This window comes from Pezoporus flaviventris, unplaced genomic scaffold (assembly GCF_033815535.1).
Source record: "Pezoporus flaviventris isolate CSIRO_AGI_PZ_B2104156 unplaced genomic scaffold, CSIRO_AGI_Pfla_v1 ptg000001l, whole genome shotgun sequence".
NCBI classification, from domain to species: Eukaryota; Metazoa; Chordata; class Aves; order Psittaciformes; family Psittacidae; genus Pezoporus; species Pezoporus flaviventris.
In genome coordinates this window covers 43,174,504-43,246,592 of record NW_026892549.1, presented here as the reverse complement: position 1 = coordinate 43,246,592, position 72,089 = coordinate 43,174,504, and the positions used below count along the sequence as shown (strand labels likewise).

The 72,089-nt window shown below is 39.0% G+C and overlaps 1 long non-coding RNA gene across 1 annotated transcript; it reads left to right on the top strand.

Moving 5' to 3' along the window:
• The first annotated feature begins 20,078 nt into the window (after nt 1–20,078).
• Nucleotides 20,079–70,915, top strand: LOC133269956 (uncharacterized). Its single transcript, XR_009743629.1, has 5 exons — nt 20,079–20,355; nt 38,056–38,134; nt 62,700–62,792; nt 66,763–66,856; nt 70,791–70,915. It is a non-coding gene; the product is annotated as an uncharacterized LOC133269956 (long non-coding RNA).
• The last annotated feature ends 1,174 nt before the right edge of the window (nt 70,916–72,089 follow it).

Here is a 72,089-nt window from a genome sequence, read left to right as displayed (position 1 = left end):
GAGAAAGGAGGAAAAGAGTTGGAGAAGTCATTTCTATGTCTCCTGAGGTGTATGGAGCCAACTGTCCTCTGACAGAAGGGGCAGAGCCAGCCAGCTGCAAAGGGACCTGGTGCCTGTGGCAGAGCAACGACTTACAATCACATTGTGCCCTGTCCACCTGGTGAGACCTTGTGTCTGGTGCCAATTTAGCAAGGAAGAGAAGTATGCATGAATGATGAGCATGTGCTGTGTACTGCTTGCAGATTTTTGTGTTTAAAATAAAATGGTTTATTTCCTTTTATATAAAAATTGGTAAGAATGTACAATCAAGTATTATTTTCTTTTTTAATGCTTTTATTTTTTACTTACTTGCTAATTCTCTTTCTGACTGTGAAAATGCAGTTGATGAAACTTTTCCAAATCACTCTTGCATTTTCCATCGACAAACAAAAAAACCTCACAAGGAAACAGCACGGCATGGTAGCTTGAGTAATAGCCACGTCCTACAGCAGATCTATCACCAGCTGCCTTATTTTCTGCCTCTATTAAATGATACATAAGCTTCAATTTTATAAAAGTTTGAAAACAATAAAGTACTAGAGTCAAAAGCTGTAGTAATGGGAGATTGTATGTGGTTTGTCAACACAAATAACTCAGATACTGAAGCCTGTATTGCAAGTGTTGCCTGGGAAACCTATGTCAGCATAATAGGTTTCTAAAACCCACTGTACAGACATTGCAAATAAGGAAAAAAGAACAGTTTTCATACTAGATTTCAGCCAAAGTAAGAAGAGGGTAACCAGGACAGCAGGGCACATCGTGATGACTAGAGTCCCAACCACAGGGCAAGCTTTGCATATCTGGCATGCAGCTTGAACTCTGGACAGAGTGTTAAATCCCTTCTATTACAGTCAGTCACTTAGATTTTTTTTTTCTTCATGAATAATTAATGCCACATATAATTAGACATGGCAAGTGAATGCCAGGTCTGGAATTAAGACTTGTGCTTTCCTGGCTTTCATTTTAATGCTCATACTACCAGACACACTGGGAAAGCTTGCAAGAGATCTTGGCACAGGTGGCTGAACACTTTAACCAGCACAGGGAGCAGCTGCCCCTCTGGAAACCTTGGGTGAGTGCTGTGTTGAGTGAGGAGGCAGGGCTGGGGTAGCCATTGTCAAAAACTGGCCCAGTTTTACTAGCAAGGGTTTGGTGTTGTACTATTATAGCCAAAGTTTTAATTTGAATGCTTCCCTCACTTACTATTTGACTTAGTCTATCAGCCAGTCTATCTGTCACATATAGGCAGTTACTGGGAAAAAAAAAATCTCTTCTTCTGCCATGAAATAGATCATGAGCAGGGAAGAGATACTCTTGCTCAGTAGGCAGCGAAGAGAAGACCAAGTGGTGACAAGTCACATTCAGCAGTGCTGCACTTTCAGGTTTCTCGCACTTTGAGATGTCAATAGTCTTCCCTTAGATCCCTCAGAAGACGCAACTATGACGAAAGGATGAGTAAACACCCTTCATAGGGAAGAGTGGAATGGGATTGTGTCCTGTGGGATGGTGCTGATTGATTGATACAGTTTATTCCTTTTTTAAAAATCTCTGAATATGCAAAAAATGTCACAAATGTCATTAGGAAAACACAAAAATATGATAAACACCCCCAAAAAATTTCCCAACCAAAATTACATTAGAACTGTCTTGAAACATTAAGCTCTATTTTTGTATCTCCATCACTGTAACCAGTGTAAGCAAAGACCACGGAAAGCCACATCTCTGATAGCACAACACAGATTTAGACTTCCTTCTGAACATATTCTGTGAAGTTGCTTATCCATATGTAATTGGGTTTAGCATAAATGACTTTCATTGTATTTAAATGCACTAACGTTTTTCAAAAAAGCATGTCATTTGAGAGTGACAGATTCTCTTCGTAAACTGTGTGAGCAGCATTCATTACTAGAAAAGTGTTTCTAAAAATCAGACTATTTTAGCATTTCTTAACAAAATATTTTTAACAACAGTGTTTTCACAGCTTTAATGTTAAACAGTATTAACAGTATTTCTGACTGGCCAACAGTGGTTTGTCCAGTGAGCTGTAATCATTTATCAACAGCATCTTCTGTACATACCATCTACAGTGGGATGTATATTTGGACATGCTTGTCAAAGAGAACGGAACCAGGCAAAGACATTCTAACAAATTACAATTCCCTGAATATAGTGCTTTCTTAGGAAAAAACACCCCTTAAATTTAAACTGACTCAAAGTAGCCTGTTTCAGGTCATGACAATACACCACCAAGGTTTCAGGGGTGCTGCAATATATTATTAAAAAAATTAAAATAATAATGTTAAAACATTTCAGAGAGCTCAAAATATCCTCTTCTTCTGTAGTTTCTGCAAGTGGGACTTGGCACAAAAAGGAAATTCCAGAGGTTGTTTATCTCTAAACTCAAGCCATCCTGAATACACAGAATGACCTGGAAAATTAATCAGATTTAGTAGCAATGCAAAATGCTGTATCTGCAAAGTGGCTCTTCTGCAGTTGCTTCCTCTCTAAAGGAACAGCACATTTTTATGTTGCTTTGTTACTCTGACAGTTTTGTTCTAATTATAACCGATCAGATTCAGATACCTTAATAGCTTTGCAACTACTAATTTTAATCAGAACTGAGCACACTGAGAGCACATCACAGACTAAGCAGTCAACCCTACTTGTACACTCTGCTCTTTAGAGGAAATAAGGGATGTTTAAATCAGGGGAATTACCTAAACAGCAAATCTGATCCCCCTTTTTTACAGAGAAACACAAACTCAAGGAGGTAAATGTAGAGGTATACAGGCTGGTATCTGTCATGGTTTGGGAACCACAGCTGTTTAGAATTGCAGGTTTTCAGTGGCAAGCCCCATCTGTTACTACAACTATTATTATTTTACCAAACAATCCCAGGGAGAATTTTAGGCTGACAAAAGCCTTCTCTTTGTTTATTCATTGCACCTGTACAGTGCCCTTCACACCTGCTGAGTTAAAGTCCTATTTCTCCCTGTATTAAAATCTGTTAATGCAGGAAGGAAAGGTCTTTGATAAAGACAAGTGCTTTAGTGAAGAAAGCAGCACATCTTCAGATCTAAGTAAAATGAAGCCACCCATTGAACTCTAAGGACTGTTAAAAAACAATGAACCAAATCAAGTATAGCCGAGTCAGCTGTGGGAAAAAGACCTGCACATTGTACTGGTAATTGCAGCCCTGTTGCCTTCTCTGTGATGGGTACAGTGTGGGTTGCAGCAGGTCAGGTCACTGTTGGTGGTGAGGATGCTGCCGTTCTCTGGATCCTGGGGTCACAGGCCCCTCTGCTTCACATGGTGCTGATGGCTCTGCCCTAACCCTGTGCTATGTTGAACAATTTTCCAACACTTTACTCCAGGCACAATGTTTTCATTCGTTGGTCAGTGACAATCTTGGCAGCACTAAACTCTGACCTGCTAGTGAATGGCACCATAGCTCATGACCAGCTAGCACTTGTAAGATACCCACTGTACCTCTGAATTTTAAGGTACTTCAAGTGAAGAGCTTAAAATGTGCCCAGCAATAGTGAAGGACTGAAGCCCTAATTAATGTTATTAGGCTGATTTATTTTTTCTCCATCTCCATTATCTCTCACTGCACCTTTGCTTCTTCTTTAGGAAGGCTTTAAATTTTATTCCAGTGCAAATAATAGTATATAGGACCAGACATCTTTGTCTAATCAGCTTGACAATGAGGGATTTGTTTTAGTTTTATGGAAATATCAGCTGACAGCCTCAGTTTCAAAAGCAGCTACACGTAAGTGTAAAAAATCATTCCCTTTTCCTGCCCCCATTGACATAAGCTCCTTTACAAAGACTGTTACCTTTGGATAAAGGTCTGCTTACAATTTTTAAGGGTTTTCCCTTCTTAAATTATGAAAGAAGAAAACAATTTAGACTATCCTTTTCTTTGATATCAGATTGTAGTGATATTTTTATATGCAAAATATTAATATAAAAGACTCCTGAGCTCCTATAATTATTGTTCAGTGAAGATGGTAAGTAAAAACTGAGTAATTGAGTTTAAAGGTTTTATTTTCAAGTTGGAGAAAACTGTGGTGTATAAATTTGGCTCACAGAAGAGTGATTTGATCTGATTACAAAATAGTTGATGTGAAAATAGCCACTTATGGAAACAGCCAATACAGTCAATAATCTACATTGGAACCAATTATTGAGATGGTGAAACATATCATTAGCATGATGGTTAACATATGATTAACATGCAATTTCTGAGTAAATACAGCTAAGGAGAGGAAAGACTGCTGGTCCCGAAAATTCCCCCATCCCTCAAAAGATTCTGCAGGGTGACGAGGGTGATGCTGAAGTTTCTTATTACACTGCTAAGGACAGGAGTGATAAGGACAAGTGCAGACCAAAACAAATGTTTTTCCCACATTACTCAATTACAGAAATCTAAAGCTAAAATAGTAAGAAAGGGGTGTTGGATTTTCATGTCTTTTTCTAGTATGGAACAATTTGTCTCTTTTAAGAAGCATTTACTAGCCTCTCACTCTTCCCTTAAGTACATTGTAGTTAAATGAGTTTCTATAAATAATGGAATTGCAGGTATTGATTACTTTTAAATTGCAGTAGTGATGCATAATATGATATTGGCAGCTGTGCTACAGTAAAATAGCATGTTATATTCTAGTTGAGTTGACGGTGGCCTGACTCAAGCCCAGCACCAATGTGGCAGCCAGGTACTGCTGCCACCAGAAGCGAAATGATGCATGGGTCACCAAGTGTGTCTTTACAGGCAATTCAGACTTGAGAGCAGGAAGACCTCCTTATAAAATTAACTCTGAAAAGATGGCTCTGAGTGAGGAGGAAATCCAGAAGAGCTCCTATGTAGCTAGCTGAAAGTCATAAAATCAGGGGTGACTATGTATACATGTGAAAAGATAGGGACCCCTGAAAATGATAAGTAATGATTATTCTTAGTTCCTGAAGGACTCAAGTTTATCCTTCAGTGATACTTGAAGTTATTTTTAGGTTACGATTTTTACTTCTGGAGGGGGATGTCAGTTTTGTAAATTTGAGCACTGGTTTGACATAAGGTATCCTTGGAAGCATTTTCTCAATGTAAATGAAAAATTGTTTCTCCTTCTTTTCCAAAGTTCTAATCGAATTAATCCATTGCTACAGGGATTTATTAGGCCAATAATTAGTTTCTTGCAAGTCTCATGGTTCATTTACATTTCTGATTATGACACTTCCTTGTGAGCCTTTTGAACTTTTGTGATTCTGTAATTGCTTGGCTAAATGGTTAGGACTGAGAGCCCCACCACACATTCACTGTGCATCCAAATTTCTCCTTCTAATTATGATATCATGAGCACATCATGAGGACAGGACAAGGCTGTATGTATTGAAGACCTTCCTTCCAGATACACCAGGGGTAAATATTCCAGTAAGGAGGTGAAATGGCCTAGGGTTGTGCAACTCTACATTTTATGAAAAAAAACCAACAATAAAATCAAACCAATCCAAAAACAGGGAAAACACATAGGAAGAAATATGACCACATGCTGATGCAGAAATTGCTACACAAAGACCTCTGAAATCACAAATCTGAGAACACAGTCCTGTAAACTTCTCTGCTGAAGAGAGAGCAAGCATTAAAACTGTAAGAAATATGTCAGATAGTTAGTGCTTACTTGTGATTCTCAGCACAGAGCAATTAGTTCTAAATTCTTCTTGCAAATAGTTAAACTTGCATATTCCCTGCCAGTGTATCTACCTTTTAAGACCCATGTGAAAATGATAGTTATGCTAAACTTTGAGCACAGTTCTCCTATCTCCACATGCTTTCATCACACCCTTTGCTGCTTTATAAAAAAAAAAAAAGCTGAATTGAAAGAATTATTGTCAGCAGAAAAACAAAACAACCAAAAAACGAACCACAAAAAACCCCACCAAACCCATGTGCTTCTTCAAGCAGAAACATACAGTGCACAAATTCAATAGAAGTGCTTCTATCCATCATGTCCATTTCGATATCACGGCATATTCTGTCACCAATGGCAATCAGGCGTCTTGATTACACCATTAAAATGCCATCGCTCTTCACTATAAGTGAAAAGTGGAAAAAAATATAAGCAATTTCTTCCACCAAGCTGGACACCCTTTCTAATTTGCGTGTACATGCCTTGAATGTATCTTTTAAAAGTATGCAGTTTGTATTCACTTCTGGACTTAGGAGCTGTCAACTTGCATTCTTGCAGTTTTTATTTTCATGTATTATTTAATCAGAATACTGCATCAGGTTTTCCACCACAATTTAAAGCTATTTCTTCTCTAAGTTTCCAAGTACTGGCATCTTTAGAAAAGCATTCAAACACCTTCTTCAGAAGTTGTGTTTAGGGACAGTAAATTATTTGGCTGATGTGGGTAGCAAAATTATTGTAATGAATTATACCTGACTTAAAGCTGACATAAATACTCTGAAGTTTTGGCTGAGATAGAGTTAATTTTCTTCCTAGTAGAAGGTAGAGTGTTGTGTTTCAGCTTTAGTCTGAGAACAGTGTGATAACACACTGATGTTTTAGTTGTTGCTAAGTAATGCTTACCCTGATCAAGGACTTTTCAGTCTCTCATGCTCTGCCAGCGAGGTGGGGCACAAGAAGCCAGGAGGAAGCAGATATAGACACCTGACCCAAACTAGCCAAAGGGGTATTCCATACTAGAACACATCATGTCCAGTATATAAACTGGGGGGAGTTACCCAGAAGGGCTAGATCACTGCTCAGGTTGGACTGGATATTGGTTTGTGGGTGGTGAGCAATTGTGTTGTGCATCGCTTTGATTTCTTATTTTTTATTTTGTCCCTATTTTTGTTCTCTCCCTTTTCATTTTGTTGTCATTTTTATATTTTACTTCAATTATTAAACTGTTCTTAACTCAGGGGCTTTTACCCCTTTCTGATGCCCAGAGCAGGGAGTGGTACTGTCATGGTTTAAACCCAGTCAGATAATTCGTTCGCTCACTTCCCCCCCCTTTCTTGCCCTCCCCCTGCTCTCGGAGGGATGGAGAGGAGAATTGAAAAGAATGCAACTCCCACGGGTTGAGATAAGAACAGTTTAGTAACTAAGGTATAACACAAATCACTACTGCTACCACCAATAATAACAATGATAAAGGAAATAACAAGGGAAGAGAATACAACATCTCACCACCAGCCAACCGATAACTTGCCCCCTCAGCCCGACCAAGCACTGACCGATACCTCCTCCAACCCTGCAGTCTCCCAGCCCTTCCGGCTAACTCCCCATTACATCCTGGGCATGACGTGCTGTGGTATGGAATACATCTTTGGCTAGCTTGGGTCAGGTGTCCTGTCTCTGCTTCCTCCTGGCTTCCCCTCCTCCCTGGCAGAGCATGAGGCTCACAAAGTCCTTGACCAAACCAAAACATCATTGTTATCAGCTCTGTTCCCAGGCCGAAAGTCAAAACACTGCACTGCACCAGCTACCAAGAAGGAGAAACATGACTGCTACTGCTGAACCCAGGACAGGTACTAACAGTGATACTATTGCTAGCTGTGGCTAAACCACGAAACACGTTTTTACATACCTGGTCTACTTTAATGCAAATACTGTACTTCGTAATACATACGTAAAAACCTTTCATGATGTTTATTAAGAAAAATAAGATGGCTGAATCTTGGGAAATAAAAGATGGACTCTGTGCAGAGAGGTTCTTAAAGTGCAGCTTACTGAAAAAAAAACAAGAGCTGACTGGTTAGGAAAAAATAAGACAAATTGAATATAATCCTGGTTTTGTTAGCATTCTTGAGCATCTGAGCACATATACACAGGAATAGGTTTCACTTGAATATCAGCACTCATGTTGTAAATCTATACCAGAATGATAATCAAATAACTGTACCTGTATCAGTGCTTCATGGACTTAGTACTAGGACACACAAGTGCCTGTGAGCTCTTAGGGCTGCTCCCAAGCTAACATTGCAATGAAGATGTACACAGAAACTCATGGTGTCATGTCACTTGTAACAAATCTTTTACATGTGTGTTAGGAGGAGGACATAGTACTGTAGAGATTATTGGCTTAGCATTTAGTAGGGGTAATTGAACAGCTTATACCGTTATCTTAGGGATATGGATGAGAATATCAATGACAATAGATTAGCTGTTTTCTTTCTATAGGTCTAACTACAGTATGTGAGATTAATTCAAAATTTCTTGCCAAGGTTTTTGTGGTATTCTCTATGGAATTCTAATGGAGAAAGAGGTTGCACCCTTGATATTTGTGCTTCAGTCACAGACATTTCTTCTTTGCAAAGTATATTCATCTGAAGTAGGTTATATTCTCTATTACCTCCAATTATTATTTATGCACTAGCAGTGTCTGATTTTTACGTCAGTTTTCTGTTTGGCTATTTCTATATACTGGGTTTTAAATAATCTTTTTTTTTTTTCCTTAATAGATTCATATTGATCTGTCTCCACCAAGCTTCCACCATCAAATCTTTTTCAATATGAAACACCTATACATTGGACTGCTCATTTGATGCTTTTGGTGGTGGTGGCTTTTAAATCTTTCAAAGAAGATTGGTAACCATCCTTACCTTCTGTTAGGTATCTTAAAGGTTTGATTAAACTGGTGCTGATAACAAGAACAAGACAAGTGCAGAATAGTCTGCCAGTAGTTCAACAAGACCATTAGGTTATTTGAAGAAATCAATACCTCAATTTATATGACTGAAGCTGTGGAGAAAAAGATTAGGTCCTACTGAGTACTTGTAAAAGTGAATAGCAATAAAAATACTAATATAAGATCAAGACATGGGTTTACCAGGTAAACCAGCTATACCCAGAAATATTAATATCATGTCTGACTACCAGAACTTGATCTCTTGACATCAGCTCTATAAATCCATTTAGTATTACAACGTTTAGCGAATCCTCTGCTGCAACATGCAATGTAACTAGACTAATTTAGAGTCCTTGTTTAAAAGATGGTTAGGTTCAGAGAAAGAGTTGAAGATGTGGAAGAGAGATCAGATTATTTTTTAAGATTTCAAAGAAAATGTTCTCCTGAATTCAAAATCAGCACAGTACCACACGACCAGCCCTCTTCTCATTGCTTTGCCACTCTGTCAGAAACATAACACTGAAAGGCCATAATCTGCAGACCAGCTGCAATTCTTGCTGAAGTCAGTGAAGGCTGCAGTGCTTTGGCACCACTCAGATTCATAATCATTCACGGCACTGAGAAAATAAGGATGAATGGAGAAACTGTAAATTAAAAAAAAATCCAGATTGTTGCTATTAATGGAGTTAATGATCCCTCAGACTAAATACAGTAAATACAGAATTGTGCTGCAACTGAGATAAGAAATGAGGATTAAATTAATGTTACTGTAGCCAAGAGACTATATTCAATGCAACTAATATCCAGTGATTTGTTAAATATACCTTCAAATATATCTTTTTTATGCAAAAGTCTAGTGTATGCTTTCAATAGCTTTCAAATACATTTCTTAAGCTTTCCTCTAGGAAAATCAATTCAGAGGTCTTGCAGTTCAGATTTATGTTAACAAAAAAGAGCCAACTTGAGCTATCATATATAGATTCAAACCTATTTGATCCAATTCAGTTCACTCTTAGTGGATACAAACAGAAAACCAAGTCACAGCAATTGCATAATGTCTAACATCTTAATCATGACTATGGTTCATTTACTTCATGGTTGCAGCTGGTGTTGTTTATGCACTTATACCAGTTAAAACCTTCAAGGAAATTTTCCACTTTCTAAAGATCTCTTGAAATATATGGATCTGGTCTGAAAAATACCACAGTATTTAGGTCTTCAACTTAGACTGTTAATGAAAGACATCTTGCTTTTTAAAATACATAAATTAAGCTGCCTTTCATCAAACAAACTGAAAGGCAAGCTTTTCTCCTCTCAGAGAAGGCCACTGTTAACCCTCAGACTGGTATTTAAGATGTGAGATGATTCCCACATCACATTTTGATTATTGCTCTGTTTTCCTCATGGTAATTCCTAATGCTTCCAGCTGAGGTCTCCGGCTGCACTGTGCTCGCCCTCACTGTGCAAACGCACACACCAGTGCTGGGTGCTGGGCAGGCACCAGCTTGCTGCCCCGGCAGATCCAAAACCAAGACCCCAGGGTCACAGTCCCAGCCTGTGCTTGGAGGGAAGGGCATATGTACTTGGCCTCTGCTGGATGGACATGTAGGAAAGTAGAATGTGATCTGCTTGCTATTTGGAGCAAACACATATATACAGAGTGTATATCATTTAAATATACGCGAGAATTCCTGTCCTATAGAGCTCAGAGGTCCAAACAGTTCAGTTCTTCTTGACCTTACTTTTTCAGATCTTTTACTTGGGGGGGGGGGGGGGGGGGGGAAATGAAGAAAATTATTGAACTGGATTTCTTTGACTGAACAAATAGTGCTGAAAATAAAAAAAAGGAGTTTATAAATCTAATTACAAATCTTATTATCATCATTTTATTTCCATGTTTTGTTAAACAGGTATCACATTTCCTCTCTGGCTACACTGTGAAGAGTGTCTTGCTTTTCCCAGATGTGCTGTTCACAGAGGTACGTTGTTATCAGGTTAGAATTGAAACCCTGCCACTGACATGAGCTTCAGTACGTATTTATTATTAATACAGAGAATCCACTAATGTTGTGAGCTTGACAAATTAAAGGCGAAATCAAAGGCATTTTACCTGTCAAGACCTTAACTCAGAGTTCTCAGTTTATCTTGTGCTGGATGACAATGTGTCATTGATTTCTGAAACGGAGCAGGCAGCTACCTTCATTATACTGAGCCAGTCTGGCAAATTTAAATCTTTACTCAATGGCAAATCTACCACTGTTCCCCGTAATAAGCACACTGCTATATCATTGAATGTACTGGGTGTGCATTTGTCAGAAGCATCCATCAATGGTGAAAGCATCTACTGGTAAAGGTTTGATGAACAAATAAATGGTGCCCCAACAAAATGCAAGGATCAATGCCAGGAACCCTACTGGCAAGACGTGCATTGCAGAGCTGGGCCTTAAGCCTCTGCCCGTGCCATGGATTGCCAGCATGCTCTTTGTTCCTTCTATTTTTGGGTTGACTTCAGTGATAGGCTACAGACAGTTGCTGTTACTTTAAAAGCACACAGTGTTCTAGACACTGGGAGTGACCAGTCCTTCACTGACTCCTTACTGAAAGCAGCATAAGCTTCTCCATAGTTCTCCAAAAAAAAGTTATCAGTCCTTTGAATCACCCCCATTTCAAGTGTCCATAAAACATCACAGGAGGTATCCTCTGCCTCAGAGGCTGAGATGGAGATTCCAGCACACTGAAGAGGTGATGTAGTCCCAAAGCTGTTGAAAACACTTAGCCAGGAGCGTATCAACAAATGAGCCTGAGGAGCCAGTCTGGCAGGTCTGGGGTGCAGAAGGGCAGCTTGATGCCTCAGTTGGACGCTGTCTTAACCAAGTACTTTAGCTCCTGTCCTGCATCTCTTTATTCCCTTGTCCTGAACCACAGCAAGCTGATCTGTGTCTAATGCCAAAGTATCCTGAAGATACCAAGTGTTGTGTTGAGATGACCTGCATCCATCCTTTTATCCTCATGTCAAGTATTTTTTGTCAGCTGACTGACTTGAGGCTTCAGAAACACCTGCCTGACAGCAAATGCTGGCAAAAAGGATGGTTTGGGTTAAACATGCTGAACCTGATTCTGAGGGACTGTTTGGATGATTATAACTGGTGTGTGTCCTGTGTCAGACCCGAGTTTGAATCCAGCCCCATATGTGACTTTAAAAGTGCAGTTGTTTTCTCCCCAGTTCCTATGATTATCTTTCATTTTATTTTGCCAGCTTTAGTTAGGACTTGGAAAAAAGCTTTCCAGGGAAGGCTTCCAACTCTGTATGCATAATCTTCTGCATTTGTGTTCATCCAAGCTATGCTTATACTATATATCATCACAGAAGAGGAGGCAATTAAAAATGCAATTAATTTCTTGCTAATTGAATATTTTCTGAGTAATTCACAAACCTGGATGATTACCAACAGTAGGCAAATATTTAGAACTGTTAGCCAGCATCTAAAAGTATCAGAAATAATCATCTGGATTTGCACAACTTCTGGTCCATCTGTGCAACACAATACATGCGCCTGTCTGCAGTCAGAGAGGGTGGGAGAGTGTTATGTATTTAGGCGATGCTGTCTGGGCTTTCCTCTGATTACTTCTGTTGTGGGGTGGAATTCTGCTCTAAGTCTACTTTTGAGGAGATACATGTGATGCTCAGCAGAGGCCCCTGCACAACTGGCAGAGGGAGGCGAAGGAGGGAGTGTAATAGCACCTACAGAGGGCATCTGAGGGGCTGGGAAAAAATGAAGCAAGGTGTGGATGCTCACCATCTGCAGGTCAGACTCCAGGCTTGAAGAAGGGCCTGGATTTCTTGTCTTTTTCATGTGGTTTGGGCAGACCGAAATCAAAGAGGAATGATGTGAGGATTGTGGGAAATTTGGAAGTGAACTGCTGAGTCCAGAAGAATCTAGCCAAGAGCTGTCACAAAGTAAGGAAAGCCTGCCTGGACTGTCTCCAAAAAGACTTCAGACTACGAGGAGCAAAGCCATATAGTGCATCGTTAGAATGAACTTGCAGCATGGCAGTATGCCCAAGTTAAAGATGGCATCAGGACTCTGCTATGATCCATCTGCAACAAACTGAACGTTCACTCTAATGCAAGAACATGATGTGTCTTCCTCCAGAAGGAATCACTGTCCTCCACACAGAGATCTGCATTGCACAGCCCTCTGTGTGCCCAAACAGGGATCTCTAATGGGGCAGTACATGCAAATGCCATAAGCCTGGCCCTAATTATGCTTTTTCTGCAAGAGGGACATTGCTAACAGAGGGGCTTACTTGTCCTCTGAAACCAAGATAAATATTGCGTCTTGGTTGGTAATTTTTGTAGACAGCATTTTCTGCTACCTCTACACCTCATTTAGCACAGAACAAGGTTTGGTTTCATCCTTTGCCAAGAGCAAGAACGGAGAAAATACTTCTCTGCTTCCTTAGCCCTTCTCTCATCTTGATCACTCAAGCTGTTGTCATCTTGTCAGAAACTGTTGCCTGCTCTAAGTACCACTATCAGTCTCACAAGCTGTAGAGGATAGCATAGCCTCCTGGGGAAGCCAGTAAGTGAAGTTTTGGCCCATGATTAAATAGAAAATTATCCATGTATGCCCCTGTGATGGACCTTGCCAGGCTAAAGTCAAGGAAGAACCAGGTTATTTTGAAAGTCTATTCCATTTTGCTTATGCTAAACAGTTGAACTATCCAAAGAGAATGTAGTATTAGGAAATGATCCTCTCCTGCATGCCAAATTTAAGCAAATCTTGAACAGCACTGATAAAATCAGGAAAACTTTTTTGCTTACACTGTTTCAAAACAAGTTACTGAATTTTTCTTTATCCTCTAGGTAATGTGAAATTTCAATCATTCTACAGTGCTTGCAGTCTAATATTTGGCTCTTTCACATCACTCATTACCTCACTGAGCCCCAGTGAGGGTTTGCTTTTAAACCTCCAAAGGGCAGATGTGTCTTTAGTAACATTTAATGATGCAAAATATTCCAGGGAGAAAACATTTGCTGTGCTGCTTGCTCTAGAAACTGCAGTGCTTCCCACAGGACATTTAAAACTAGCACCTTACAGTGGGTGGGATGGGACAAGCTTTCAGCAATTCTCCTTACTGCAGCTGTGACTTGTTCCTCTCTTCCCTTTTGTTTTTGCTCCTCAGTGGGTGCAGCCTTTGTTACCCAAGTATTGTGCAGGGATTTGAGGTTATTTTTAGACTGGGCCAGGAGGTGTGATTAGCTAATTAGCTTGAGGGAGAAATGTTAATTGCCTAACTTCACCGGGAATCCCAGATGAAGGGAGGTAGATGCCAGAGGAGTATTTAAGGACAGCACCCAAAAGCTTGGGAAGGAGAGAGTCCAGTGGGAGGAGGAACGGTAGGGCAGATGAAGGTGTGCATTGGCTGTAGTGTAAACTGCTTGTGTGCCCTCCCAGGTGAGGTACCTGTCAGGGCTGTGTGTTCTTTAAAGACAAGTAGTTGGGGGTACGATGACCTAGATAGTAAGTAACTTGGGAAAGTGAGTGGTGGCTTGGAAGAGGAGTAGCTGCTTGAAGCAGAAATATCTGCCTTCTGCTCCTCAATCAGATCCTCCCAGGCTCCAGCTTTTGTAAGGCAGGACCAGACTAGACCAGGGGTCTCATACCCCTGGTAGTGACACATCTAATTGTTCTTTCCTGCCCATCCTTACTTGCCCAAGTTCTGAGCCCCTCGTTTCCCTTCGTATCTTCTCCCTAATCTCTATTCCCATAATGATATTTTGCATGTAATTTTTAATCACTTGCACTTTTACCAAACTACTGGGAATTTTCAAGTTACATTTCTCAAAGGGATAAAAATAAAATTATGGCTTTACATAGCACAGAATACGTTGAATACACACAGTATCTCTGTCACAGGTGTGTCTAATCCATAGGTCAGTGCTGCTCAGGCCCAAACTGATCCATGCATGCACAGGTGAGCAACTTCTTCCTATTAAAATGTCAGTAATATGGCAAATAATCACTGACAATAAAAATGATCAGCCCAGGTGTAAGAAAGGCTATTGAGAAATCTAGATCAATTTTTATTTCTTTTGGCAAGACTAGGGTTTGATCTGGCAATATCTGCATCTGGTTCAAGTTCATTTACTGAGTTACAGCCAAATGGGCTATCTAGAAACTGTAATTAGTGTTTCTTTATAGCAATGTATGTCGGGACATATCTTCATTCTTAAATCATTTATCTTCCTTACATGTTGCTGATTTTCTGATGATTCAAGTCAGTAATTAAATGTGAAAATACTCAGAAGATTCACAGTGAGCTTTGGAAGAAAGATTCTTATTTTTTTCAACTTTTTTAACTCCAATCCTAGGTAAGCAACAACACACCAAGCTAAAATTGTTTTATCTGTGTATCAATCAAAATGGTTTTCAGACATAGGCAATAATTGTTTGCCTTCTTCAGCAAGAGAAGCACAGGCAAACAGCTGAAAACACAGTGTTAGCCAAAATGACCCAGTAAGAGACAAAATGTAACACAGAACATAGCTGGCTCATTTCTCAGATAAGAACATTATAAGACCTGTGAAATACTGAGAGGCGAAAGAGCAAATGACATTTAAATAGCATGTTCAACAGCATTCAGCTTAAATTTCACCTTCTAAAAGGTATACTGAAATCACCAGCTTGGAATTTGATTCACCTAATTTTACATTCTGAAAGGCTTGTCCTGCACCCAGTGCTGGGAATAGCTATGCTGCTGAGACCATCACTGCCACTTCTCCATCCGCTTTTATTAGCTGATGTTCAAATTTTATTTCTTTAGTTAAATTTTCTGGTTAAACATTATGTATGGGCACACCTCATTTGATCAGTTATAGCCATAGAGTTTAGCCAATTTATGGTTAAATAGCCCACTCCTGTCAAGGATGGGATGGAATTTGCTGAATTAATATAAATTCCTTGAGGCAGTAGCTGCATCTGAGCTGCACTGAGGGGAACCAATCCTGTTATATAATGATAGTTCAGAGACCTACAAGTGTTGCCCTTTTCAGCATGGTAAAATCCACATATGATGCATTTTAAGGTAAATGGAATCTCCTTTTTTTGATGGATAGATGATGGGAGTTATTGATGTGTCTGTCTAATGTGCTGTTCTCTTGGCAGACAGCCTAGTCTTCAGAGGGTAGCTGGGAGCTCTCATCTGCTGTTAGTGTTTTTTTTGCAAGTGTTCTCAAATCGCATACAAACAGACAAACTCTCGCTCTGCAAGATGCATGTAATGACATTGATCTCAGTGGATGATGCTCACATCCAGCCAGGGAAGAACTGGGCCCTCCTTTAAATCCAGTGCATAGTGAAGTAGGATTCAGTCCCAACAGACATGTTTCCCCAGTACAAGCTGCCTGGGGTTTTCCCGAATTAGCTGCTCCAGAAGATGCATTTCACTGTATCTTATGTTATATATATCAGTATAGATAACTCTGTGTGTGTGTGTAAATATATATACACATATATATAGTATTCTGTTCTTATTCCTTAAATACAAAATAAGTATTCTTGTATCCATGTCAGGTGGTGAATTTCTGCTACTAAAACTGCACCCATGTAAGGCAGCAAAGACTGCACAACCACTGTACTTTCAAAGCATGTAGTACTCTTTCTTCTGTCTAGCCAAGCAAATGCTTTAGACTCCTCTCCTTGCATCTTTTTTGACAGGTTTTATGAGGATACATAATATATCAGTGGCATGCCAAGAGCTACAAAGTGTTTCACATGATGTGGCCATTGAATACATTCTAGATGAGGGAGAATAATTCAGAATAAACCTCTAAAGAACAAAAGCTACATGTAGAAATAAGAAACTAACTACAGACATCCTTACCAGCATTGAGGGCATCAAAGAATATTCTCACTGCCCATGTGCCGTGTTCAGGCAGCATGGACTGCCAGCACCTCCCCTGTATCATTTCCCTTCTTTTGGATCTGAATCTAACTGGGCCTAAAATTAAACACTATTAAATTTAGCTGAAAACTTGAACAAGCATAGTAACTGTCTGAACCACCCATGTTGCTTCAAACACAAGCTTACCACAGCCCAACAAGAACTGGGGGGAGGGATCTGCAACTTTTCCTGATGTGCTTTTTTGCAGGCAAGTGTGCAAGGTATTTAGAGTGAGGTTGTTCAATCTCAGTCAATAACATGATGAGTTTGTAAATTATCTTCTCTGTGTGTGCTGTTCTAGGATATTCTGGGAGGATGCCTGTGTTTTTCATGATACTTTTGCCTTCTTATGTGACCAGAGTATGTAGAAGATGAGTCTTGACTGCTTCAGGTCCTGTAGCTACATTTTTGCTATATCAAAGGATTGTTTTCATTTAGGATTATTTAGGATTGTTTTCATTTGCAATGTTACGGCTGTTTCTGCTTTCGGAATCTCTTGCTCCCTATTTATCTCCCTAAGCATTCTCTCTCCCACTGTAGCTGTTAGGTGAGTAGGGGCTTATTGTGTCCATCACAGTTGCTGCATAGTGCAAAGTATGGCTCTTCTGTGGAAACTTGGTTTATGTCCTTCCAATTTTAACAGAAAATCTTTCCTATATACTGTCTGTTTAATCATTTAACTCACAAACAAGAAGAAAGCTGGCTAGAGAGCTCAGGATGAAAGTCAGTAATGCAAGTACATGGCAGGAATTTGCTTTTCCTGAGCTGGTGCTCATTGTGCATTGCCGTGGTACAGCAATGGGCACAGTGCCTACTGGAAGAACAGTAACACAGTCAGTCCACTGTAAATCATATGCTCACAATTTCCTCAACCAAAAGCTTTCCATTTTCACTCTGGACAATGTCACTTGTGAGTAGCTGAGATGATAAGATTGGCACTTTTTCTCTGGGAATCCTTATACTTCTGACAAATTCCTTACTTTAGTACCCATTTCTGCTGTATCATTAATCATACCACTCTTCTACAATGCATTTGAGAATCCCTGTCAATACTTTCTTTCTCCTCATTTTGAAGAAGCATGATTTGTGTAACCTTTCAGAGTATTCCTGACATTACTGAAAGGTCCTTTTATAGTTCGAATTTATGGATGAGGATATGTTGACGTTTTCTTTTTCCTCTGTTACTAATGGTTGCTGTTGCTGTGTGTGCCAATACCCCTCTTGCAGTATCCATCTTCAGATTTTTCCCATGGGTGTAGATAATGACATGAAGCTCTCTTTATGACATATACAGGTTTACTGCTTGTTCGCATCAGACTGACTGTGTGACAGCGGTGGGGAATGTGCCCTAGAAATGAGCACTTACCAGTACTGAGTAGGGCCAGGTCTGCTACACAAGAATCACTTAATGTTTCTGCATTGTTTCCCTGATGCTTCCTTTCCCAAGTCCTTTTCCAAGTATTTTCTGTGGGATTTTATGCTTTTAAGTTACACCTATGATCATGAAATACTGACTGTTCATATACCAAGACTGTTCATACACCAAGCATCTCTTTCACCTTTAGCAGACACCCTTCTTCTTTCTTTTTTCTAGCTGCAATAGTCCTTGACTGAGTCACTGCTTGCTGATGTTGAATCTAATAAAACTGAAGTGGCCAGCAAGCTCTTCCTACAAGGACTAGATTTCACTAAACACTTCAGTCTGCTCACTGAAAAGCTGATGCTTCTAAAAGCAACACGAGTAAGGTTTGTTGCATTTTTTAAGCACTCAGTGTTTCTAGAAACTGGTACAGTCCTCTCCAAACTGTACTTTCTCCATACTTTTGCAGCCTACATAGGTTACTGCTTATGCTTTTACAGCATTTTAACTTGGAAACCACATACAAAAAAATGAAACGCTCAAGCAGCGTGTACTAGATTTAGAAGAGTTCAAGTAAGCACTTAAAAATAACTCTTGGATGCTGTACTTCATCCCACTATCACAGTTTCTGTACTAGAAGTACTCTTGAGGAGTGAATGAATTTTGTTTGAAGGCCAAATGCAGATAAGAGAACAAGACAGGCAATGGCTGTGGCAGGTTTTCTGTTTTGCTTTAGTTTCTCCCTGGTATAAATCAATGACCCTTGACAACATTCTTCAGTGCTGAGATTTTTGCATGTAGTCCTTCAATATGTCTGTAAGAAAACTGCCAAAACTCTCAACAGAGGCAAGACCGTTAAGTTGGTGCAATACGCAGTTATATGAAGGTGAAACTTTGGAGGGCTTTGATCTTAAACTTAGACATATCTCAGCAATGCTCCAGGGAAGTAGTGCATTTTTGGATGCAGTGGGTTGTTTTGGGTTTTTTTTGCCATCAACTAAAAAGATGTAATGTAAACTGTCTGAGCCAAATTACACCACGTTTTACTGCTTGGAAGCTGTATTGCCATCATGCTTTCATATATCACTTATGCTATTGTCTCTTTTTTCCTACTCATCCCAGTACAGTAAAAAAACCCAAAACCTTTTATGAAGCTTTTCTACTGGTTTATCAATAATCTTGCTTCTGTTCTGCTCAGTCCTTCTCTTTCTTCACGGACAGTGCCTCCTCCACCTCAATTTCTGATTACCTAGTTCATTACCTAGGTGCAGTATTTTGTTGGTTTAGATTATATCCTGTCAGTTTTCCTGGCAACTAATTCCACTTCAGAGGTTCAATATCATGTCAAGAGACACTTTGAGAGGGTGTTTTCAGTTGTTTGGGGAATCTGGGTCATGGGAGTTTGGGGCATCATTTTCTCTACAGCCCCATTTTCTCATAACCCCAGAAGGGCTATGCTAGCATGAACAGCAGTGCCGCATTTTCTTGGGGGGGGGGGGGATGGGTGTGGAAATCAAAAACTCCTTATCCAAATTATAGTTGATGTTATAGCATTAAAATTAAGTAAGACCATAGTTAATAAGAATATCTCATGTACACATTAAATTTTAAGGGGTATATTCTCCATCCATTTAATGTGTGATTATTCCTCTTTGACATTAATTGGAATTCTGTGTAAAGGCTGAAGAGAGACCATCAGTGGTAATGTGAATTGAAAGAAATCTTTGCTATAATGCAGCTTTTAAAGAAAGAGTCATTCAAGCAACACTGCTGCAGTACCCAAATATTCTGTGTCATTAACGACTGAAGAATCCTCAGGGCTTTAGAAATTATGTAGTAGGATGGTATAACCTACTGTTGCTACATGAAGACATCAAATAAATACTATCAGCTAATACTTTTACATAGCAAATATTTGAAACTGCTACATGAGATGGAACGACCTCTGTTGCAGTCTCACAGCTCACCACAGTGAACTGAGAATGGATAACTTCGATATGGTTTACATCACCTATGAAAAATGACTGGAAAATTGACAAAAAAAAGATGTTAGCTCCTGACTTGTACATCTTAGTCAGTGGAGCTAGAGACAAACTATGAGAACAGCAAGGTCTGACTGCTTCCTTATGCAACCGGGAAAAAAAATCTCTCCTTCTGTTGACAGACAGCTCTGTGCTCTGTCACTGCAGTTCAGCTGGAAAAGGCAGAAACAGGGAATACTGAAGTGCAGCTCGCTTCTCCTTGCTGCTCCTAGATGGCTCTGACTGCTACTGCTGCACTTTGTACAGCTGCGTACCAGCGTCCTCTCGCTGGCTCCCTGATGTGGGTCCTGCCTGTGGGTCTACATAGCCATGGCACAGACTGAAGCCTCCCTCATGGTAAGGCTTTCTAAGATCTTTCTTTAGGGAGAAAAGATAATCTATAATGTATTCTATTCTCTCAAAGGTTCTTCCTTTGCTAGGATACCTATAGGTGTTATTATTCTTTTTAAGCAGTTTTCCTAAATGGGGATCACTGCTCTGATTTCATTTACCACACAGCCACACCAGCCGTGGTGTAGCACCAGAGAGAAGAGCATGGGGTAGATGCTGAAACTGGCTTTACTGTTGAGAGAAATACTAATTTATCTCAACTTTGCTGACACTTTCCTCCTTGAAAGGCAGTGCTTCAGCACTCACTTCTGTAGGGCCCAAAGTGACAGCCCTCCTTCATTATAAAGGGTGTTAAAACAGTGGAAATAACAGCCATGTACACCCTCAGAAGAAAAACTGGTGCTTCTGATATGCCTTTTTTTCTGTCCTAGTTTAGTTCTTTAAGTGACGCTTTATTCTCCTTCTACTTGATGAAATGCATTCACAGAAGTTAACTCTATTTTCTTAAGCACACACATAACCAAACCAGAATTTGCTTAGAGTAAACATTTGTTTCCTTTTTAAATGGAGCTAATTGGCAATTAGCATGATCTAATTAATGGCAGTGATTGCAAATTTACACCTTCCCTAAAAATTTATTCCAGGAAACAAATAGTTGTTTCTAGTCTTTCTTGATGTAAGAAAGCCAGGATGAGGCACAGCCATTTGTGTCTTGAAAGAAATGATTGCAAAGGGGGTAGATTTGCATTTGTCATCATGTGTTAATTATTCCATGTTAAATGGCAACCAATTAAATAAATACAAAAGAGGACCAAAGCATGTGGACTAGGCAAGATTTTCACTGAAACAGGAGAATGTTCCCACATGTTGGAAAGCATCAGTCAAATGTAAGTGTGAGAAGGTGGTGGGACAGGAGGGAGGGACTGTGGTATGTTTTACTTTGAAATGTTTACAGCAACCAGATTGGGACTTATGTTGACTACTGCAAGGTTTGCATTATGGTAAAGAAGTGAGAAATTGAGCGTTATCAAAGTTCATTTAAAAAAAAAAAAAGGAAAAATAAAAAGCAAATCTAGTCCTAGGATTATAATATAGCATGGCTTGAGGTCTGAAGAATACAATTTAATGAGATTGCTGTCTCACTCAGTTTATAGTAAGGCAGGTAAAGAGACTCCCTGGTAAAACAAAACAGGCAGAGAACAGAAGAGAATACAAGAGAATTCTCTTGGAAGAGAAGTATTCTGTATTGCTCTGTGGACTCTGAAGGTTAGCACAAAGTAAGAAGCAAACAAGGGGGAATATTTTCCTGGTTTTGCCTGGGTTGTGAGAGCAGCTATGACTCTGTGCACTTTTTTTCCACTTGAAATTCTTGCATCACTTTCTAGCTCTCAAAATGGCATCTCATTTTCATTCCCAAGTTTCTGTATTAGCTGTTCTTCAAAAACGCTGTGGTAGAGTTGTGTCATAAATTATATCACTGAATTGATCCAGTTTATCCCACTAACTCCATGAGAATATTTAAGTTCTCGTCCAAGAAATGGCATGGAAACCTTCATGATGGGCAATGCGTGCACCATGTATGCTAAATTACAAACCCTCAGTGCATAAAGCTTAGAGTTCTGAGAAACTGTGTTTAAGCCCTGGAATGTCCCCTGAAGAATGAAGGAGAGCACCACTGCCTGGGCGGATAGTGAGAGTATGGTAGCGAAAGACAGATAAGATGTAAACAAACTTTTACCCCCAAAAGATATATTTTGGGGAGGTCTTCCACTGAAAACACCTGAGTCCACTGAAAACAATTCCTGGATTTTTTTTTTTTGTCACAAAAGCATCGAATTGTAAAAATGCATTGCCTGAAGTTTAATATGTTGACTTCTTTCAGGAAAGCAAATTTCTATCCTTTTACACCAATGTGGTAATTTATACAGTGCTTAAAAGACTATAGGCAGCGAATTGTACTTTAAACGAAGGATGAACTTTTACATCTGTTGTATCAGAACTAGATTCTCTCTAAGAATGTAAGTCTATCTTTATAAAGCTTACACTAAAAAAAAGAAAAAAAGGATAAATCCTTGACAACCCTATTTTTCAGCATCCACTGAATAACTCCTAATGTGTCTCACTAAAGGTTCTTGTGCTTGTCTTGGAATATGTTGCTATTTTGTCAGTACCTTTAATATTCATGCAAAACCCTCAGTACGTGAAGCTGCAAGGAAGCAAACTCTGTATTTTTGAATACTTGCTGAAACTTGGTTTTTGCTTTGTGCTTCCAGTGGTATTATTCTCTTCTGATTACTGTTCCTGCTGCTTTTAGTTGCCACCTCTGCATTTTAAGCATAGTGGAAACTATGCAACATTGTGCATTGTTCTTTTTTTAGCCAGTATAAAGAATCAGGTAAGTACAAAAGTACTTGCTATGATTTTTTATGAGTTTGTTACAGTTTTGGAGTGCAAAGTAGCTTAGGTTTGGCAGGCTTTTCAGGTGAAATGTAGCTGTATCTGAACTCAGAATTTCCTGAGCTTGGTAGATCATATTCTCATAATGTGATTCAGTAAGGGTACTCTGGGGTATGCATGCTCGGAGTGCACATATTTGTCTTCCTTCACTGCTATTTGTATAGCTTCTTTCAGATTTTTGCAGGATGACAGTGTTTGCATTTGGCCTACTTTAGTTATTATTAGATTCTTTCTGTGAACCGTAATTGACTCTTTTCTGAGATGCCATGTAAGACCCCCGAAGTCTTTTACATGTGTGATTTAAATATTTGATTTCTTCCATTAGTTTGTCTGTATGCCCTGTTTCACTCTTCAGCAACAACCTCAAATATTTTCAAGTCCCCTAATCTTCTGTAAAACTACCGAAAACGAGCAGTAGTACCTAGTGAGAAACTAACTGGGTACTGTCAATCAGGTACAGTGGTGCTAAAGTTCAATAATAGCATCTTGCCAAGACTTCCAGCAACATGGTAATGTAGCAAGAAGGGATTAGGCAGGATGGAAGCTGATCATGCTCCAGCTATTTCGCCAACTCAGTGAAATGGTGAGGCATCGATAGTTTGACCAATGTTGTCAGCTGAGTATTTTCTTCATATACCTGTTATGATTTTAATATCAGCCAAATTCTGCTATATCATTGCCTTGTTTTATGGTGTCTTTTGAACATTAATTTCTGTGCTACTTAATAAATTCCTTCCACAACCACCATCCAGGCCTTGGGGCCAAAGTAGAAGGTATGAAATTATGTAAGTAGTAGAGAACTGCTTGTGTTGCAAAATCAGGGTGGGAATCCAGCATCAGCATTAATTGAATGCAGGGATATTTTTGGAATTTGGGGGAAAGGCAGGTGGTGGCAAGAGAGGAAGAATTCCAGGTTATTGATTTCCTAATTACAAGCAGGTCATGTCAGACACTAGAATCAATAACTTGTTCACCCACATTTCTGCGTGACTGGAAAATACTGTGAGTTATCACGGTGTGTATTTTTATTTAAACAGCAGAGTAGATGACCTTACATGAGGGTCAAAGCTGGTGAGCTGAAGTATGTTGCAAGTGAAATTTCAAAGGGATATGTGCTAGCTAGTGAAATTATATTTTCACGTGATTAAGCAATTTTAGACAAGTACTGTAGCCAAGAATCAAAATGGAATATTTTTCCCCAAGTGATTAAGCACAGACTCTTCACACTGTAAAAATATTTCTCCAAGTTCGTTCAAGCATCTAAACATCTGACTGGATGATAGCCAGAAGCTAACCGAAAAAACCTGTGCTTGTATAGGCTGGAAGCAATGAAAAAACTATTGCTGGAATGTGTAGTTTTGAGAAAATATCTAAGTCAGTTACTCTTTAAATACAGTTTATTGGAGTCTCTCTCTTTACGCTTTTAACTAAAGTTGCAGGACAGCATTCAACAACTGGGAGGAGAAAGCATAAATACTCAACATGCATTCTAGAAATCATCTTATGATGAAAAAACCCAGACCACTAAACCTGCTTTAGCAGGCTCATGTACATTCATGCGGTCACAAAAAGATTAAAATATGCCAGTGAATACTGTATTCTTTCTTCTGTTGGACATCAAATAGGCATTGTGTTCATGGGGAGACTGAAGCACTCCAAATTCCAGTGCATCAGTCAGGTGCCAGATGTTTCTCTGTATGAGAAGCCAAATTTTCATTTTGACATGGAGTTTTTTCTTTTTTTTCGCTGATTGCTGAAATTTTAGAGAACAGAACAAGTTGGACACTGACAGTTCTGCAAAACAGGGACTGTCTTGCTGATCTGAAAAACTGAACACAACACTGCAAATACCTGAGTCACCTTTTTCAGGTTGCTAGAGGTATCTTGCTCAGGAATGGTGTAAGTGGAGATGCATTAATTTACTCTCAGCCACCAGAATTGAACCTGCTTCAGTTCAGACACTGTTTGCATTAAAATGTTGTTGTGCCTAGCCTAATAAATCCTGCTTCTTAGGGCTCTTTTGATAAGGGATAGAAGTTAAGCCTGTTCTTTTCACTAGGACCTCAATATATTGAAATCTTCAAACTGGAGAAGTGCTGAGCTCACTACTTACTCCAAAACTTTGCTCAACAAAAATAACCAGCTTTGCAACAATTCCTCAAGTTTTGGTTTATACAGTTTTTTACAGGATAATTTGGGTTGGATCCTTAGGAAAGTTGGAATAATGCAGGGATATGTGTGTTGTCTCACAGACCAAGCCTACTCTTGCCAAGTCAATGAGCATGACAACTGTGATTGCAGTGAGGATTTGGCTGGCTCCAAAATAGTTGAAGCTGACAGCCAATATGGAACTGAAGCACATCTGCCTCATTCAAGGAGGAGAGCTGTTCAGGAAATTAATATTGGTGTGTACTATATTTTAGGAATTAACTAGCTGTGATGAAGAAAACATGGATATAAGACAACAGGTGCAAAGCAGAGAGGTTTTATGCTGTGAAGAACAGGCTTGCTAGAACAAGTATTCTGTATTGTTGCTGTTTGTACATTATGGCTTGACTTGTATCATCTGACTGTTTGAGTTATTTTGTTCACTAGTTATATCGCTTGCAAATTTAGGAAAACCAAATTTAATTCTTCAAGGCCCTGAAAACTATAGCTTAAAGAAAGGATTTGCTCCTATGCTTGAAGTGAAATAGTATGTGCTTAAATACTCTGTTGAATTGGATCCGGAATGTTCAGCATCTCAGACTCAACTTAGGGAAATTAATTCAATTTATTACCAATCAAATCAGATTAGCAGAAATAAAAAACAAGTCTGAAACCACCTCCACCTCATCTTCCCAGGCTCAATTTCACTCAAATTCTCTACCTCCTCCCCACCCCATAGCAGCACATGGGGACATGGAATGGGATTGTGGTCAGTTTATCACACATTGTCTCTGCTGCTCCTTCCTCCTCAGGGGGCCATTCCTCACACTCTTCCCCTGCTCCACTGTGGGCTCCCTCCTACAGACTTCTTGTTCACGAACTGTGAAGTGGGGGTCCCCTCCATGGGGTGCATCTTTCAGGAACAGGCTGCTCCAACATGGGTCCCCCACAGCGTCACAAGTCCTGCAGCAAACTTGCTCCAGTGTGGGCTCCTCTGTCCATGAACCACTGGTCCTGCCAAGATCCTACTCCAGCATGGGCTTCCCATGGGGTCACAGCCTCCTTCAGGCATGCCCCTGGTCCAGCATGGGGTCCTCCACAGACTGCAGGGGGAGATCTGCTCCACCATGGACCTCCATGAGCTGCAGGGGCACAGCCTGCCTCATCATGGTCTGCACCAGGGGCTGCAGGGGAATCTCTGCTCTGGCACCTGAAGTGCCTCCTGCCCTCCTTCTGCACTGACCTTGGTGTCTGCAAGTCCTTTCTCTCACATATTTTTGCTCCTCTCTCTGGCTCCCATTACTGTTGCACAAGTAATGTTGGGTTTTTTTTTACCCTCCTTAGCTATGTTATCCCAGAGGTGCTCTGGGATAGGCTGATGGGCTCAGCCTTGGCCATCAGTGGGTCCATCTTGGAGCCGGCTGCTATTGAATCTGTTGAACATTGGGGAAGCTTCAAGTGGCTTCTCACAGAAGCCATCACCTGTGGCCCCCCAGCTATCAAAACCTTGCCACACAAACCCAACACAACAATTTTATTTTTTCCTTAGGATATAAAAGATCAGCATACTTTAAGATTAATAGAGCTTCTGAATTGCATGGGAAGGAAGAAAACAAATACAAAGAATTGAAAATGTGCTGTAAACTTGTTTACCAACCTACTCAGCTATTGGTTTTAACATATGAAAATATTATTTGTAACTTATGCTTCTTGCCATCGGCTAAACCTCTAGCATATCGAGAAAAGCAAGGAAGTAAGTGGAGAAAAACTGTTATTGTAGCTCTGGGAAACAGATCAAATTATATCTAGAAACGTAATTGTAGCACATTTCATATGTGGGGGGACTCCTAGGTTTCCTGTGCTCTGCTGCACTAACTAAAAAGTTGTCTTTAATATGAGATCTGTGTCTAAGTTAATGTTTAAAATTAACTTTGCTATTTACAGAATGTTTAACCTAAAGATTTTTCTAACAGCTATTTTAGCCATCTAAAATATTAGATACAAACAGTGGAGAAAACCTGAAATGCTCATAAAAATTGTTTTTTAATTTGAAGAAAAAAGGGATGAAATACAGATGGAAAAATATGTGAGCTAAAGCAATGACTAGGCACTGGAAATTCTGAGGACAAGGACGTGAGGATGGCAGGAGAGGACAATGCAGTGAACACAGGCAGATGCAGCTTGGGGAATGCAGCCTTGAATTGGCAGTGGAGGTGGTTCAGTTGTGAAGGAAGGATAGCTATTGCTAACAACTGCTCCTCTTTTCCATGGAGCATTGCCAGATAGTACAACCTGGGTTATGAATTACATGCCCTTTAACCAAGTGTCTCGTCAAAGACCAAAATTCTTTTCTTAGGATTGCAAGGTTTTTTATTGTTATTTAATCTGGAGAAGTGACACTGGAATGGTGTTGCACTATGTTGTCACTTCATGAAAGTCTGCAGGTGGGAAGTTGAAGCCCATAAGTTAGATTGACTCAATAGTCTGAGGTGTCTGGAGACATGCTAAATAATGGTGTTTAAAATATCTGTATTAATTGAATAATATTACAAGGATATTGCTGTTATGTAGTGATTTTGACCTGAGTGATCCAGAAAAGTGTCAGTTAATAAGCTCCATGTGGTGATCAAAGACTGGCACCCCTTTCACTTACCAGCTCAGCATTAGTAGTGATCTGATCCCATTTTTGTAGCTTTTATTTTGGAACTTTGAGGGAAATTCTCTGATGTTGCTGGTTTGGAAGGCATTCAGACATCTGAAGCTGGAGATAGACATCTGCTGTGCTGAAAGCCTGAACAGGGAGATTTGCTAAGCAAAGCAGATCAAACTGTGGGCTAGAATCCTGTTCTTGCTGAAGGTCTAATAGTACTCATGGCTGGCACTGAAGTATTTACAAAGACAAAGAAGCCATTGAGGACATTCTGTCTGGATTTAGGCCAGGTCTCTTTCTTTTAATGGCCTTCCTTTCTTCTCTCTTCTCCTGAGTTTCCTTTTATCTGGCTATTGGATCATGGCTAGAAGTCAGAGAGGATGGGCCTAGAGCCAGGAGAACATCCGTATGAGCACTAGCAGAATCTATCCTGCAGAATGAACATTATGAAGCAATGCTGCAAGTATAAATTGAAGAGGCTTGTCTGTGACCATGACCAAGTAGAACACTATAGAGCTCTCATGAGGTTCAGCTGGCCTTATGCTGTCCATCTTGTCCGTGTACATGAAAGTTCTTATCATACACAGCCTGATGTTGGAGATTTTCTTTTGCTCTCAGTTTGTTTACAGCTAATTTCATTAAGTGATTTTTTTTGTTTGTTTGTTTTGTTAAGACAATGGCCAAGGAAGAATTCATTATTTCCTCTTGTAAAGTTCTCTCTCTCCCACCTTTCCATCTAGGCATAGTTGTGATACAAATCTGTCACGTTTCTGAGTCCTAGGGTGTCTAATTAAAAAATGCTGATGATATTCTTAAGCCAGGACTCCATAAATACAAAACTCCTTAAATAAATTCTGATGATCATTTTTAAAAAAAAAAAGCTTTTCCTAAAAGGTTATCTAATTGCTTTCCTACTTGCTGTCTATTGATTTTACTACTATATTTCAAGTAATTCTTCATCTAATTATCTCTAAGCACTATAATTATGGCCAATTATCATAATACATATGTTGTATAATTTCATTATATTCATTGGTGACTCGAAATCCAAGCTGATACAAAGATGAAAGCAGAGTCTAGACCATTATGTTTTGTTCCACTCCTGTGGGAGTCTGATGTAAGGCACTCTCCCTAATGTCATGTGAAAGAAGGTGCACTTCTATAAAACAGCTTCTCTCATAGAAGATGAGAGATGTGGTGGGTAACCAAGTAGCCAGGGCACCAAAGCAGACCTGAGAATTGCAGGTGTAGTCACAAAAAAATAATCCTAAAGTTTCTGTTGCTTGATCATCAAGAATGACATTAGATTACCTGAATTTATCCATAAATGTAAGCCTTTCAGAAAGCAATTGAGTAAAACTTAACTTGGGTTCCTTCAGAAGGGAATGCAGAGCACCTGCCTCCACTGACAGGAAAAGGGTCAGGGGGGTTTTGCTAACTAGATTTCCTGGTAAGATTAGAAAACTAAATTCAGATGGGATTAATGCTCCTTTTCTCCTAAGGGTTCAAGCAAAGAAACAAATTTCCCTAGATAGAGCTTCTCAAGACTGGTATACAGTCTTGTGACTTTCATATCTCCTGTGATTTTACCCAAGTAAGGCACACTATGTTTCAGTTTATTACTAAGATGACATTATCCTGTATTATTTAGTTTCTGGACAAGGTCTTCAACTAACCTGCCTTCATCAAGGTATGTCTATAAGAAGCTCAATCTCTTATAATTCTGTAGGAAGTGTTTGTTCAGCTACTCAGTGATTAGGAGGATTAATGATATAATGTTACATATTTTATAGAAACACTTCAGATACCTCCAAAATAGGCATCCAATGCCATTTTAGATGGCTGGGTTATCACGCCTACTCTTTGCTTGCTGCTTCAAAGCAACTTGACTCTCTCCTGTGTACTGCATCCCATTGCCATTCCTGCATGGATGTCACTTATACCCTAGGATGTCTCAAATGTCGCTATACAAACACATTTTATCACCTTAATCTCACCTTTTCCAGCTTGAACATAAATATTTAATTTTAACAATGCAAATTGGTGTGAGATACTGCCACTGAGATGTTCCAACTTCAACAAAAATACTTCCAAGCATTGTTATGTCAGATGGAAACCTATAAGCAAAACTTCTAAAATGTTGTTTAGTTTTGAGTTGTTTGTTGTTTTGAGGGGTTTTTTTTGCAACCCAGAATTGAAAAAGCAAGTCCTTAACAAAGCAAAGCAATATTATCATTGCAAGCCAAACACCTAGCGTAGTTATTGAGCAAACAGGATAATTTTGGTACTATTATGGTGTGTTGTATTGTATCTCAGAGAATTTTGGTATCATTGCTTTAAATTTTATCTGGAGTCTATAGAATGTGACAATTTCAGCCTGTAATGAATTATCTCCATTGGAAGATAATTTGACAGTTTTATAAACTGTCACATCCATAATTTCAATGATAAATTAGAATGTTCACACAAAATATCTTGAACTGAAAAGCAGTGGTCTTCAAATTTAGTTAAAGCAACAGACTTCAGGATTTTATGCTCCCTTGCACAGAAAGTGCAACAAAATTGCTGCCTTCTCTCAATTACCTGCAGAAGATACTACTTGCGTAATGTGCTACCAAGTTTGAAGTTAGCACAATACAGTATGTTTAGGAGGAGAAAAGCGAGTTTTCATGAAAGAAAGTTGGTGTTTTTTTCATAAACATTAAAAAAATATATAATTTTGTAACCTGAAGTATTTTGAGGAGAAAACTTATCCTCTGTAGAAATGTTTGATTAATCTAAACCAATTCTCCTCTGACAAAAAAAAAAAATCCAATGGAAAACTTGCAATCATTTCCGCCTTGTGGTGCTTTGTTGGTTTAGTGTCTTTACCATATTGCTCTGCTAATTACAGCAACACTCAGTTCTGTTGCCACAAAGTATAATAAATCATGTTTGGAAAGGTATCTGCAAAGCAGATATTCCTTCCAAGTTAAAAAGTCAAACATCTAGACTTCATTTGACAGCAGATACATGTTTCTCATTTCTTACTACGTTTCTAATATAAACTACAGGCTTCTTCAAAAGCTCAAACTTGACCCCGGGAAATCTCTTTCACCCTTGTATGCTCATCTTTTGGAAACGTGCACTACAGAGATGTGTTCATAGAAAAATAAGAAAGATGTTATAGTTTTTTGTGATAGCATTTAATCACCCCCCCAAAAAACATGCTCCTATCTAAGATAACAAGAGTATTGTCATTGCTCTCAATGAAGCCAGAAGCAGGATGTCAGACTGAATTTAGCTGCTATTTGTTAAATGAGGTCTGTAGCTTTTTGCAGATTATTCAGAATCAACTCTAAAGTCAAATCTCTGGTTTGCTACATTTTACTGACAAGAAAGAATTACAAAACTTGAAGCACTAATGAAAATATTTAATTTTATTTTTTTTTAAAGAAAATCTAGTATGTTAGCAGGTCCAAAATAAACATTTTCTCTGTGGTGCTTTTTCTTTTCTGAACTTGAAATTTGAAATTATACTTCATATCACTTAACACAATGTTTCCATACTAACAGTTAAAAGCTCTTATAATAAATTGACCAAAATTTTACAATCTACTGTGACATTTTTTGCCTTTGGCAATTTTTTAAATGGATGCATAAATATATAGACATCTTGAATGGTCTTTTAATGGCTGTAAATTCTCTTGAGCTAATTCAAGGGTTATTTTGCCTCTGTAAATGTCTCCTGCTGATGTCAGGGGCCCTCAACCCAGCTCTGTTTCTCTAACCTGGCAAAGCACTTAAACTAGTGTTTAACTTCAAGCACAGGAATAGATAACGGGTATTAAAAGGCTGACCTTGTGTGTAAATAATTTCTAGGCTATCTATCAGCTCCTTAGAGGAAAGGAATTAGCTTCAAAATATCCTGAGACTTCCATAGCTTCAGGGGCAAAGTCACACAAATCAGTAAGACCTGGTGTGTAGTAGAAAAGAGGTCAAAGATTCCAGTACAGAAAGTTTCAGTGCTAGAACACAAAATTTATTTGTGACCTTGTAGAACATTATCAGCAGAACAGATAATGCTGAAAATATTGCATGAGGTGCAACTATAGCCAACAAATTCAGGAGATAGTCGATAGTTTTGTTTCAGTTTAGATGCAGATTTTATTTAATTATTATTCAGTAACTTACAGGGAGCATTTCTCAGTTACATTATTTGACTAAGATGATGTGGCCAAAGTCAGCCATGATAGAATTGCTTAAAATTTGTCATGACTAAGAACTATGTAGATTTGGGATTTTTAGCAAGCAACACGGAGAGACAGGCTAAGCAAAAGCCAGTGTAACCAGAGGAGAAACCAGTAAGGTAAGAGGGTGCGTGGTGTTGACTCCAGCAAACACAACAGATAAAAGGAGCATGTTGATCTTGGGCAGCAAGTCATTGATAAAAGTTGGTATGAGAGCTATTTTTAGCCTGCAAAGACAGGTGGAAAAAGTATACTGTAGACAGCTGGGAAGATCTCTGCCCAGAAGGCCCTGAAACAAGAGGTCACAATGGAAATGGAAATGGACAGGTCTGATTCTTCTTTAGGTCATCTGTGTCCTCAGCAATTCCAATCACTTCCACTTTCCTTCACTAGGATTTAGCATCATCTTCAAGCAGATTGAGTTACCTTTCAGTCCAGCATTAGAAGTCTTGCAAAGTTTTAGCTAGATCTGAATGTCCCCATTCTATTCACTACAGCTCAGCAAAAATATTTTGATTTTAGTTGGTGAGTCCATGCACATTTGTATTATTGTCTTCTAGATAAACTAAGGACATTTGCATCATTGCAAAAATAAAAATTTTAGATTTTACCTATATTTTTTGCTTATTTGTCTACTAAACTCAAACTCAATTGTAAAAATATGGTAAATTCTTAATACAGTAAGAGTTTACCTAGAAAAATCGATGCTGAAGTATGACAGGAAAGAGACTCATATAAGTAGTATGACTTTGCCATGTACTCAAGCATTTTTGGAGCCCAGAGAGTACATTAAAAAGTGACAGATTCATGTAGTTTAGCTGGTGATTTATAAAGTTTGCTAGCTGATTTAATAGAGTGCTAGAAAGCGTTGTTGTTCAACCAAGTAAAGAGAATCATAAAATGGTAATGAATGTTATGACAGTTCATGAATATTTCATTTGGGGTCTCTTTCAGATGCCTGTTAGTTTATCTCAAGATCTAGGAGTATATTGCATATAAATCTGATACAGGGTAGAACTGCACAATATGCCAAGAGACAGAGAGGAGAGGGCTGAGAGAGCAAAGTGTGTTTGAACAAGTGTCTCAAAAGCACTATATCTCAGTTAAGTTTTCTACTAAGCGGTCATGAATTGTAAAGTATCTATGGCAGAAAGCAGTGGTCTTATATTTCTTTATTTGCTATTTGAACATTTACAAACAACAGGTAGGTTTTTTCATGCTTGTCATCTTTACCAATGACTTCTGAGAGTACTGGTTTATTGTAACTTTGAAGGTAAGCTTTATTTGAAAAGACCAACTGAATTCTCATATCATCAGCTTACACACGCTGACCAGAGCAATGTACAGTGGGGACAGACACTTGTGATAAGGTAAATCTGTAACAAAGACTTCCATTTTTTCATCTTTATCATTCTGAAGTGGTGAATTCTCTATGCTGCTTTAAGTCTTGCATGGGTATGTTTGCCCCCTAATCAATTAAGTATTCCATTGTTAATTTTGTAATAGGTCTTGAATACTTCAAATTCTTTCTGTGTTCTAATGCCAAACATAGTAAAAAAAAAAAAAAAGTTTTGTCCATATAACCTGGTTTTCACTGCCTTTTGATGCACACAAGCAAGACGGACCTGCCTTTTCACAGGAGCACTGTACAGCATGAGGTGGAAATTCTTCTCTTTCCATTTCCTTGGTTGTTTCTTGTGATAAACCCCCTTAGAACAATGGACTTGCAACTTCATGCAGCCTGAAGGCTTGCACAACTCAAGGCAATGAAAGAGCAATGTCTGAGAACAGATCAGCAGCAGTGCCACGTTAGAAGTTCAGTTTAATGAGAATTACTCAGAAAAGGTGAGAACAAAAATGAAGGACTTGAAGGGGCTTACTCAGTTAGTTTGCAGGTTTTTGTAAGCGCTTGCATATGAAACTAGACTGAATCCCATCCCACAGTCTGAAGGCTCTGGGATGAAGGGTCTTGTATTAGCCCATGATCCAAAATTCAGCTTCATTTTTCTATCTTGTAGGAAAGATGAGCTTGTACCTGCAGATGAAAATGCACTATTTGCAATGAATTAAAAGGAAGGTGGTAGAGAGATTCTTTGCTGCTGACTGTATCTTGGCACAACTTTGTACCACTTGACACCATCTGAAAGACAGTAAGAAGGGAACGGCATTTCATGAAAGCTGCAGGGCTTTGCAGTCTGTCACACTTGTTGAATCACTATTTATGAAGGGGTACAATTCAGTATTAAAATCTCCGTAGCACAAATCATTGCTTACTTTCAGTAAAAAGCCTAGAAGTCCATAAATGAGTCTGCTTTTACCAAATTAATTGATACTGCAATACAAACAAAAATGCACAGTTTCCCTGTATAGTTTACTCCATTTCATTATAACCAGCATAGGTAACTGGTGCAATCTCACACAGGTAAGCCCAAATATTTTTTTTTTTTTAATTATTATTGTCACATGTTGGACAGTAACACACTGAACAAACAGTGTGCACAAAGTTTTCAGTAGCTTCAAAGATAGCTTGATCTATATTTGCAAGATGGACAAAGAAGTCTGAAAATATCTGTGAAGAATTGTTTGTTCTACTCTGGCTTGTGTCAAGGTCTGCTCTGCAACCCAGAGAGAGAAAGAGGTATGCTGTCCTAGCAGATTTGACTTATGTTTACAGTAATTTGTTTGGCCAGTGTTTATTACTTAATAATCAATCTTTATTATTACATTAATTCTAATTGGGATATGTGAAATATGTAGTGCATTGACCACATGACATCAGTTTACTTCCTGAATAATTTAAGCTATTTCCTTCTAATACCTTAGGCTGCAATATCATTACTTTTAGGCTGTCCTAATATTCCAGTTATATTGATGTTATTTCACTTGTTATTACCTTCTTGACAGGAAATTGTTTTTCAAATATGGAAATCTTGCTCAAATATTTCTAGATGACAGAATCCTGCATTAGTTTCTAATGCATCATAATAACAAAACAGGGCAACACAGAGCAGATAATTTGTTTTCTAACCTGTGCCAGGCTTCACAGTGCAGGGACAAAAGATGCCAGAAGGAGAATTTTGGTCTGTATATTTTTTATATATTCTTATGCATTTGCCAAAATTCAGGGAATAATCTTGCTGATAATACAGAGGCAGCAAACACACAACCCTTAAATGGACAGAGTGATTTATCTCACTTCATGATCCTTTGTAAGCAATATGTATCGCTCCTGTGAGCCTTCTGCTTAAAGAATTGTAAGAAATATATCTTACTATTACTTTTATTGATAAAACAGACCAAACCACCTTAATTCATTCTTCATTCAGAGTCTTTTATCACAGGGTGGTTGTGATTAGGATTCTGATCACCCTGTGTGCCACTCTGAGATTGAGAGTCTCTATCTACTCATCTATTATTCTTCATGAAGCAAAGCTCCAGTGTACCATCTGTTTTCTTACTGAGTCTTGCATGTAGCTGCAAGGAGCTCATCACCAGAGATTGAGTCTGGCAAGCAAGCTCTAGATTTGCTTAGAGATAGCCAAGCATTTGCTGCTATTGGTCTGTTTATGTTTCAGGTGAAAATAAACTACTTTTCTCTGACATGTTTTAATTTATATTTTGATCTAGTATTTATTTACATTTAATTTTAACTTAATTTCTATTGCTCATAATTGATTTTGGGGTTTTGTTTGCTTTTTTCCAACCCAAAATCAATTGGTAAAAGACCCCAGAGCCATAAGTAAGCATGCTGTATAGCTTTAATTGAGGACATGTCTTATATCATAATACAACTTGAATTAACAAAGGCTGTTTTATGCTGATGATGTCTGCCCCTTTTGACAGAAGAAACAGAGATGGTTTCTGGTATGCTCATGCTCAGACAAAAATTGGTATCAGCAACCAACTGAATATACCTCAATATCATCATCCCATGATTGCTCTTTCTTAACCAGGTCATATAATCACCATTGCTTTATTTTAAGAATGTAGGATTGAAAGCTGAAGCACCCAGGCATCACAAGTTTACATTAAGTTGTACAAGATTGAAAGGCAAGGTGCTGAACACTGCGTAAGGTTGGGATGTGGCCATCTCTAGGACATTGCACCATCCCTGCCCCATGTACCACTGTCTCCTACAATAAGAAAGTGTAGCTCTACCCGGCTCACTGCCACTGAGCTTTCCCTGCTTTCCTTGAGGCTTTTTTTTTTTCCTTTAAACTGCACAATGCTATTGGAGCTTCATAAGCTGCAGTATTTTATAATAGTCTGCGCTATTCCCCGAAGAGCAATAAAATCTAGCTTTTGAGGCTCCTCTTTTTGATCCATTATTTAGAGCCTAATTTGTGCTATCTGCAATCCCCACATCAGTGCCAGGGGTCCTGTAGTTCTGCAAACTCCCTTCAGGAGTAGACTAAAATCATAAATCCTTTTTTAGGAGGTATTTAGACATCATCGTAGTACAATTTTTTTACAATCTGCTCCTCTTACCACGCATTTGATTTTCATAGCAGAGAAGGCCTGTCTGAGGAAACAACTCTATTTCTTACTGACTATCAGCTTCCGGATTAAATTTTTACTTGGCAACAAAACTTTCTATCCCAAGATGATGGTTTGACCGTATTGGTCCTGGGCTCAGCTTAAGCAAACATTTGTGTTTGTACAAAACCTGGCTATTTTCCCCATATGCTCAGTAGGACTCTGGGAACTGAGCCATACAGGGTCAGCAAGATCTGAAGTCGTTAGCTCTGTGCAGATTCTACATAAAGCAATGCAGGTTATTAGACTATGTCAGTAGTAGAAAGGGAGTTTATTTTTATTTCATTCCTGTAAATGACAGCTTTATAATATGCACACACTTGGGCAATCAGTCTTTCTTTTTTCTCTCTTCCTCCTCACCCCCATTTTCCTTTTACAATAGGAGTCAAACCATTCTTTTCCTTAAGTATGCCAAGGCCTTTTTTCACTTCCATTGAATTCATTTTGCTATATATAATGTTTTGCCTGACATGGCAGCCCAGTGATGCCACATGGCAGTCTGATACTGCAATATGATTCATTCAAACGCCATAGCTGCACACAGTACTTGACAAAACTAGTCCCCCCCCAGCTAGTCTTTAGCCCAAGCAGCTTGCAGTCTAAGTGCTAATGATGCTGTGTGGTGAAAATCCAGAGTCATGGGCGTGCTGCTGGCAATAATTGTACAGAAGTATTGCAGGCTTCATATTTGCAGCACCAGGGAATTTTGTGTGGGCTTTAAAGCAGCTCAGAAGGCAACTTTGTTGAGTGAGAGAGTTAGAATGCAAGTTACACAAGAAGCAGCATAACACCCTTTTCTGCTGGGTGAAGGGTCCTTGCATAGGGGGTCAAGAAGGAGCACAGGGGTTTAGTTCCTACTTCAAAGATTACATGCATGTCTTGGATTAAGGAGTCCTTGAAACACAGTTCATCCAGAATGCTGCTCACAGGAATACCCTAGGGATATAATCTATAATGGTATATTACCTTGTTTCACCTCACAGGCCCTCTCTGAGAACCAAAGACAATCTTTTCTTTTTTTTTTTCCCTTTTCCATTATTTTTGACATTGAGTAGCTCCAGGAAGGGGGAGCACAAGGTTTCTCAAGGCTCCCAGAAGCCGCTCTTTGTAGCAGGAGCTAAGAATCATTGTGCATGTTACATAAATAGGTAGAGAGAACAAAATCCTTCAAAGAGAGCAGAGCCTGGAGATTAAAAATGGTAAATCAGAAATTAGTCAGCAGAAAGGTGAGATTTATTCAGGTACTTATTCAGCCATTGCCCTGGGCACTATATGATTTGATATCAGTATGAAAAGTGCAGATGGACCAAAAGAAGCTTATGGTCTGCAAGTCAGGTATGGTCTGAGAGACAAGAGCTGCTGCTTCTTTCTACCAGTGCTGTTTTGTGCCTCTCTCTTTGTGGTTGTTTTGTTTTATCTTCTTTCCAAAAGAGCTGTTATCTTCAACACCTTCTGAAGAAACATCAGTGTGATCTTATGTAACAGGATAAAACAGTCACTAACAGTGGTGGTTTGTCATGGAAATCGACAGACTAATATCTCTCAGAACATCATACCTTGTTTTACTGCCTGATGACAAGGATGACAAGGCCATGCTAGTGCTTTGACCATCTGATTCTTCTTATGCCACTGAAATCATCCACATCACAGTGTAGTAGTTGAGTAATGCTTCTGCTGTACCTCCAGATGTGCTCTGAAAACCTTCAGGCTGGAAGAGGCTGTACACAAGGAAGATAACACCTCCCTGCTCCCCCATGCACACCAGGTCTACCTCTTACCTACATTATTAATTGTTCGAGGGATTTTTAATAACCATTCTTCAGTTATCAAAATGTTCTTGTATTTTGATAAGTTGCAACATATATTATCTAACAAGATACAGTATGTCTGAAATAGTAAGGGAAAAATGAATACCTGCTGCTTTCAATTCTGAAATCCAAACTATGCGTGACATAATACTGCTGGTCAGAAGCAGCAGACTGAGCTGCTAATGGCCATGTTATCTATGAAATACAGATTTTTCCTTTCCACAGATTGCTTGAGGGAAAAGTACAGAACAGTGAATTCTCACATTTCAGACTCTCTCTTGATAAAAATAAATGTTTGATTATTCAAATATATGCTGATTGAAAAACAAAATTTGAAGTGGATATTAAAAAGTGAAATGGAAAGATGTCTTCATGCTTAGTGCCTAAAGCATAAAAGGTTCATATTCATGATCCTTTTTCCACTAAAGACTCCATCTCTGGCACTGGACAATTCTGCCAGGTCAGATGCTCAAAGTGGCCACACATTGCAATCAACTTGGTGGTATGAAGATCTTTAAGCGGCAATTGAGGATCTGGATTTGGTCCCTGTGGGTCAGTTCCCAACCTGTGAAATTGCAAAAGGTAGTTTTCTGTTTAAAATTACACTTTGTAGGTACATTGTAAGTAATCGCAATACCTCTATGATGAAGACCATAAGCAGAACAGTTACATCATTATGGATGTAACAGTCAAATTCCTAACTTTGTTGTGCTTAACGCTGTCTGAACTTTACATAGTAAGCTATCCCAATTGAAAAGTTAAAGAAATAAACCAATAGAAATAACATAAAGAGTAAAGTTTTTTATTAAATAAAAAGTCAAAATAATTCATATTCTACAAAATACTGTTTTGAACTTAATTCCATATGAAGGTATTTGAATTTCATTGTAATTGTTTAAAAGCACAGACAGTATAAATACATTCACTTCAGGCATGCATCTTGGCTAACTTAAACAACTGTCACACTCATATTGACAGTGGCTAGAAATTGTTATCCCTCTTTGTAGGGAAACAGTCAGAAAAGCAAAGATTTTCCTTATTGCAACTTCACTGTACGAGGTGATGACAATTCAGAGTCTCTTAACCTACAGCTTTTGGCATGAAATGTGCATGAGAGGGATGAGTGAGTTTAAAGAAAATAAGGCAGCAGGTACATACTCCATTTTATTTATTTAAGATGTTGAATTATTAAAAAGACAGGTGCTGCTTGGCAGATAGCTTCCATTGTTGTATGAACTACTAACCAGCAAAAGGAGCAATGACAGATATCTTGACCGTGAATTACAATTACAGAGATTGAACCATGAAGGATAGAAAGAGAGAATCCCATTACATTTAAAGCTGGAGTGAACAAAAACCTGCAGATAGATGATAACAATATAAACTGGCATTAATTATTTTAGGATTAATTCCTTTTTAAACAATTAATATAGAAGATCACAAACTAGAGGACCTGTTTGCTAAATGACACTTAACACTAGGGCAAGCTATCCTGGTAGACCAGTAACAGGCTATAATGCTTTTAATCTACAGGTCATTGACTTCAGTCTGTCTCAAAATGCTAATTATTAGTGGAGGGTCAAGGATCTCTTCACTGATCTAGACATTTACGTTCAGAAAATGGCAAGAACAATATAAAAGAAGAATGAAAGACAAAAGAATAAGAAAAGATTAAAATGCAGTGATTTTTTTATTTTTTATTTTTTTACCATAGCAGAGTATACAGGCAAGATACTGAAAGAACTCTTCCTTTAGGAAATGAACTGTCTTTGCTTGTAGAGGTACCTTTGAAAGAACTGTGTTATACTTACTTTTCAGAGAATGTATAGCATATGAGTAGCACGATATTGCAATGTATGTCCCTAACCCATGAGCGAAAGAATATAATTTTAACATAGAATCATGGAATCATAGAATAGTTAGGGTTGGAAAGGACATTAAGATCTTCAAGTTCCAGCCTCCCTGCCATGGGCAGGGACACCTCACACTAAACCATGTCACCCAAGGCTCTGTCTACGCTGGCCTTGAACACCACCAGGAATGGAGCATTCGCAACATCCTTGGGCAACCCATTCCAGTGCCTCACCACCCTTACAGTAAAGAACTTCCTCCTTATATCCAATCTAAACTTCCCCTGTTTAAGTTTTAACCCATTACCCCTTGTCCTATCACTGCAGTCCCTAATGAGGAATCCCTCCGCAGCATCCTTAGAGGCCCCCTTCAGATACTGGAAGGCTGCTATGAGGTCTCCACGCAGTCTTCTCTTCTCCAGGCTGAACAGCCCCAACTTTCTCAGCCTGTCTTCATACAGGAGGTGCTCCAGTCCCCTGATCATCCTCGTGGCCCTCCTCTGGACTTCTTCCAACAGTTCCATGTCCTTTTTATGTTGAGGACACCAGAACTGCACACAATACTCCAGGTGAGGTCTCACAAGAGCAGAGTAGAGGGGCAGGATCACCTCCTTCAACCTGCTGGTCATGCTCCTTTTGATGCAGCCCAGGATATGGTTGGCTTTCTGGGCTGCAAGTACACACTGAAGCCAGCTCATGTTCATTTTCTCATCAACCAACACCCCCAAGTCCTTCTCCGCAGGGCTGCTCTGAATCTCTTCTCTGCCCAACCTGTAGCTGTGTCTGGGATTGCTCCAACCCAGGTGTAGGACCTTGCACTTGGCATGGTTAAACTTCATAAGGTTGGCATCAGCCCACCTTACAAGTGTGTCAAGGTCCCTCTGGATGACATTCCTTCCCTCCAGCGTATCAACTGAACCACACAGCTTGGTGTCATCGGCAAACTTGCTGAGGGCGCACTCAATCCCACTGTCCATGTCAGCGACAAAGATGTTAAACAAGACCGGTCCCAACACTGATCCCTGAGGGACACCACTCATTACTGGTCTCCAGCCGGACATTGATCCATTGACCACAACTGTTTGCGTGTGGCCATCCAGCCAGTTCTTTATTCACCGAGTAGTCCATCTATCAAATTGATGTCTCTTCAATACAGAGACAAAACATCTACTTCAGACTAGGAATTTTGATGCAAGTCTTACATTGTTTTTGTACGATGCTGGGGTTTGGTTTGGTTTTGTTTTTTCCTAGGCATGGACTTCTGAAATAGAACTAACTAAGATTTTATTAAACTGCGTCTGTCCTAAGCTCTGTTTGACTCAGAATAGAATGAATTATAGCACAGCTTCTCTGAGCAGAATTTAACACTTGAAGAAACACAGAGTCTTATTTCTTCCTGTCTCATATTGTGCCCCGCTTTCAAATATTGAATATGAAGAGATGTCCGCATGGGGATTTAAATGTGCTTTAAACTTCCACCATAAATTTCTCTTCACAGTATCATCATGTAAATAATCCATACAGTATCAGTGCTTGATATATATCCACTTGCAGCCTACAGTTGCAGATCCCATGGCATCTCCCTGCTGGATAGTCACTGTTTTGCTGCTGCTGGGTTTTATGGTCTTCTAACTCTCAGCAGAGAATTGAGGCCAGTGACAGCACTGTCCGTAACGTAGGGGGTTCCTCATTTTCTGACATGAGAACTGCTTGAAAAAATTAATGTTTTGCTGAATTTTATTCAGCCTCTTAGTAACGCTACCCTTGCCCTAGTGGCACTTGGACAGCCCTACTGTGTTCATCAGACTCCATTTAGAGCTGCCTCACAGTGTTTTTATCACAGTCACCTTTGCAGGGACACTCTAAGCATTGATTCAGCAGAGGTTATCCACTTTACCTGCAATAGGCCAAAAGCAGAGCTTCCATATGAGTGTCGCTTCTGCAGAGCACACACCAGTTTGCCAGCTCTGCCTGGAACCAGGGACATCTCCCACCTGCCAACGTCCCAAGTCTATGTCAAGCCTCCCTTTCATGTCATCCCCTCCTCAGAGGTTCTTTCTCTAGTGCTACACTCATTTGGCTTTTTTTATGAGGTCATCTAACAGATTAGGTAAAGAACAAATTTTAAACTAGAATTTCTTGAACATACAGCTTGCTGTTGAACAGCATGTGAAATGTTTAAAATTAATCAAGTCTATGAATTTAGATCCTGAAAATAATTCTATCAAAGACGTCAATTTCTTGGGGTATTTTGGGGGAAACTCTGCTGCTCCTACTTTTCCCTTTTGTGATAGCAGTTCCCTATTACAGAGAAAATATTATTTTTCACAGCAGGCAAATATGATGTTTTTATTTTAATTCTTCTGTCTTTACCCTCTTTCCCTAGTCAGACCCCGCTGTTTCTGACAGAGAACGACTAAGAGTCAGTGTGGCTTTATCTGCTTGCAGCCCCATTTCATAACAGGTGTCAGTCTTGTTTCACCTTTCTTAGTTGCCAATCCACTTCTATGGAACTTTTTGATCCATAATGGAGACTATAGACATAAAAGTAATAATAGACAAACCAGCATCTGGACACTATCTACGTCACCACAATTATGCTCTTACATGTACTTCATGCAGTTGGATAATCTGCATGGGGAATTCTTTGTGTCGTTAATAGCATTTTATCATTTTATGATATTTTGACTCCTGTGCAGCATGGTAGATTTGAGTACTGTCAAGAATTAAATTCACACCATAACTCCTGACTATTTCATAACAGAAATTTCTCTTTCAGAGTTAAGTACCAAAATGATGAGTGTGGGCAGAGTCAACGTTTTTCATTCAAATAGTATTTATTGGTTTACCTGTGGCCCATCAAGTGAATCCAGCTAATTTACAACATACAAAAATCACATCTGCTTCCTTCTGCCAGAATAAACACTCTCTCTAATTCTTTGTTGCAATAGCTTAGATCTTCAATAGAACCACTAATGACCACATGAACTCAGAGGTGCACCTTTGATTGATTGATCTCAACTTTTTAAGCAGTCTTAAATGCATTAACTTTTTTGTTGATTAAGTTCTGGACAGATGCTTTTTTTCAGTAAGGAGTTTCAGGATGTCATGTGCAGCTCCTGGGACACTTAGATGATTATCTTTCAGGAGAACCATTCTGCTTTGTAGCTCATCACTATTATCTCTCATTAAGAGTCTAGCCTGCACAGAGAACAAGGAAGGTTTTCTCATCCTCATTATTTTCCAAACCACAAGATCCCTGGCAAGAGTATTTGTAAATCCAAGTTGTTACAACAGCTAGATGAAAACGTGATCTAAAGCCATTGCCACATATAGCGAAAAACAGATTTGGACACAACAGTTGTATTTTTGCATAATATGTGGAAAACACTACCAATTGTGTATTTACAGCTTAGAAGATACACTCTGGGTCACAGGTATTTATGTACCCAAATTAGTAGAAATTGCTAACACTTTAATTCAAATATAATCTGTTATTTCTATGCAACTTTGTTGATCCTAACAAATTTAGAGACCATTAAATTGTAAAACTGCTTATCAGAAGCACTAGAATGAGGGAATTAGCTTGGCAAGCCACACACAGAAGGGAGTATTCTCTATTTTTAAAATAAGTGACATAATTTGAATGTGCTGGTTTCAGGCTATTAAAAGACTAAATAAGCCATACCTAGTTTTTCATGTTGCTGTTCTGTTTAATGTTTATATTGACAAAATCTTTCCTTTTATATGGCAGGGAACAGGCATGAAACGCCTTATTTTACATAATATATCACCCTTGTAGTGTATGCTTGTAAAAGGAAAACTGTCCTTGTAAGGGAAAACTAGACTCATGCAAACAGACTCAAAATGAGTATTTCATGCCTCCTCTCAGAAGCACTTAATATCTTAAATCAGGAGATTTTCTGGGTCTATATGTCACAAAACAAATGTCCAGACTGAGGCTAAAGAGGCTGATCTGCACCCTCTAGTGACCCAAACTAGTTGAAACATTGGCAGCTATAAATCACTAAATTGCTTGGAACACTTCTCCCCAGTCAAGACCTTTATTGCTCTATTACTTCTTTAGGGCAAATAATCAAAGATCTCAATAAAATTGAGAAAGCTGTATCAGGACTGTATCAGGAGATACAGAAGCCTCCACAGACCATAGGGGTTGACTTTTCCCACCTGGCAGCCCATCCATGAGCAACCACATAAGGTAGAAAGCAGATCCGTAATATCCAAGCTGTTTGTTCTGTCCTCCTGGCCACCCGTTCTCAATGTTGCACTCCTGGAGCACGGACGAGGGGAAGTGTCTGTGCCCTCCATGCAGTGCCTGCATGCCATTCTCCTTCCATGGGAAGGCTGTGCTGCTCCTAGCTTCCTGCTGTCATGCAGCAGGGTTGTACGGATTAGCCTAAGGGAGTCTTGAAAGCATGTTCCAAAAATAAAGGCAGTTATAGTAATCTGCTGTGGCAAGCATGTGTGTGTATGATATGCACTTATTGCAAGCCTAGTGATTTAATAGGATTAAATTCTGATCAGCAGAGAGAAGATTGATCATAGTAATGAGAAGATGGGTTGAGTACATCTGGCTTAGTGGCAAACAGGCTTGAGGAAGAAAGTGATACAGCTCAGTATACATTATGAAGGAATCATATTGGACCTTGGGCTTATTCACTACAGTAAGTGAGCAGTACTGTAAGAAAATTGGATAGGCTAGCATCCCCTTTTTAGGTAAGCATCTAATGCTTTGCTGTGATACTTCATTCCTTTTTCAGTACTAGGCATGAAATGAAGTGTTCAAAATAATATGGTTATAAAAGCAGATTTACAAACAGAAAGAAGAATTCCCAGCGCAGTAGCAAATGTAGTGCCATGTAATGCAGTATTTGGTAAAGATTACCACGAAGCAATTTTCATGGCTGGATTCAAAACGTATGCTGTCAGCAGTCCTGTTTTCAGTAGCAGTGAGCCTGACAGGGAAATCACCTGAGAGAGAGTAGACTCCCAATGTTGTCAAACTGCAAGGCAACTCTCTGAAAGGGACAGCTTGTAGCATACAGATGAAGTAAAGAAAACTACAGGGGGGTAGACTGGTAAAGTGTGGTATAGGTGGTCATTACTCAGAGGCAAAACAAGTGGAGAAAGAAAGTTCAAGCAGAGGGCTCCAGGGAATTACCAGGGACAGTAATTAAAAATTTGAAGGAATGCTAATGTGCTGAACTAAGAAAAAGAGAAAATTTAAAGATTAGGAAAAAACCAACAAGTCAAGGGAATAGAAAAGGCAATGCAACCTGATGACTGCAAATGTGCTTTCCTGCCCTCCTGGCAGCCTTAGACTTGATAAGAATAGATTGGCAGAAAGCAGAGAGTGCAATCAACATATCCAAGTGCAACCAGCAGACACTTCTAATGAAAAACAGTAACTGGAAAATGTCGTCTTCAAAACTACTTTTGCCAGAAGTTGGTTTGTTTGAATTTCCCTTTTTCTCCCTTCCTCCTCTTCCTCCCCATGCTATTTCGTGTTTCTAGAACCTCATTGTATTACTTTTTTTTTGCTGGCTTTTTGGTGGTGGTAAGTTTTGTATCAATGTGGCTGTTTGGCTGTTCTGGCATCTTTGCATTGCTGCATTTCAATTTTGATTTGCTGAGTTGACAGTGTAATAGGGCTTTAAACCTGGGAGTTTAAAGAATGTGCGACTTTTAAACTGCAGAAAAAAACTCATAAAGAAATCCATGCATGGCTTTAGAAAGTGCGAAAAGTCATTTACTTAGCAGAAGGAAAATTAAGATATTCTTCAAAAGTTGCAAACATCTTTTTATGCCATTGTATTTTGGTTTTACCATGTTTAATAAGTCTCTACACACAGTCCTGGTTTTTTTTTTTCTGTTCAAATCTTGAAGTATAAGCAGTAAATAACAGCTTCCCTAGTGTTCATTATCTGATTAATGAAATTGAGGCATATAACAGTACAGAGGTGAAAAGACAGGGAGGATTAAAGGGTGAGTAGCTAATTAAGGAACCAGTCCCTGCAAGCAAACATATATGGTTAACATTAAGTACTTCAACATTAATGGAACTACTCATATGCTTAAGTTAAGCACATGCGTTTGTGAACTGAACCTTGAAGACCACATCCTGTGGGATGCTGAGAACATGCTATACATTGAAGACAACAGGATTTCCCTGATTCCAGTGGGAGACACGGATATTGCACACTTCCTAGTCCCAGGTATCAGGACAGGGTAGCACAAGCTAGCTGGGAAGAGTCTGTTGATGGGGGTTTCACGTTAGGCTTACAAGGTAAATAATGGACAGCATTTCTTTTCAGAAACATTCAGAAGCAAGCCTTTGTTGAGGAGCATCTATTTTTAACAAGCTTCACAAGATCCATACTGAAATTAAGAGGGTTTTTTATTATATCAGACAGCAATATAACATAAAAAAGAACTGAAAGGGAGCCATTCAACTGGGGTAGGTTGGTACGAGGTATGGTGCCTGCAAGATCAAGTGGGTTGCAACAAGGTGCAGTTTTACTTTCCAAGATACATTTTATGCAGTAGCATAAAATGAGCTACTTCAGTCACACATCTGGGCTCATGCCAAGGTCACATTACAGCCCTGTACAAACAAAACCTCATACCCAAAGGACATATATCAAGTCAGTCATTCTATGTATACATTTGATCCAGACGTCAGTGCTTAAGTTAGCAAATTCATACATCCCTGGGAGCTGTTAAAATCTTAGAAACACTAACAACTGCTCTTCAAGTAAAAGTGCACTGATCCTAAACCATTTATATATAAGAAAATGTGGCATGCTCTGTATTATCCTTCTTCCCCAATAAAGGCAAATTTAATTCTATTTCAGAACAAAGTACCCCTAGCTCCTTTGAAGTGCTAACCTATTTTGATTGAGGTAAAGGCACAGAATCATTAATCCACTAGGATTTGTTTAGTTTACCAGTTTATTTTTTAGAAGCACGACTATCTGTAACTTAAATGAGCAAAGGGATCAAATGTAATTTGGTCTTATATTCTGACAGTGATAACTGCCCACGCTAGCTGGGAAAAGATTTCATACACTGTGTTTGGTCCGCTGTTTCCTAGGAAAAGGGAATGGCTGTGGATATATTTTCTTGTGGTTTTATTTTGGGGTGGGGATTTTTGTGTTGATTTGTTGTTGTTGTTGCTTTTTTTTTCTTTTCCTGGTGTGCCAAAAGGAAAAGGCTTGTTTGGCATCATGCACTACATCGTTTATGGTCTTTCTGTATCATTTCCAAAGAAAGAAATAGTTGTTGACACTGATTTAGAAATTAGGATTAAACTGTCAGCATCATAACTGCCAACCAGTTGAGCAGAGAGTAAAATGATGGAAAGTGAGAAGACAGCCTTATCTTAGGCAGAGTGTATCTCAGTGGTCTGTAGTTTCCTCTGCTGGAACCCATTAAAATTATTGACTTTTAAAATTTTTTTTTCCTCCAATTCAAAGGAGCTGACCTTTTTCAAACTGGGCACTGTAAAATCCTCAGTGTTTTCTCAGCTGTTGTCTTCACCAGTGAGATTCCATTAGTAGAGGCAGTTGTGAGAATTCAACAGAAGGGGAGGAGGCATGGAGGGGAGGATGGATTGACTTGATTGATTGGGCAATCAGTGAAAATGACACTGAAACTCTTAGTTAGTGTTGACATGTCTGCCTGAGGCAGTCTATGGACAGACAGCAAGATTTGGGATGGGCCCTTCTCTTATACTGGTTGTTGTTCCATTTTGGGGTGCAAACTCTGGAGCAGACCAACTGGGAGAGTTTAGATGCCAGCAGCAATATGTTGCTGCTTGGCATTAAATTCCTACTCACTACAAAGATCTGTCACTTCACAGAGACACCGTTCTCCTCGTATTCAGTAAGCTTTCCATACCCTGCCATGAGCAAATAGCCTCCGCCAAAGAACTCCTCCCAGAGTTCTCCTATCACCTATCCAGAGGGTTAGCAGCTTACCTATTATTTTATCAGTATCTGCACATCCTTCCCGTTCCATTTACCCTGCCTCTTCCTGGCATGCAGCTTTTGCAAAAAGGTCAAAGCTGGTTCTTGTGCACCTGAGAAGACATCCCTGGTTCCTTTACCTTTGTCATTCACTTCAGTTAGACACCTCAGAGGGGGTGGGTCCCAGAAGCAGTGAGCATCTGCATAGTGATGTGTACCAGGCCCTCCTGGACTGGCCTCTACTAGAGCCAGCCACAGTTTCAGGATGGGGGGCATAGAGGAGAACTTGGCCTTTGCTCTGCCTTGGAATCACCCCTCATAATTTCTAAGGACAGTATCTTCAAAAGGACCTAATTCTCTTAAACCTTGTGTAATTCAACATCAAAGTTCATCTCCAGCTGTGCTCACTATTGCTTTTTTGTCCCTTTTCACATCCAAATCTGTCTCTAGCTGCATTTTCAAGTTTTTCAGTTCCTGTGTCTTTTGAAGTGTTGCTATGCCTGTGTTCCCCTGAGCCTATTCCCCAACCTGATCTGCACTGTTATTGAGGACTGAGAGATCCTTTGTCCTAAATCCTTAAAGGAATATTTCAGTCCTTTCTTTATCCCTTTCTGAGGCAGCTCTGTCCCTTGGCCTGTGCACTTCCTAATTTACTCTTAACATCCTATGCATTTTTCTATGGCACTTAAAATTCACTCCTAACTTTCAGCATTTTGATCAGCATTCACACAGGGACACTTGCATGTGTCCTGAATTGTCATTTTACTAAAACGTGTTACCTCTTTACCATTTAAATTAAAATTTCCTATAATATCATTTTCATTTGCATGGTACCTTCACCCATAAAAAAACCCAAAAGTTTTTATTCTTTCTTAATAGATGAGTAAAATGGACTCAGAGAGACTAGAAAGGTATCTTTACAGCTCAATACAACTATATGGTCTCAAATTCATGAGCTTAATTGCAGTGGAGGAATATACTGTAAGCACGATGGATTGGCATGTAAATCAAAGTGATATAAATCACAGATCTGAATCATGGAAGCTTGATTTGAATAACTGCTTTTAATCTTCATATGCATTTGTGCTTTTTATTGTTATTCTAAAATTGCTTGTTTTTACTGGTGTGCATAAACATTCAGACTTGCAACTGCACATAGCCTTTACTCCAGCTGGATATTTCTTACTACGTACTGTTCATATATGTATTCATTCAGATAGAAAATTAACATATATTTATTCAAATTCTATGGTAGAAACCTTAACTTGCATTAGAAAATAGTTCACTGCATGTTCAATTTTAGTAGATGAGGTACTTTTTTACTTTTTTTTAATTTGTATCAAGATGAATGTACCAAAACATATGCTGTTAGTAAACCCTGTTTTTCCGTTCTGATAACATCATTTATTAAAACATACATTAGCATTCTATTAGTATGAACTACACTGGGATGGAGACAGCCCAGATATGATGGGGATACAAGCCTACGGTGTCCAGAAGTGAGACCACTGTGGCTGCTGAGCTGGCAAGGGAAGGAGGTCTTAGCGGTGCAAGACTGATGTGTGCCTCTGACAGGCCATGCCCTAGGTGGGCCATTCCCATAACTTGTCTTTTCTTTGTTCTCCAGGATCTGGGAGATCATGGTATAAGGCCTGCCTCCTAAACAGCCTCCTTGGTTAAGGCCAAATGGCAGCTCTGCTGAGAGCTCACGGTCAAGACAGCTCTGCTGTAGTTAGTGGTTTCTTTGGGTAGAAGCAGCCATACCATTGTCTCATTTGCCACACACCACTCTACGTCAGATTTCTGCTGGGTTGCCCATCCCCTCCTGCCCCTGCGCTCACAGACAGCCAAGGACTTCACCAGGACAGACATCTGGGTCCAGCACATGTCTTGATGTTCATCAGAGCTAATGTGGCAAGCACCTCTGCACTAGTGACTAGGCAACAGGAGGGAATGATGATGATGCAGCTGATCTCTCATGACCACAGATGCTTCCATATTGGCCACTGGAGGCACATGTGTCAAAGCTGTGAACTAGATGAACTAGACTCTAAGGTCCTTTCCAACCCAACCCATTCTATGATTCTATGATTCCTTTGCCCAAAGTCACCTGCTTTCATCAAAGACCATGATGCAGAGCCTTCACACTGAGGGACACAAGACACAGCAAACCTGGGTTCAGCTGCCCTCAGAAAATCCTCAGAAACCCTTCAGAGAGGATGCTTTACTATGAACAGCCATGTGTCAAAAATTCCACTTAACCTTAATGTAGACACCAGAAAACACTTCCTGCCAAAGAATATATTCTACCAATGTGAAAATTGTCATGCTGTGTACAAAGAAAAGTAGACATTTCAGTTTGACATACTGAGAATTATTATTTCAATTCTAACTGGTAATTTAAAATCATTTCCATTTTATTCTAAAGAATGACATTTCAAGAGCTTTAAGAAAGAAATGTTTCATTTTTGAATCAAAGGAAATGTTTCATTATGTTTTTTTTTTCTTTTACTTTCTGCTTTCCTTTACTTGCAGTTTGCTGCAACTGTGAGCACTTTTTGTTTTGTTTCAGGTTAATCCAGTACAATTTTCATTTTGACAGATCTTCACACAAATCACAGTATCTGTTATTTACACACCTCTGTCTGTTAAAGCAGTAACTGATATTCACTGCTTACCACTTTAAGGACAAATTGAGGCCCTAATCCTGTAAAGACCTACCTATTTTTATGGGTAAAACTTCTTTCTGAGCACAAAGTTAATCACATTAAGCTTGTAAAGCACTAGAGATCCTAGAATGGAAAACATCAGAGATGTGCAAAGTAGTATTTCGACTTTCAAACACTTCTCCCTTTCTCAGCCTTTTCCTGCTGAAGGATGGGGGGCTCATTCAAACATAACTAAAAAAATAATGTTATAAACTCAGTTCTGCTTGTTTTTTTCATTTTATGCAGAAACCATATTCTTGACATGAATATCTGTCTGCTCAATTCAGTTCAACTTCAAATAATTTATTCCAATCTTTTGTTTTGAAAATATCATATAGACAGAGTGGGTAAGAGCTGTGAAGACACGTAAAGAGTCATTGCTGACCTTAAGTCAAAATGTGTAAAATGTTTTTCCCAGTTGGGATAATGCGCTATTTGTTCTCCTTTCTCTCCTCTTTGTTCTCTTCAAAACACAGATCTCAGTATTAATGACTCAACAAAATTATATCGCCCTCTTTGCTAACCCTCTTCTTTGCACCCAAAGTGCCTAGGAGCATGCCTCTGCTCTAGGCTTCACTTGGTGTCATAGCTTAGGTGATGCTCTTCACTCTCTTTTTTTTGTATGTGGAAAAAAAATCATACACCAGCTTGAGAACGCTTTACATTCAAACAAGTGGACACAATGAAGGATAGGCTTAATCCCAGTTTTGCCTCAAGCAAAGTTTGAAATCAGCTTTCCTCAAAATATATTCAAAGTGGGTATGGGAGATGTTCATTTTGGCATCCACAGCTCCGCCTGAGCAGCACTCCCCCTATTTTCTTCTTTTGCTCTATTTTTCATCCTCTTTGCTGTAATTTGGCTGCATTTTCTCACCATACAAACAAGAACTAACCCTGAGACCTAACCCCCTCACCTCCCCTGAACTTGTGGTGGCATGATACCTGATAGATACAGGTTGGTAGAATCCAGAACAGTTGTTAACAAAGTGTATTGTTCCCACGCTGAGCAAGACAGAAATGGAAGTTAAGAGAAAAAGCTTTCCTAGGACTAGGAAGTGTGAAAGCCAATGAAAGCTGTAAGATGGCCAGCTGCAAATCCATGCCTTCACACTGAGAAAATAGCTGGATTTGGCATGAATGGTACCAGGCAGGTTCTGCAGTGCCAGTGTTGCTTGTGCACAGCTAATACTGCAGGAAAGCTGTAATACACGTCAGGACAAAACTCTTGGATTTTATCCCCAGGATAGGAGTTCAGATTTAAACCTATGTGGGAGCTGCTGATCACTGCTTATCACTTAGGGTGTTCAAAGGTTAAATTGGGCCTGGCAATGTAGGTCCTCAGCTAGCATGGCTCTGAAGGCTTGCCTTTATTACTTCTGCAGCTATGACAGACTAGCGGCTGGCAGAGGCCCAAGTACAGATTCAAGACGTGCTGACAGGAATTTTTTGGCTGATATAGCTGCACCACATTCCTGACTGACATAAGCAAAGACAGCATTTTTCTGCTGACGTAGCTGAACACACAGAAGAGGTCTGACAGCAGAGCTAAGAGAAATGGAAGCGTGGATTTATTTTTTAATAAGGAAAATCGTCATCTACCATGATTGTTCCAGAAGTCTTGGAAATCTGAAGCCAAAAGGCTCTAGCACAATAAAACAAATAAAAAAATTATAATTAAAAAATACATATTATTTGATGCACAGGTCATGTTTTATGTTTTCTTGCAACTGGAAATACTGCTGTTTGATTAGTGTCAGCTCTTTCCCTGTGTCCTGAAACGACTGTAGACAGTGTAGTCATATGTTGACACACGTCTTCATTCTTTGGCAGAAGCAGGCTGTAAACAGCATGTTGTGATTGCTTAAAGTTTCAAACTTTTTTATTACTTTTTTCTTCTTGGTGCTTTTAAGGAAATAAAAGAGTATTGGTACCTTTTTTTCTTAAATACCTTAAGTGTTGTTTTATCAAGCAACAACAATTTTTTTTTAAATTAAAAATTGATGGTACAGAAAAGAGTTAGCATGTTATCACAGAAAAAATGCCAAAGAAAATAAATAAACCTTGTATAAATTCACAAAACATGTCACTAGCAACAAGCCTTATAAAAGTTATCTCAAGCCAGAAGATTAAGGGACTGCTATAGCAAGTAAATATGGAGACAAGAAATTTAGACATTCAGGTCAGGTATTCATATAAGTAAATATATTCTTTCATTTATTAATGAAGATCAGAATCCTGTTAAATTGTTTATTAAACAGAGCTTCAGTATCTTTTCTGTCTGTAGCTGAGCGTATTTTAAAGAGTTAGAAAGTCAATACATGAAAGATTCAAATAGCATTATTCACTATTCTGTCACAGCAGGGTGACCAAGTCTGCTCCCATTAAAGCTGTTATTGCCGTACCTACGTTCAGAGACTGAGATAAACGCATACATGAAATATTTTAATATTAGCAACAAATGAAAATAAAAGTAACAATAATCTTGCGCATCAAAGTTCTGCTGCAAACATCAGTCTTCCAATTTAGTGCAGATTTCAAACTTATTATTCATGGATTTGAAAGAATTAGTATCAGTCAGGTTTGTCACTGATGCAAATGCAAGGAGCCTTCAAGCAAGTTAACACTGTTATTGTGTTGTGCACCCACTTCACTCTAAGTTTTTCCACACAGACTGAACAGGGTATGTTGCTGATAAGGTACTCAGAGGCAACTATGTGTTAGAATACACAGAACATTCTTAAGCCCAGCTCTTCTTGCTTAGGATAGTAACCTTTCTGGTTGAAATTTTGCTAGAGATAGTTCTTCTCTTTGCATATTGTGTTTGGCAATAAGCATTTCAACCATTTTAAACAAGGAAAGATTGAAATGTCAGGTTTTTAAATAGATGATACAAAATCTAAACAATTACAGCATTGAAGTAATTATACATAATTGGCACAGATGAAGTTCTCCAATGCAGTTCTGTATTCATAACTTTGTCTTACATCCTTTATAAAGAAATGTTGCAAATGAAGGCACTACAAGGAAGGCATTGTCATGACAGTAATTCCTTTATGGTACTTTACTATATTTCATATAAAGCTATCGGGGGGGGGGGGGGGGGGGGGGAGAGGTCAGGTGAATGCATAGTTATTTAATAACATTTTTCTGTGTATTCCAGTTTGTGTTTCTGTGTGAGTGTGCATGGTTTTATATAATACATTGTGTATTTTAATAGCTAGGAACCTATTCAAATTACTACACCTTACTGGAGTGGAGCACAGTAAATTTTGGCATTTAACAACATTATGCATAAGCTTCAATCAAGAAAATAAATTGCTATTAGCATATCTGTTGCAGCACAAGTGACCAAAACCATAAATACTGATGTTAAATGATGTGCTATAACCATAGGCATGCCAGGGGAAATAACTACCCAAAAGCTTCCAAAATTTTTGACCAGAAGAACCACTGTTGTTTTCTTTTTGATTTTTCATAGACCACTGTGCCTCCATATCGTCAATCTTTATGAACACATAAAAGATGCAAATTAACAAACATGTGTCTTAAGTAATTCACACATAAATTTATGAACATCCTGGAGTGCGTGTTTTTGTACTTAGAGCACCATCTACTGGGAAGTCGGAATTTATGAACAGAGCTTTCCCGTTTCTTGGGATCAAAGTATGCCCTTGTAGAAAGAAAAATACTGTACTGGGGATAGTTATTAAGTGAAAAAGAAAGCTTTCTTCATAATTAAATTTTACATGGTTATCAGATATAAAACGGAAACTAGAGTATTGGAGTGAAAATAAAATTTTATAGACTTATAAAAATTATTACCCACAAACATATCATTAAACAATGCAAACTTGCATATCTCATAACAAATCGTTACACATGCAGTTTTAAAGTATTTTTAGTAATATCATGGTAGCCATACATTTGAAAAACTGCTACTCTCCAAATAAGATCAGAGCTTTATTTTTGCCCAATCATTTTACTATATAAATTGAAATAATAACCCAAGATTATGATGTAACAAATCTGTTTTTAAGAATTACGGCTAAAATGTAGTTTTGTGTAAGAAAACCTTCAGAAAAGGAATTCACTGTAAGTCAGAAAATGGCAAAATCTAGCAAGCATAAAATAAAAATTTGGCAATATACCTGTAATTCACAAAGAATAATTTTAAGGAGATTGATTACCTGCTGGTTAGTTTGCTCTCTGCATCCTTTGTTGTTGTTGTTGTTGTGTACTTTTAGTTTTGCTTTTGTTTTATTTTGGTTTGGTTTTAATTTCCAATTCTTATCCTACCATTCTTATTCAAGAAAAAGTGGGGCCAAACAGAGAAGCCCGCAGGTGGTGGGTTTGGGACAGCAGAAGGTGGCAGGAGATTGATTGTAGTGAGCACTGGGCAGTTTATGTAAGGCATTTATTGTGACTGTGATGGAAAGGTCAACGGAGCGGTCTGCCTTAGTCGATGAGGAATGGGTTAGAGACCAGTTGAGCAATCTGGACATCCATAAATCCATGGGTCCAGATGGGATGCACCTGTGGGTGCTGAAGGAACTGGCGGAAGTCATTGCTAGACCACTCTCCATCATCTTTACCAAGTCTTGGGAAACGGGAGAGGTGCCTGAGGACTGGAGGAAAGCAAATGTCACTCCAGTCTTCAAAAAGGGCAAGAAGGAGGACCCGGGTAACTATAGACCGGTCAGCCTCACCTCCATCCCTGGGAAACTGATGGAACACCTTATCCTTGGTGCCATCTTAAGGCATATCAAGGATAAGAGGGTTATGAGGGGCAGTCAACATGGCTTCACCAAGGGGAAATCATGCTTGACCAATCTCTTAGCCTCTTATGAGGAAATAACACGGTGGATGGATGACGGCAGAGCGGTGGATGTGGTCTACCTTGACTTCAGCAAAGCATTTGACACAGTCTCCCACAGCACCCTCAGAGCTAAATTGAGGAGGTGTGGTCTGGATGATCAGGTAGTGAGGTGGACTGTGAACTGGCTGAAGGAGAGAAGCCAGAGAGTTGTAGTCTATGGGGCGGAGTCTAGTTGGAGGCCTGTAAATAGTGGAGTGCCTCAAGGGTCAGTACTGGGACCGGTATTATTTAATATATTCATCAATGATTTAGATGAGGGAATTGAGTGTACTATCAGCAAGTTTGCTGATGACACTAAGCTGGGAGGAGTGGCTGACACGCCAGAAGGCTGTGCTGCCATCCAGCAAGACCTGGACAGGCTGGAGAGTTGGGCAGGCAATAACTTGATGAAATATAACAAGGGAAAGTGTAGAGTCCTGCATCTGGGCAGGAACAACCCCAGGTTCCAGTATAGGTTGGGGAACGACCTGTTAGAGCACTGTAGGGGAGAGGGACCTGGGGGTCCTAGTGGACGACAGGATGACCATGAGCCAACACTGTGCCCTTGTGGCTAAGAAGGCCAATGGCATCCTGGGGTGTATTAGAAGGGGGGTGGTTAGTAGGTCGAGAGAGGTCCTCCTTCCCCTCTACTCTGCCCTGGTGAGACCCCATCTGGAATATTGTGTCCAGTTCTGGGCCCCTCAGTTCAAGAAGGACAGGGACCTGCTGGAGAGAGTCCAGTGCAGGGCAACGAAGATGATTAAGGGAGTGGAGCATCTCCCTTATGAGGAAAGACTGAGGGAGCTGGGTCTCTATAGTTTAGAGAAGAGGAGACTGAGGGGTGACCTTATTAGTGTATATAAATATATAAAGGGGGAGTGTCACGAGGATGGAGCCAGGCTCTACTCAGTGGCAAACAATGATAGGACAAGGGGTAATGGGTACAAACTGGAACACAAGAGGTTCCACTTAAACTTGAGAAGAAACTTCTTCTCAGTGAGGGTGACAGAACACTGGAACAGGCTGCCCAGGGAGGTTGTGGAGTCTCCTTCCCTGGAGACATTCAAAACCCGGCTGGACGCATTCCTGTGTAACATTATCTAGGTGTTCCTGCTCCAGCAGGGGGATTGGACTAGGTGATCTTTCGAGGTCCCTTCCAATCTCTAGCATACTGTGATACTGTGTGATACTGTGAAACAAAAGTTAAAATGAAGAGTGAGGGGCGGAAGAAGTTCCCTTGCAAAATCTCTATCAGTGCTGTGTGACATCATAGCAAAACAAAGGATACCCATGGCAGGGGCTTCGGAAGTAGATGATCTTTAAAGGTCCCTTCCAACACAAACTATTCTATGATAGAAAGATAATAGGTGTTATTCTATTCTGTACCTACAAAGATAATAGGTGTTATTCCATTCTGTATCTACTGCCTTTTCTTACTGTTTCCTACAAGATCATGGCTGGGCGCTATTTCTTCCCTGACATGGGGACCCATGCAGGTCAAGTCCTCTAATAACAGCTTTTGTGGCTCAGTGACTTGCTTTGAAACTTTAAAATTCAGTAACTTCCTTAAAGGAGTAATGTTCAGTTTAAACAGTTACAGCACAGCAGATATAGAGGTAACAGAAACTCAGCTGCAAGTCTGTTTCTGCTGCTGTTTTCAACTGTGATACTACTTCAGATGTCTTGAAGCATAGTTCATGACATCACTAATTTATAAAGGGTACAGTGCTGAATTGCTGAATCTGAAATAAAAATCCATATGGGGTGCTACTTCATTATTTTTCTTTTATGAAAGGAAAACTGGAAGCTCTTTTGTGAGTAGAAATGACTGAATTGATTCAGATAAAGGAAGCCACCTAAAATATTTGACAAAATTTTAAAGCGATTAAAATACCTGCTGGAAAATTTGGAATAGTGGCAGTCATTTTTGGGTTGGTTTGTGTTGTTTTCTTCTGTTTATAGTCCCAGTCTTTGGGTTTGGGTGTTGGGGTTTTTTTAGACATAATAATCGACGTTTTAAACTTCGTGCTCATCTTTGTAAAGGTCTCAAGACTGTTCAAGACTTGAGACAGACTTTCTAGTAGGGCCTGTAGCAATAGGACAAGGATAATGGCTCTAAGCTGAAAGAGGCTAGCTTTAGACTGGACATAGGAAGAAATTCTTTATGATGAGGATGCTGAAGCACTGATACAGGTTGCCCAGAGAAGTGGTAGATGCTTCATCCCTGGAAACATCCAATGTCAGGCTAGATGAGGCTCTGAGCAACCTGGTCTAGTTGAAGATGTCTCTGCTCATTGCCGGGGGTTGTACCAGATGATCTTTAAAGATCCTTTCTAACCCAAACTATTCCATGATTTTATAATTCATCACTGTTTTCTTTATGGGGATGGGAGAAGGTTTTGTTGAATTTGAGGCTGGGCTGAAAACACTGAGGACATTTAACTGGACTGATACTGCCTGTACAGCTTGGGACACAGATATTAATGTTTTTTCTATCTCAAAGACCATTTAAAGGGACAGCTGTCTTACTGTAACTAAGGTGAGGTATAGGAAGACTCTTCTGTAAGGGAAGAGTTAGCAAGAGACAGAGAAACACAAAGGAAAAGTCTGATAAATAGAAAATGTCATGAAAATGAATACATAGACGGCAGGAGAGAAAAAGGGAACTCTATATACAGTGGGAGGAAACAGGACTGAGAAAAGTTCAAAGAAAATATTAGTTTAACCTTAGTAACCCACTCACACTAGAAGGGCAAAGAATCCCATTTAACATTTCTTAGGTTTCAGAATTCATTGTACTTTGAAAGAATACTTGATAAATTATTTAGACAGTTTCAACTGAGATTGGAAAAATCCCAGCCTGTCAGAAGCTGGGTTAAAAAAGGTTGGTGCTTTATAAATAATTTACTTCTTTGGGGAGGAAAAAGTCATACAGGTCTAAAGTAGAAAAGCACTAAACCTGCTGAAGCTCGCTAGACATACAGTGAATTTAAGCCAGCAGCACAAGCTGAGTGCTCTCATTTAAAAGCAGAGGCTATGCCAAAGCTGAGTTATCAAAAGAAGGTCAACATTAAAGAGTTACAATTCACTGCTTTTATACATTCATGCTTTTAACACCATGAGCATACTCCAGTTAAAAAAAAATAAATTGTAAAAGCCTCTTTTTTTCAGTGATTTCTCATAGAAGCTAATTTAAGTAAAGCAAGCTTATCATTATCAGTGCTGGGGGGTTTTGTTAATTCATTAATTCTATAAAGGTTTAATTCTATAAAGCAGACACCCTCCAGCTTCATCATATCAATCCACTGTTCTTAGCAGGTAGTTCCTGTTCCAGTCAGAATTGCTTGACATTTCAGGGGAACTAGAGCAAGGGATTTGTTTGTTTGGTTTTTACATGGAATAATTATTACTCATCATGTTTGTTATAGTACCTTTTAAGACTAATCACCATAGTAACAGAGGAAATGAATTTATATATATATTCTATCATGGCTTTTATTTCAGCAAGTATAAGTGCAGAACTTGGCAACAGCAATACCCTTCTATTCCGAAATACTAGCACTATTTAATATTCTGAGTAATGTCACTTGAGTGATATTAGATGTATAGTGAGCACAGAAGCTGTCCCCACTGACAGTGTAGCTCTGCTGGCTGTCATGAGACAACACTTCTCCCTACAGACACCATTCTGTGAGCGGCTTTTGTTCTCCATTCCTTACTGAAGTCTGCAGAAAATAAGGTGACTCAGCAGCTTAGCATAAGACCCTAAATGCGGTATTCATTTCTTACTTCTAACCACTATAAGAGCCCTCAGATAAGTAACTAATCAGGCTATCACTTAGTTATGTATAGGGTATATATATTTATATATGTATTGTCAATACACTCAGTGGCGAAGACGATGAATGGTATTTCTGGAAGTTTGACTGACATGTATCAGGACTGTCTCAGATTTGTGGCTTGCAAGAGAAAATAAATGCTATAGATCTGGCAGGTGATTGATGGATTGATGCTCTGCAGGAATGAGGTTAGCTAGATCACAATACCTAAAAACTGTTTAGTGTGTGCCCATATATAAAACTGGAATTCCACTTGTCTGCCTCCTGCGCAGTCTGATTAGCTCACTAGTCACAGCTAGGATATTTGCATCTCAAAGCTGCTGTGTACAGTCTGTCTTGATACTTTTTGGTAGAATTATTATGTGTTCCCTGTGAGAAGAAGATGTATTTAGACTTGATTTTCAAAGTATCACCGCTGTGTGAGAGCACACGAGGGCAACACACCCCATAATCCGGCTGACCTGTGGGGGAGGTTGGAAGAAGCAGAGTCATGACTTTATTAATTCCTGAGAAACTTAAAAGCATATGGCCCACAGCGTGACAACATCTACTGCACGCATGACTGTGATGCAGCCTCTTACACCCCATAACTAGAAACATAACACTTTCTATCTTCAGTGCCCTCAGTATCGTTCTTTACTAATTCATGTAATTTCGCTCTGTAAGACTGATGTGAAGAAAATTCCTTTGTTTTGACCTATTGGCCCCAACCACTCTTCAGTTCTTGGAGACTCTAGTAACTACCTTCCTTCTTATGTCTGCGGCTTTAACCTAGTAGAGTGACAAATCCCTGCCCTTCTCAGCCTTTGCCCAGAGAACCCTCTGGATGTTCCAGGGACTGAGGGCTGGAGCAGCGGCGATCATTTCTTACCCTGATTCTCATCAGCTCTGAGGCCTGTATTCAGCAAAGAGATGTAATTCTCACCAAAACAGGATGTTGCCTGAAACACTGGTTTTAATTTGGTATCTTTATACTCCATGTTAAATCTTTTAACTTCAAGAGCTTAATAAAGAGGTGATAATATAGGAGTTGGAAGCTTTCTCTTTTGCACTTACAATGAATATATTTTACATAGCTAGTGGGCAGAGCATAGTTGTTTGTTACAGGTTGTCTAGAAGTGCTACGAATGAAGAAAATGATCACCCTCAGTTTTAGTAGCAGTATATCAATATCATGTGGGTATGACGACAGCTTGAAAAGTCATATGGAGCTTAAAGTAGGGAGTTAAATGGGGAAAAAGAAACTTTCACTATAAAAAATCAAATTATTGTTGATCCCTTCCATATGAGCCTTTATCCTATAATTGTCATAGATCAAGGGGTTTGTCAAGGTTTTATGTGTTTATTTATTTATTATGTATTAAGTTGATGATCTTTAAGGTCCCTTCCAACCCAAACCATTCTGTGATTTACTCTTTTTTTCCCAGATTTGCCAATTGTAGCATAACAACTGCAGAAAGGTAAACTGCACTAAATAATGGTAATAAATACTGAACAAAAAGAAATGGAAGATTAGTTTGCTTGTTAAATTTTATGTCATTCTTTGCTTTCAGAATTACCTGCTTGATCAATACTTCCGCTGTTCACATTTACTTACATCAGCTACTAGAGGGGAAAAATCGCTAGAGGATAAATATCACCAAGGATAAAAAAATCTATTTCAATGTTATTCTGTTTTATATAGAACAATAGTGTGGGAAAACACAGATATGGCAAAAGAAACAAAACCCTTAAGCACCTCTGCATATTATTAAAGTTAATGCAAGCTGGAAAGCAGGCTCCCTGGGAACGGGGTTTCAAGAACATCTGCAGATCCCTACCCCTGGAATATCCCATTGTGCTACTGGGGTACCACTATGTGTACATATGTGCGTATGTGTACAGATATGTGCGACTTTGGGTTAAATTCCTTGTTTTAAAAGTGATACAATGACACATAGTGTGGGAAGTGTAATTTTTAAACTGGTACAACATATTACTTCACATTTTTAATTGCTTGTTGGTTGGCAGTAGGAGGTAAGACACAGGAAGGAGATGGAAAAGGACTTTGTGGTGTATGCTTGCAGCCTGTTCCTGCAAGGTGGCTCTCCCAGGGTGGGTGTCAGGAAGCATCAGTTTATCTAAACTGATATATCCTGTCAGTAACCTGGGACAGCACTGCCTTCCAGGCATCCCAGTGGGGTCTGTTTCAGTGCCAGTGCCCACAGATGTCAGAGACTGAAATGGAAAAATGGGCACCACAGCTACTACTCTGGTTATGAGAATCATAATCATGGGGGCTGAGCTGTGGGAGGAGTATTTAAGCTGCATTTTGTTTCTATTCTTGCATGGCTGCATGACAATTACTGACTTGTATTGAATCTCTCCCTCTTTGCTCCTTGGCCATGTAGCTACATGAGATGCAGCACCCAGGCACGCCCCAGCATTGTTGCTCGCCTGTTCTGCACGAGTAGTGCCAAGGAGCACTGGGTGGCCAGGACTGGCTCTGAGATGCCTGGGCAATGCTCTGCTGTTCCCTGTGGTTGCCATTTGCATCTCAATGCCAGAACCCGGCCGATGAGCTGGGCTCCATCTCACACCAGTGTAATAATTGATTTCAGGCCTGAGTACGTCCATTGAGCTCAGCTGAGCTTCTCCAGATTTACACTGACATTAACTAAGATCAGTTTGTGACCTCTGTGTAAGATGAAACAGTATTATTAAGTGTTTGTCCTTTTGCATTCATGAAGAGCCAAGGACACACTAGTGACAATCATATGCTAATAAGGGAGCAAAAGATGACTGAGGGAGGAAGAAATAGTTTTGACTGCAAATCTTTCGTAATACACCTGAGCAGTCTTTCAAAATTCCGAGACAAAGGTGCTCAGTATTTAGATAGAGATGGATCTGACAAACATAATATATGTAGACCTGAACTTTTATTCCCATGATTTCAGAATGGTTTGCCATCAATTTCAAAAAATGAATTATCCAAATATTCACTTTTCCTCTCATTGAACTTTATGCTTTCACGGGAGCATGTTCACCTTATTTCACAGCTATACTTTGCTTTTTAATTTTGAAAAAAATTAATGTATTATAATGTATTATAACCTTGAAAATTACATGCTTTGCTTTGGTAATTATTTATTGATTTGTAGTTCCATTCCCTGTTGTAAATAAGAAAAAAAAATAAAATCTGAATTCTTTGAAATCTGAGATAAAACCAAAGTTCTAGAATTTCTCTGTAAAAGAAACATACAATTCCTGCCTGCTGATCAAGCTTTATCCTTTGTGTGGCAGTAGCTAGGTCTGTCCTGCCCAGAATTCTTCCTCTGTGTTGTGTTGCCTTCAACTGCCATTGCATGACTAAGATCCCCAGCTCTTCTGAAAATGGTATACCACATCCTCCTGAAACTCCAGAGCTTGTTACATTATTACTTGCTTATGTAGAAAACAGCAGGAAGAATATCAGAAAACCTAAGTATGTTGTTCCTTTAAAAAAAACTGACTGTAGTAAGCACAGTTTAGCTCCAATGACATAGTAAGATCTAAAACCTTTATCCTTCTACCAGCTGAAAAAAGGCTAAGTCCTACATCATATCACTTCCAAGCCCAGCTGTTGAGAATACCTGAAATGGGAGATGGGCAGATGAACCACATAAATTGCTCATCTGCTTGCCAACACACAGGCTGCCTTCCCTTTTTGAAGTTCATCTATCAGCTTTTCACAGTTCTGTTTCCTGTCCCTGGCCTTTGCTCAGTTCTGTGACGACCTCTTCTATAGATGCTGGTAAATGACAAACATGGCTAGGAAATACAGTGCATACATTTACAAATTATATATGTATAGCTTCATAATGAGCATCTATGAAGAAAGCACAGCTCTTGGCAGAGTGGATTTAAAGAAAGTCCACAAAGTCAAAGCCAATCCTACAAAGTTGCGTCTTTCTGCTGCCTTTCACTCCTTTCTTCCTGTATTCTTTTTCTTTCCTTCTTTACTTTGTCATAGAGCAATAAGGTCAACACAGCAAGCCCAGCTGTCTATGCACTGGTTACTAGCTGAGGCTATGTCTTTGGTATGTTGGAATTGGGACCTGACTTACTATATATTTCACTAAAGACATTTTAGGGTATTTTTTAATTTAGTAAAAAAAAAAGAGATGATCCATGTTTTCCAAAGAATAGACATGTTTCCACACTCACGATGGTTGTTATTGACTGAAACATAATTCAGACAGCACTTGAGAAGAACTGACTGTCTGAAATCCCACCATTCCCTCAGTGGTGCACTGGTCCAATTTTAAATAGGTATTTCTGTTCCTGGTTTTATTCAGTTTTAAGATGCTACTCATTTTAGTCATCCCAGACCAAAAAGAAATGTTGTAAGTGTACAAGTCAATGCTGCTTGAAGAGAATGTATTGTAAAATTATCTCTGCGTCCTTTTTATACTATAAAAGTGCTGACAGCACTTTGATGTGGAAAGGATGAGATACAGTAATCTGAGTGGCTGCTATGAAAGGAATGACATGCTTTAAGCTGGAACTAAACAGAGGAACACACAGAGTAATGACAGCTTCACACATCTAATTTGATTCCTTCTTTGGGCCACAGTAGAATTATTAAACCACAGCCATCTGCTAATGAGCAGAGAGGCTTCTGAACAGAGGTCACTTTTTTCCCATGTATTGTAAAATTCACTCTACTCCAGTTATAAAACCATCCATTATCTTCTTCATTCCACAACATTTTCTCTTTGGTGAGTTTACTGTTACACAGAAATCAAATCAAGAAAGGGAAAAATTACTGCCTTCACTTGCAGTTGAAATTACTTCTAATTTGAAGTAGAAATTTCTCCTATAGATGGGGAAATTGGTTACAAATATTGCTAAAAAAAAAAAAAATCAACCCCAAAGCAACAGAAAAACAGATCTCCTCTCACAGACACACAAACTTCAACCAAATAACAGTTTCAAGCAGGAGTAACAACAGTACATACATGCTTGTAGATTGTTGCTCTACCAGCAAGTGATGGGCTGTGTGGTAACATATTTTGGTATTACCACCTCAAGCTGGCAAATATTGACTACAGTTGTCAGGGGCAAGAAATTTCAAGAGCAGCAGAACTATTTGCTGCACTGGGAAATGAAATGTTGTGCTCATTAATACACCTGTTCAAGCGTCATATCTGACTGGGTTAATAATAAAAAGAACAAACTTCCAGTTAAAGGCAAATGCTGAATTTTAAATGTTAGAAAATAAATGCAACAAGTTATTTTTATGAGTGTTAGATAGTGAAACATTTACTAAAGCTCAGAAATCTGTCATTTTATTAATCAGAACAAAATCAATCCCCTGAACTGCAGGCAATGCACTGAATGTCTAGTGAAAAGGCACGCTGATTAGCAGTACTACAGCTTTCCTGTGCTTATATCAAGCACAAAACACAAGCAAATGATCTCGAAGTGTCTGTAACGAACACAAGGCACCTAAACCTTTAAAGAGTACTTGTTTAATTTTATCAGAGTAGAGTTTATTCTTCCACCCCTGAGATGCTCTGAGGCAATCAGACTGTAAAGTGTGGTGTCAAAGCTATATAAAAATCCATAAAATAGTGATAAAGAAAGTAGATCTTTATTTTCATTTATTTGAGAAGCCAGTATAGACTTTAAAAGATTAGTTACATAGATGCATTTAACAGCTAAATTACAGCATGTTTCTTTTATTATTATTAGGGAATCTAATTAGTTGTAATTCTAATACAACAAGGAATAATTATTAGGTGCAGTGAGATAAAGAATGGACACACTCTGTGACCCAAAATCAGTTTGTAATTCCATGTAAAAATATTTAGTGAATGCGTAATGAAGCTGAGGAAAGCTGCAGTATCTAGACATCTCCTATGCAGAGAACAAAGCTATGTGCCACAGAGTTAAGCTTAATTTTGGTGCTGCCCCAATGACTGAGAACATAGTTTATTCTTTGTAAATTGGAATTATCTAGGAATGCTATGATTTAGTTCTTGTATGTGTGTTGTATAGCACTTTCTTATGCTTATCTTTGTTCACACAGATCTGTACAACTCAAATAACCACATTCTGACCTGCTGCATGTTTGATCTGAACAACATCATCTAGTTTACTGCACTATTGCTCTCGCACAGATCTTATCACATCACAAGCCTTTTACACCTATTTATCTTTCTTAAATGCTCTGCATAGAGTCCAGGTAGAGTTCAGAGTACTGGCTTTGACTTCTAAAGCTTTCAGTGACCTAGAATCTGGATGGAAATCACTGTTTTTAAATTGAGGTATACCTGAGAAAATTAGATCGCTCTGCTAAAGAGAGCTATTGGCTATTAGCAGGCTATTTTGGGAGACCATGCCTGCTATTTATATTTTCTCCTTCTGTGGTGGATGAAATCTTGAGCTGCTCCTGTGACAGATTAGTGAAAATTATTTAAAGCAATTATTTTCACAAGTACTTTTTAAAATTTCACTTATAAACTTCTACTTACGGCCAACCTATGTAACGGGATGGTGAGAAAGACATAGAATTACCCAAAATTCTGTTTGTGGTAAATGTTTTTCAGGGTTTAGACAATATTAGGGCATCAGGGTGGTGTAAGAAATATTGGAGGGGAAAAGACTTTTTTTTTGTGGATGAGGCAGCTGCCTTGAACCAGCAATGCGTAAAAAGGAGTGAGCAAAGCAAGGGCGGTCACCAGCTCAGCAAGTGGCAAAGGACCCTGCTGAAGCCAGAAGGTGTCTCAGCTGGGCAGTGGAAAATCAGCTGAAGTGCATGAATGTGTGAGTGACTTTCATAGCCTTGCACTTACACAACCCAAGCTCCTCAGTTCTGGTGTAAAATAGCCTGTATTGCTAAACATCACAGTATGCTGCAAAGCTCATCTGTCAGTGACTGTGGTATATGAGACTGATGAGAAGACTGCCAGGACAGGGAGTTTTTCCTTTACATTTCATGGATTTTAATTTGTCACTGATGCACAGGGTAACTGCTGTGTGAGGCAGACACTGTTACCTTTCATTTTAAATTATTTTGAAATAGTTTTCATTGCTGTGGAGTTCATTGATAGTAATCCTTTTCTTGCTTTCCATTCTGGTAAGATCTGTTACCCCATAAGAAAACCAACCGTTATGGAGAAATGAGGGGCCATGCCCACTTCTCCTGGCTGTTCTTCTCACAAACCCAACCTCAGCCCATCAGCCACAATTCCCAGTCCTTTTGCCACTCCCAACAATGAGCTAATCAGAGGTAAATGTTTAGTGCCCATGCAAAACTTGTAGCATTGCTCTGATGTATACACCCTTTCATTTAACCATAAAAATTGCTACTTTTCTGTAGATAACTACATCAATATAGTATCAAGGAGTCAGATCGGAATGGGTATCATCTTTCCTGGGAAGATCCACAGTCCTAATTGTCCTGTCTGTATATGGTGAGTAATCTCATACAGTTTTGGATTATAATTAAATACAATTACAATGCTAGTTTGCAGACTGAAGCCAGTGATTAATTTTCCCCAACCCCCCCTTTTCTTTTCATTTTATTTACAATTCCTCTTGTGCTCTGTGGTGCTAATAGTACATTAAATTCAAGTCTGCACTGAATGTAATGATTAATGAAGGGTTGTTTCGTTTTTTTTTTTTCCAAGTGGCATCCTTTCCTGTTTTCAAGCTTTTTCTCTCTTACCCTTCCCCTCTCCCTCATGCTATCTCTTAATGTAAAGGCTAATGGACAGGTAAACTGGCATTTTTTTCCTTTCCGAATTTTTCTTCAAAAAATTTCTCCATTGAGGATGATGAATCTACTAGATGCTGTGATGATGATTCCTCAGTTTTTCAACAGTCATGATGCTGTCAACCAACTGTTGTGTATTACTCAGAAAAAGTAGTGATGACTCTCAACACTTTAAATATCTGCCCCTGTGAGATTTAGGGGCTATTCATGATTATTTTCATGTGTATTTCATGTAGTTTAGGAAAAATGCATAATAGGCTCATTATTTGTATTTTATAACTCTGTTGTAGCTAAAGTTCTTCCTGGTTTTCTCTTTGTTCTTCTTCACTTCATGCCATCTTTCTTCTCTGCTTATCCACACAAACAAACAAACAGTGCTTTCTGCTGCCTCCTGGACTGCTGCCCGCTGTCCTGATGTCAATCGGCAAAGGGCAAAACCGGCCCACCAATAAAGAAACTCACTAAGAAGCAGTGCTCTGCAGCCTTAGCAGACAGCGCATTCTCCCTTTCTTCAGAATACCAGCAAAGATGTCCTCTGCAGGCAGAGGTCTCCAAACATATTAAAAGAATTTAGTCGTTAAGTTAACTTTCTATTATTGGGCATAAAATATGAAAACCAAACCAAACTGCCTTTTGACTGTCCTTCAAACCAACATCTGTGGTTGCAATGCCTGGCAGATTTTTTATATTTAGGGATTAATATACTGGTGAACCATTAATTGACTTAATTTTCTTAAACTACCCCTTCCTAAATAAAGGCTCTTGGGGGCACTGTTTCATTACAAAAAGAAGAGAGAAAAGCTCAGAAAAATAAGATGCTTCTGTTCTTAGAATTTAATTTCCCACAGTGATACACAGTGATACTATAAAGCATGACACAGAAGTGATAGAAACATTATCAGTACATTTTGGAGCTATGAAAACTACTCAGTGTCAAAAATTAGTAACTCCATTAAAGGTAATTCATAACTGGAGCTGAAAAGCAGTGGAATAATATATTAGGGATGTTACAAAATTATTTCCAGAAGTAATAGCTATAGGTAGAAGGTAGGGGACAAAATCCACATTGTTGCTGACAACTGGTATGGAGGAAAACAACAGCTATTTGATTAGGTAGGGAAAAATTAAGAATATATTTTAATTTCTAGAGAGTCCATCCCTGAAAGAAGAAATTCTAAAAAACAATTAGAATTGTTTTTTTTATTAAAACATGAATTATTTAATGTCTTAATTGATTAACAAGACACTCATTATCCTATTTATCCTTACACAAGCACATTACCTATTCAGTGCTTCCAAAAACAGAACAAAAACCCTAACCATCCAATGCCTGCTAATGCATATTGGCAGAAACACACACCAAAAAGAAAATCAAATAAAGTTTTCATTCATGTCAAAACATTCATGTCAAAAAACAGGCTACCTTCAAATTTTAAGATTATATCAAATGAGATATTTTAAATTATGTCTATAAAGCAAAGGCAGTTTACAGCTGAGTCATGGCAGTTTTACAGGACAACTCATCCAAGTAAGAGTTAATGAACATGTTTTTATAAACATTAGTAATTTTATTCTTTTTTTTTACCTGTGCTCTTTTTTAGAACTACTAAATCTTAAGTGTACAGAATGGGGTGAGTATCTGTGCTTATTTCTAGCTCCGTTCATTGAGGAGGCTGTCTGTCCTTGCTTTAACCTACTTTCTCTGCTGAAGTCATTTTGCCTCATAAGCCCCATGGAGATTTGAGACACAAAGCCAGTTTATTTCTGCAGCAGTCCCATTTTGTTCAGAAATACTGCCAAAGGCTTATTTGGAAACCCTTCTCATAGGAAATAGGAACATTTGGTACTTTGCAAAGACCGTAAGGACTCAACTCAAAATAGAAAGTACAGCTGCCAACCGTAAGGTAAGTATACTGCCTCCCTTCAAATTTAACATCTGAGGAGACAGTCCATTAAAACCAAAAAATATTAATATTCATCAGGTATTAAAACATGGTGTGACTCTAAGTATTGATATGACTACTGGTTAATTGGTTGATAGTTATTATCTATGACATTTTCTGATACGGGCTTTACCACACATTCTGTAACAAAATGTTGAAGAAAATTACTATTTTTGTGTACACGTTTGTGCAGCATTTTATGCCTCAAAATGTAGAAGTCTTTTCACGGTGATCAAAAAGATGGGGCATTCACAACTGTATATTATACAAAAAAAAAATAAATAAAAAAACAAAAAAAAACCCCAAATTTTTACAAATTTGTAATAAATTGAAAGATGTGTGGGTACACTGGACTGCCTCCTTTTAAGCAGGATGCAGAGATGATCGACAGAGTGTGCCACCTGGATCCAGACTGGTCTTTTGTGAATGATCTTCTTCATGACTTTGTGCTTTCAAAACAGAACATTGTTATTATTTTATATATTCCTCCCCACAGTGAGGATGAAATCTATCTGTCCGGAAGGGCTCCTGGAAAGCTGGCAGGTTTTTGTTGGTGTTAATTGCTGTCACAGTGTCCCCAGAATTTTCATGAAGTAGATATTGTACCAGGAGTAGGACAGCAAAGAAGTATAACCATACCCGCAGCTGAGCAGCTGAATTTCATCTCCTGAGGAGCTGAAAGTAACTGTGCATGGCCACAGTGGTGCAGGGAGAGGACAGTGGTTAGGATTAGAATTTAACCTTGCAGGGGAAAATAAGAAATCTCTTCCTTGACTGCAGTGGTCTTCTGCCCTTCAGAAGATCCTACCCATGTGATCATGCAGTCTGTTTCTGTTTAGGCCATACAGCAAATCTGTTCTGGTATTCCTATTAATATTTTTTATTTGTTATATATAGGAGGTCTTAATCAAAACAATAATGCAATTAGTTTGGCATTACTCCATTAGCTGTGCCATGGTGCTTGCAGGTCTTCTGATCTGCAGGCCATAACAATAACTAAATCATCAAATAACAATAAAGTATTCTATAAAGTTGCTATATCACAGCCCTTTGAAGAATTACAGCCATATGCCATAGGAAAACCGGTGACCATTTTTAGCACAAGCAACACCAAGATACAAATCACATCACACAGAGTCAGAGTTAATTAAGTCAGGCACCTACTGTTTGCCTATAGTTTGCAATAGCTGTTAATTTGAAGGTCTGCAATAGAGTTAAGGAAAGATAATTAGCAAATGCAGGATTTCATGACACAATGAATGCATTTCTAAAAGGGCTTGTTATGGTGACTTCTGCTCCCAGTGAAATTTTTGTCAATATACCATAGTAATTTAAAAGAAAAAAAAATATGTTAAGAGATCTTACATCTGTTTCTAGGTAAAATGGAAAAAGGCCAAGAGGTCTTACAGTTGAATACACAATGTGCAAAACCACACTACTGCTGGTAAAACTGTCAAAGGAGCACCAGTGTTTTGGCATTTGTTTTCATTATCTTGAACATGCCATTTTGCAAATTTCTGTAGAATTGTTTTTAACTATATGTATTTTAAAAGTGACAGAATCACTATATTTTGTTTGAAATTATACTGAATTACATATATGCTGTCACATGCTGTCAGGGTCACACCAAAATCATTTTCATACACTTAGTGCATCTCTATTTATTAACTGAAATATCTTATTTTCTAGACTGAAGTGCTAACTCTTCCATTACACCAGCTTTTTCCACCAGCATAAGTTTTGATCTAAGAGGAAAAAAACAAGTCTTCTGGGTAGGACTAAGGAACAATTGCTATGACATGAACTACGACTAAAAGGATCCTTAGATCATTTTCACCCTGAACACAAATATTGATCTCACATAGTGAAAAGCTGCTCTTTAGTATGACTAAAATATGTCATAGAATCATAGAATAGAATCACAGAATAGTTAGGGTTGGAAAGGACCTTAAGATCATCTAGTTTCAACCCCCTCTGCCATGGGCAGGGACATCTCACACTAAACCATGTCACCCAAGGCTCTGTCCAACCTGGCCTTGAATACCTCCACTTCCAAGAAAACAATATCGGCACCACATTTTGTACAAAACCCAGTACTGCAACACTAATTGGCTATTTTAGAGGAATTAAATATTTTAATATTATTAAATATGCTTAAGTATAGAATTTGTTACCTTTCTTGTTACTCTCCTGCTTTTATTTTTTTCAATTATGGTACTGTTTTGCATTTAATAAAGTTCTTTGTGAAATGCTTCAGGGGGTCTTCCCAGCATTGTTATGTGTTTAAACTCTGAATAAAATATTTTCAAACAACCTTGTAACTTTTTTAGTCTCTGTTAAGATGAACTCGTATAGCCAGATGTACTGCAAGATCCAGGAGCTCCAAGTGGTGCTCAATGTCCTACCAATATCTGGATGTTCTATCCCGACACCAGGACCATAAGTTTTGTCAAGAAACTGAAGAAATTCAGAAGAAATAATTAATACACACATTTTTCAGGTCCACTAAACATAGGGCAAACTATATATAATCAGATCCTTTCCAGTATATTATGATATACCATCTACCCTGATGTATTTATGCTGTTATCTCACAAGATTCATTGTAAGCACTCACTAGCTCCAGACAGTACCTTTCCCTCTGAATTGCAGAAGACATGAAAGATGAGTCCAACACGCCAAATGCCAGTTTAGTAGTTAAGAAATAGGTATCAGTAACGAGTGGCATCCCTCAGGGATCGGTGTTGGGACCGGTCTTGTTTAACATCTTTGTCGCTGACATGGACAGTGGGATTGAGTGCGCCCTCAGCAAGTTTGCCAATGACACCAAGCTGTGTGGTTCAGTTGATACGCTGGAGGGAAGGAATGCCATCCAGAAGGACCTCGACACGCTTGTAAGGTGGGCTGATGCCAACCTCATGAGGTTTAACCATGCCAAGTGCAAGGTCCTACACTTGGGTCGGAGCAATCCCAGGCACAGCTACAGGT